General features: G+C 47.4%; 2 protein-coding genes across 2 annotated transcripts in view; one reads left to right on the top strand and one right to left on the bottom strand.

Moving 5' to 3' along the window:
- Positions 1-27,674: 27,674 nt before the first annotated feature.
- On the bottom strand, positions 27,675-52,594 carry METRNL (meteorin, glial cell differentiation regulator-like). The gene is made up of 4 exons (XM_014954146.1): positions 52,287-52,594; positions 46,225-46,613; positions 29,375-29,434; positions 27,675-28,645 (listed from the first exon to the last, which is right to left on the bottom strand). The coding sequence occupies exons 1-4, from the start codon at positions 52,397-52,399 to the stop codon at positions 28,329-28,331; spliced, it is 879 nt and encodes a 292-aa protein (XP_014809632.1). The 5' UTR covers positions 52,400-52,594; the 3' UTR covers positions 27,675-28,328.
- A 16,517-nt stretch (positions 52,595-69,111) lies between these two features.
- B3GNTL1 (UDP-GlcNAc:betaGal beta-1,3-N-acetylglucosaminyltransferase-like 1) overlaps positions 69,112-71,214 on the top strand; it is a 135,775-nt gene continuing 133,672 nt past the window's right edge. The window contains exon 1 of the mRNA XM_014952943.1: positions 69,112-69,354. Within this exon, the coding sequence (XP_014808429.1) occupies positions 69,325-69,354 (30 nt within the window). The 5' untranslated portion in view covers positions 69,112-69,324. The remainder of the gene's footprint in view (positions 69,355-71,214) is intronic.

The following is a 71,214-nucleotide window of genomic DNA, read 5'->3' as shown; positions in this document are numbered from 1 at the left end:
AGAAAAGCAACTTTGAATAAGCTTTTTATGGGCCCCATGGCTCTGCTTGACCATAATGTCAGCTTGTAATTAGCAACAGATACCACTTCTGTCACTCCCGATGTTATCATCAGCCGTCTTGCGTTTCAAAGTGAGGAGAGGCATGTAAATTATGGGCAATTTGGTCTCTGAAATGGGCTTTATGGTTTTTTTTCTGCAGGGCGACCAGGAAGCCTGGAGTTTGTAACAGAGATAGTGGCTGAGCCGGCAGAAAGAGGAGCAGGAGCAAAGCAATGTACATTACAGAGCTGCTCCAGCAGATCCCTGGAGGAAATACGTATGTGTCAGCTCCCAGGTGAAGGCAGAGCTGAGTGGTAGGTCTCATTGTATAATCTGAGAAAAGAGCAGAGCACGTTTGGAGGCAGCCACCGTCCTGCATCTGAGATGAGGAGGGCTCTGCAAGGCTTCATTCACACACCGACGTGGAGAGCTGGAAGGGGAAGAGGACAGATCGCTCCTGGGCAGCCAACACAGCGTTATTTCCTACTCAACATATTGCAAGTACTTTGGCTGACAAAGTGCTAGATGGCCCAAGAACAACTGAGACAATATATTTCCCCTTATTGACAGAAAGCGCTGCCTTCAACTAAAATGCAATTTTCAGAGCTTGTATTTCCCAAAACAGATTTGATTTTTTGTGAGAAAAACAAAACCCCCAAACTCACATCATTTCCAATTTTGACCAAAAGCAGTTTTAACTTCTGTTAAAAAAAAAAAAAAAAAAAAAAAAAGCAAAATTTTTTGCCTTTCTTTTGGACGAGATAGGGGGGGATTTCTATTTCTTGCACCAAGCCCAGCAAGTTTCCCACATCCCTTGGCACTGCTCTGCAGCTTAACAGGTCCCACTGCCAGAGCACTGAGCTGAGTATTTGATTTCATCTATTGCCGTGCGAGTTATCGAGCGTCCTGTTTCTGCCTTGCTTTGGCCTCCTGCAGAAGGAGTCACACCGGAGCTACTCTCTGTGAGGGCTCTCCAGGAAATGGGCTACAGCAGAATTTGGCCCCACGTTGACTCTGTGGTGTCAAGTTCTCCCTTTTTATTTGCCGGAGGAATTCAAGCATCACTCTACCGCTCCAATCTTTCTATCTACCACTGGCAAATAACACAGCCAAAAAGGTTATCTGCCTTCAAACAGAAATAGCTTATGTTTAGAAAAGAATTAAATTTTGTTCCCTTTAGAGTTGCAACCACATCCTCAAAGCTGTTAACCTGAAAGTGAACTTCAGATAATAAAACTCTAACCTCACCCCTTCAGAAGAGCTAGCAGTCAGCAGCTACCTTGTGTACTCTCCTGCTATCTGCCCCATCGGTTGCTTGATAGCCTGGCTTGTTTTCTTTTGCAAGGGAAGACAGCTACTAAATCTACGCTCCCCATCCTTCTCCTTAGCACTCTTGGGCTTCTCCACAGCTGCAACGCTTTTCCATCGTCCCTGCTCTCAGTTAAATAAACATTATGACACATACTGATTGCTTTAACAAACTTTACTGTTCCACGTCCTCGGCAGAGCACGGTTATCTTTTTACAGGGAACATTCCTTTCCTGTTGCTATGCCTACTTCAGCGCCATCCAGCACGATAGCCAAGACTGCTGAACTAACCCGCAATTTCCAATGACTACGGTTTGCTCATCTTGAAATAGCTCCGAAGGGGTGTGGGGCCAGACCGCCAGCAGATGTGAGCTGTCACAGCTCCTCTGCCTGCAGCCCAGCTCCCCCAGTTCATCCCAGCCAAGGACCGGGCTGTCGGAGGGTGAAAGTTGTCTTCTGAAAATGCCCTGGAGCTAAAAATGGCTGGGCAGAGGGAGGTGGGAGAAGGAGAAGGGAAAAGAGGGGTACGACTGCCAGCACGGCTGGGGGAAGGTTGGTTTTATCCCCCCCGAAAGGCTGCATTTGGAGTTCTGTAATTTGCGACTAAATTGCAGAATCCAGAAATATTTCTGGCAAATGGTATTTCACAACCATTCATCATCGTCGTGCACAATTTCCTTCACATGACAACCTATGTTTTAAAACTTGCAAAGAGAGGGGAAACTGCCATTTGTTTTGGCCAAGCCAAAATAGCCCTTGGCGCAGGGGCTGGGGGTGCCGTGGCTGCTCCTGTTGATAAGCCGGGCCGGCCACCTCCTGCCAGGCGGGCACAGGCACCTCCTGCTTCACACACCCCACATAACGGTTTCAAGAAATGAGTGTTTTGGTTTCCCCTAACCAGCTCGTTTTTCACATCTAACACAGCAGTGCCTCTCGTCCATGCAGTCGTGCCGCTCTGTTGATTACTGCAGGGAAACTTAGAGATTTTAATGACAAACTGCCCTAAAGTCGGTGTTTTCACCTTTCTTCATGTTGTTTTCACTTCCCCTTGTGCAAACATTTTCCTTTCAGTAAAGGATAGGTTGGGCTCCTCAGCTACCTCAGTTCTCAAAGGTCTGATTGCTTCTATCTAGTGGAGACCCAGATGCAATAGCTCCAAGATATATCTAGGATGTTGGACAAGAAGCCAGTGAAGCTGAAGAGGATTTCTGGCAGCAGATCAGTTGTAAAAGATAGTTCTTCCTCTAGACACCAGCCAGGGTATTTTTGGATCCGCAGGACGTGTGCGAGCGCTGCCCTCACAGCTCTCAGTTTGAGTACTGCTGCACCTTCCTGCACCACAAACCCAAACTGTTTTCTCCTTGTTCTAAGGACATTAGGCTATACACGGGATCTAATTAAGATTTCTTCTTTTTATCTTTCTGTTTAGGCTTTTTCATGACCTAGCCACAATACATCGGAGTAGCTGTGCAGTGGGGGGAAGTACAAGGGTGTGAGCAGAGGAAAGGACTTGAAAGGAAGCAGATAAATCCCAGCCCGAGTCCCTCCTATGCTGTATCCGGCAGCGAGCACATTGCCAGCCGTGTGAGGGTTGGGAGCACCCCCTTTCCTGGGCCAAGCCAACACTCACCCCTTGTTGGGGGATTCACCACCTTTTGTCCATCTCTCTCCCTCCCACCAAGCTCTGCACCCAGAGCCACGTTCATCTCCTGGGTCCAGGAGCAGCGGAAGGAGGTAACTCGGGGTGAGGATGTCCTACTGGGGATACACTGGGGGTTGAGGATGTCCTACTGGGGATACACTGGGGGTCATCCCAGGATAAACCCAGCCCCTGGGGAGGAGATTTCTGTCCATTCCCCTCCCAAATGGGGTTGTGCAGGGTGGCTCCCTGAGACCTTCCACCTCCCCTGCCCCAAGAGATACAGCAACGGCAGCTGACGTCTTTTCCGTGGCCGAACCCAGCAGCGCCAAGGGATGCTTCTGCTGGCAGCCCACCAAAGACTCATCTCCGGCCATGGTAACACAGCCAGGGCAGGACTCAAAGTCTGCACGGCTCAGGAAGGAGGGAAACCGGAGAACTGGATGGGCCCAAACCCAGACGGAGAGAGACAGCCACGCGAATGGAGGAAATGATTCAGAATCTGGAAATGTGAACAGCACGGGCCATGTGCTGGGTCTTGAATCGGCCTCTCTCGACACAGAGTGGTTGGGGTTTTTTTTGGGGGGGGGACTCAGACAGGGATTCTTGGAAGTGTGTCAGGAGCAGGCTGAGTATGTGTGCCAGATCGCGTGGAGAAAACCTCCTGGTCTGGAACGTCAGTTGGGTGTTTTCCCTTTTCCCTTTTTGCAGGTTATACAAGCTGAAGTTTAAACAGCCACATTCCTTGTAGTCATTTGCTTTTACTAAAGGAATGGAGTATATCCACATTGCCAGCAAGCCCTACACCTAGGAGATGTGCTGTGGGTTCTAATAGGATCAAACTGGCCTTCCATGAAAAAAGAGTGTCCAAACATTTTTCTGGTCCATCAGGACAACTTCTCTGTTGTAATTCCCCTGCTCATTCCCACTGAACTGCAAATGGGTGAAGGCCAATAGCACTGGAAAGGGCTCTTTCCCACCATACCCTGGTACCGTGAGCTCTGCTGTGCTCCGGAGTGGCACAGTGCAGTCACTCCAGCCACCCCACACCCTCAGGGTTCCCTCTGACAGCCAGTCCTAGGCTCCCATGCTGGGCCCCCTGCACCACCATATATTTAAGCTCACCTTAGCCTAAAAAGGCTGCACTGCTGGTCCTTCTTTCAGTTTTTCCAGCCCATTTCCTAGGCACGAGCTCAGGTTTCTGCCTCTCCGTAGAAACAGGATTGCATGATCTAATTGTCCTAGCCTTTAGGTAAAAAACAGCCTTCAAGACACCCCAGTGGCTTCCACACCAGCTTGCCTGATTTTTCAGTTTGACCGTTTGAGGCCAGCAGACCCTCCTTTTTGCTTTGTCTCCATTTTGCCTGCATTAGGCAAAATGCTATATAAGCCACCTTGGCTGGTTTTGCAAAGTGTTGCCCCAACCACTCTCACCTCCACTGCCATCTCACCTCTGCCCCACCAGCTCCTTCCAGCTTTTGTCCACCCACCATCCCTACAAGCTCCTTATTTTCCTAAAGTCACCCCTTGTCCTGCTCGTTCAGCCTGCAGGGGTGGAACAAGTTCACCTTTCCCTGCTGCCTCTGGTGTGGCCTCTGCCATTTTACATCTCAGCTGGGTAACAAGATCAAAGGCAGCAGCGAGACCCGGGTCCCCAGATGCTTGGATAATCTCAAGTGCTGCTGCAGGGATGGTGACAGTCACGGGAGACGGAGAAGATCCAGGAAGGTTGGTTTCCAGATATCATCGTGTTTAATTTCACTTCATTAAGTTGAAATGGGATTGCGTTACATCCTAGACGGTCTTTGAGAAATACATTTGTGGAGGGGGGGAGAGTCCAATGCTCAGACAGTCCTGGATGCATGGCATGGGGTGAAGCGCTCAGGACCATAAATCAGTTCCCTACAGGACAACCAGATGAGATTTCTAAATTCACCCCTTGGCTGGCTCCGAATTTGATACCCCAGAAGGGCTATATGTGTCCGGCTGGGAAATTAATCTCTTCCAGACCAGCCTCAAACCTGGTCCTGGAGGTAAACACACCTCCCTGCCCCTGTGTCCTCTGGCCACGGACTGGAAACACCCCCTAAATTAGTGGGAAGGGAGTCTGCTTTCCTGTTTGTGCAAGAACTGACTTCTCTGAAGATTTGCCAGTGGTGGGGCTGGGTTAAGAAGAATAAAATCCTGGCAAGATGAAGGGGAGCATCAGTGAAGGTCAGTGAGTACTTTGGATTAAAATTTCTCCCCAGATTTATGTGAGGTTTCCATTGTCTAGCTTTCTTGTGCTGGGTGATTTCTTGCATTCCTGTGGCACAAGAAGCCAAATTCATCCTTGCTCTACATCCATTTATTTCTCTCCTGAAATTAATTTTGCTCTTGCATTTCAAAGAGCAATGATGGCAGAACAGCTACTAAGCTCCGTGAGACACAAAGGACTCGCGCCTCCTGCAACAACACAACCATAAACACAGTTTATGCCCTCTGAGGGAGGGCTGTGGATGTTTTACCTTTGGCTTCCAGCAAGCCCAGCTTGCTTCGAGCCTGCCTCATAGTTTTTTTCTTTCCGGGGAAATGTGAAAAAAAAATAAAACAAAATGACATTTCCAAAGTTACCTGTTCCCTATCATCTTTTTAGGAAAAAATGCATCGTGAATCTTTACACACCTCCCAATACGTGCAGAGTAAGAATGGCTTGGTGAAGAAGTGGAGAAAAAAAAAATCAGCAAACTTACACCAACGTTGAGCAACAGATGAGATCCTGTCTCTGAAGAAATGACATTATGAATCTGGTGAGGAGAAGGAACAGACTGTTTGTTGGCTTTTCTATCTAGGAAGCAGCAGGCAGCCAGAAGTCTCCTGTAAATGAAAGTCCTGGAAGAGAGTAGCACGATCTGTCAAAGGGAAGAGCTGGTGCTAACCAACACCATCAACAACTGTTGACAGATGAACCTTCCATAGACCACTGGGTCTGGAGAATTTCTGAGGAGTGAACAACTTCTGTCCATTACAGAGAGTCTTGCAAAATCCCTATGAAATCCCAGCTCAGACTCAGCTATTCCAGAAACAATTGAATAACTTCAGAATAGCAAGCAAATATCTAAATAATCCTCCTTGATCCTGGGCCCAGCAAGGGGCCGGTGGGAGGATGCCGAGAATCCAGATGTTCAGAGACTAGGTAGAAAGCAAACTGTTTCAGTCCCTTCTGCAACCATTGTTCTCCTTGAATGGTTCCTTTGGCCACCCCCAACACCAGTGTCCCACCAGATCTGCTATGGCCTCAGGGCCAGGGTCACCACTCCTGTCCTTTCCCCTGCAGCAGCTGCTCTCCCGGGTCTGGGTCAGGGAGCTGAGCTGCTCTGCAGTCTTCAGATGGCTTCAGACTTTGGTGAAGAAAGTGGTTTCATTCCTGTTGAGCTGCAACAGTGGGAATGGGACTAAAGAACTCTTGCAGGCCAACACCTGGAACCACAGACCAGAGTCATATACCCTTTTGGGGTGCCAGGTATCACCCCTTCCCCAACAAATGAAGTGTATTTCTATCATTTCCTATTTCTAATAATTTCCTAGAGTTTAACGCAGAATGGGTTAGGGAAAAACGGAACAAACCAGTAGGATCAGATGTAGTGACTCTAGAAGGTGGCCATGGTGAGCAGATAGGATAGGTTGGTCATAACTTCTTCTGCTGGAGTCAAACAATGTCACATGGATATGGACCAGTCAGGGAATTTGGCTTTCCAGGGAAAGAAACTGGCCAGCAGGATGCAGTGGCAGTGCCACCTCTGTGTGGGATGTCCTTGGGCACAGTAAAAGTCCCCATGGCAGGATGAGAACGTTCAGGGAACATCCAGGTCTTACTCTGGCCCACATGCCCTTGCTCCACAGAGGCAGGTCAAAGCCCCCAGGGTTTCCACTGAGTCGAGCACCTCCATGTGCCACACGCCCCAGGGTCATGCTCCAGAGGCACAGGCTGGATCCCAACAACATCTCAGGTCACAGCAGGTGGGAAGGTGGCCAGGTCTGGCTTGGGTGCCTCAGGTGCATTGTGAGGCACAGGATCAAATAACTAATTCCTTCACCTACCTGCAAATCCATATTTTTTTTGCACTCTATCCCATAATTACTGCACCAGTATACCCAGTAGCTGCTTGTGGTGGCCACTCCATGGTAAAAGGACACATCCTGAGCAGCTGGAAGGACCATGGTGGGTTGTCATATCTGCACTCTGTTCCCCCACCTTCTTCCCCAGTCCATGGATACCCAAATGATTATTTTAATGACTTACTTTCTAAGAGGAGAGATTCATACCTCAAGTAGGAGGCACAGAGCTTGTAAGTGCCCCTACCTTTTCTAAAATGGGTATGGATTTTGCTGGGAAGCTGCCCTCCTTACGAAGCCTCAGTTTTAAAAGAGCTCTTACAAGATAGTTGTCATTGAGTTATGTGGCATTTTTATAACTATATAACTAAACAACTGCTGCTCAGAAATCAGATCAAATCCATCTACAAAATCCTGAAAAAGGCCAAATTCATTACTCTACACCATTATATCTCAGAGCTCCCACCACCTGATCCAGTAGCAGATCTGGACTCTTTTCCAGCACGTTATATTTAACTCTGGCCTCTTAGAGCCCCAGATTGCATAGCTTTGAAGCAGCAAGTTTAATATCCCTTTCAGAACGTCATTAGCATTAACCATTTTTACTGCATATTCTTGTTATTCATGTAAGCAGATCCCCCTTTGGGCCTTGCTCCAGGCAATCCCTCGAGCCTTCGCTCCAGTGAACTCGGTGCACTCCAAGCCACAGCAAAGGGCTGCTCCTAAATTTCCTGCACACGTGATGCTCACTTAACATGTCCTTCACAGTGGGGACCTCTGAACGTGTCCTCATGGTCACTGGGCACAGGTTCCTGAAGCTCCTGAGCTGGAGGAGAACGAAGCAGACACCGGTACCAGCACGCAGGAGCCGAGCATCCCCGTGATGACACACACCCAGGGCAGCCCAGCTCTGAGCGTGTAGCAGAGCAGAGCTGGGGCAGATCCCCCTGTCCTGACACGCTGCGGCTGCAGGAGAGCCCCTTCCAGCTCTGCTCCACCCAAGCGCATCACGCTGGGAGAGAGAAAACCTTCTCTGGTACTCTGTTTGTTTGTTTGAAGGCAGCCTGCCAGCCTCTTCGTATCACTTTGGAAGTGCAAAACAGCCCGATCTAGATCTCAGGTTCACACCTAGTTTTTGAACGATATTTTGGGACCGAGCCAGATCCTTAATTTGGAAGGATATTACCTGGTGGCTCTGGACTGAGGATCAGCGCTAGTACATCGTTTCCTCTCCTTAAGTTCTCCCATTTGTTTTGCATTAGAAGCAATCCTAAGACCTACACTGCTGATAGGAGAAAAGTCTTCTCCCAGGAAGAGCCTCTCACTCTGATAAGGGCATTTCTCCTCATCTGCTGTGAATGTCATTGCTGCAACGTTCCCTTTTAGTGCCCTGGGCTGTAGCTCTATGTTAGGCCAACAAAAATAATACATCCTAAAATGAAAACCTCCAGATGATCTTGGCAGAAACAGCACGTCCATCACAAATGGAAATCACATTTGATACTCCACAATGGCAGGAAACTCACCTGGTTTTATTTAGTCTCCACACAGCTATGTGCTATTGGCGCTCCTCCAGTGTATCTCTTTCGAGAGGGACTTTTATTTTTTCTTTTAAAATCTCTGTTAGTGGCTGTCCTTTCTTATCTAAAGTACCCTGTGTGTTTGATTTTCACTGAGGACCTTCGCTGAATTATTTTGTTTGCCTGCTGTAAAAAAGTATAAGGGAACTCAGCAATTTATGCATTTACAGCTCCGTTCCCACAACAAGGTGCTTAAAATAAAGAAATTGGCTCCGGGTAATTGCTTGATATGAGAAAGATTATACAGGCAATGAACATCTGTATCACAGCTACGGTTGATGGCTCTGAGTGCTGTATCATGTGCCAGGAGTTCTCTGCCAAAAAAAATACTTAAAAAAAAAAAAATTTCCAACCCAACATATGCTTATATAAGACTTATCCAGTATGCAAAGAAGCTCATGAAAAAAAAAAAAAGAAAGAAAAGGAAAAAAAACTAGAGTGTTGAAACAACACAGGAAATTATGCAACTGATACCTGAACCTGAGCATTGCAGATCCTATCCGGAAACCTCGCTATCTCACAAAGCTCTGGTAAAATAAAACAAGTTATCCTCCTTTTCGAAACTGAACTTGTTGGTACAGAGTCAGATGGAGGTTTTGCACCAACACGGCCACTGCAGGCCAGAGCAGCTCTACCATGGGCCAAGTTTCGTGCCAGCCCCAGCATCCAGGCAGGGTAAATCCCCCCTCGCCCTCCCCTCGGCTGCACCTCACGGAAACCCCCAGGGCTCAGCACATTCCCGGGGGGGCTCATGGACACCGGCTGCTCCTTTGCAAGGGGTTGAAAAGCAGCTCTAAGCATGCAAGCTGCATGAATAAAAGGGAATGGAGAAACGAGTTTGGAATAAAATCAGCCGTGAGTTTTTGCCAGAAATTTAGGCTGACCCAAAGAAAACGTGCTTCTGAGATAAGTTCAAGAACTTTTCCCACCTTATTATTTCCATGTTTGTACTTGATGTACAGAAGGGTTGCATCACTCCCCCCCTCTTCTCCAGGAGCCTCTGCTCTAGGGGTTCTGCAATTCCCACTCATGCTCTGCACGGGAGTCAACCCAGGGCTTCCAGAAATTCACTTGGGAACCTGAGGCAAAGCCACAGAGCCCATCTCCCCCATCAGTTAACAGGTGAGGGTTACGTGAGCCGCAGTTCACTTCTCAGCACATGATGGGGGAGCAGAGACGGGACTTGTCCGGGCACAGCACCGGGAGCTCAACATCACTGCTTCAGACTTGTAACGGGAGATCCCCTTCCCACCTAGCAAAAAAAAAAACAAAACAAACCTAAAAGTTCTCAGGCTCAGATGAGCTTATCTGTCCTTTTCGCTGTGCTCAAGGAAGGCTGCTGACCAGGGAAGATCTGGTTCAAAGTTTTGTTTCAGTAACGGGCTCATCCATCCCATGACCAACCACTTTTGCTAATGGCTCAAATCTGCACTGAGGATCCAGACACCAAGTGCAGCAAGAGGAAGAGAGAAGGACCAGACATATTACTCTTGCCGAGCAGTTGCCTAGCAAGGGGAAGGCCAGGCAGAGGCACGACAGGATCAGGATGGTCTTTTTGCCCTGAGCAAGACAGTCATACATGTCTCTTGAAAAAAGACAACTCCCCATGAAATGCTTTGATGGGGGAGTCCTCCAGCAGCACAGTGTGAAGAAGCTTTACGGGCTTGGCCTGGAAAGGTTTGATTTGAAACTCTGTGGAGCTGATGGGAGCTTCAACAAGCCAAAAGCTCACTGTTTTCCCTGTTTAGCCTTTAGTAAGCAGTACATTTCAGGGCCTGCATGCCTCTGCTCTCACCCTGGTTTCTCCCCCCGCCGATGCTACCCACCTAACTGTTGTTACCCTCTCCCACTGGTACAAAACCACAACCCTCTTTCCCCCTCTCGGCCTGGCTGCCTCCCCATCAGCCTTGGTGGTGAGCACTTTCACAGAGCCTGGAGGGAAACTACCCTCCTCCTGGGCTGCAGAGCCCCAGAACTGCCTAAAAAACAAATTTAACAGCTTGAAGTCAGGGAGAGAAACACATCCCCACTGCTGCCTTCCCAGGCCCAAACCCATAGCACCTCATCGACAGCCCCACTGCAGGATCTGGCCATGCCCTCTGGCCCGGTGGGACCTGAGCCCTGTGATCATGAAGGAGCCCTTTGTACCTCTGTCAGCTTGTGAAACAAAGCTCCAACAGTCCCAAACGCCTTGATGCCCGAGAAAATGAGTGAGCAGAGGGGCTGGGAGAGTTCCCGAGCACGTCTCAGTGGGCAGGAGGAGGACTATCTAATCAGATGTGGATGGAGAACAAATAAAAAACAGCTGCTTTTCACCAGCTCTTCTCCCAACTGGAAAAAAAAATGCATACACATACAAGAACAAGGGAAGAGGCACTGATGAGCTGTTATCTGAATTTATTGCCAGCATCTGACCCACAGTGGGGTCTATTTTTTTTTTTCTCCCTTTAATTTATGACCCAGTTTCTCATCATGTCATGACATCACCCAGGGAGATAGATTTCATAAACATGCACGCACATCACACTAGAAACAGGATAAAGCCCTAGGCCATCCCGGGCTCCGTGCAGCATCACCCCAGCAGCAGTCCCCAGGCACCCTCTCTTCCAAGAAATCACTTGGCGTGGCCGTGACAAAGCCACCCACCTCCCAAGTTTTACTGGGCTGAAGGCAGCTTGGAGGGGATTTTTACGCCCCACCAGCCTAAAAGCAGCCTTGCACCCTTGTGTCCTCTTGCCCCACCCTAACTGCACTTTCCCTCCAAGGGAGCCAGACAGTTCCGCACTCAGAGATGATTTATGCTGTTTTCTTTTGGCAGCAGAATATATCAAATCCTTCAGAGACTGGGTGGAACCAGAACTGCCTTCTCCATCACTCAATCCAGGCTCAGGCTGGAGAAGCCAGTGGTCAGCCTATTCGTGACCGATGTATTCCCGGTCCAGCCTCAGCCCACGACCAGCAGCTCCCTTGGGGCTGGCCCAGGAAGGAGCTCTTGGCTTTCCTACACCTAACACAGCCAAACTGATGGCAGAGCTCTTGTTCCAAAACACTCTGCTATTTGTTTGTCTGCCTGCAGCTTCCCTTGATCAGTAACTACCCATCTTCACGGTGGAAATCTCCCCTGAAAGGTCAAGGCCAGATGAGCACAGGACTTGAACTTCCCTCTGCTTTCAGAGGCAGCAATACAAGCTTGAAGAGCCCCAAATCTCAAATAGTAGGTCTGCTGGTGTTACACACTACAGATACAGTGCAAGCATGGCGTGCCCCCTCCATCACATGGAAGTGCTTAATAAAAAAAGCTAAAGAAGAGCTGACCAGACCACTGGGATTTAGACTATTTTCTGAGATATCTTCCTCGGGGCTTTCAGCTTTCACTTTATTTTCTCATGCTTAGGACAGAAGTCATCTCTTTACCAGACATTGTACGTGACCTCATCATTTAAATATACTGCCATTACAACTGGAACTTCCCCCATCTGTTAGCATTGGGTTTAAGCCCAAGGTGAACCCCCGACCTCCTGGCTCCACATCAAGATGCCTAGCAAGCCATTGCAGTTAAGGATGCTATTTAATGACCCAAATCATCCTTTCTGCAGCTCCACCACAGCCGATGAAGCTGGGTGAGAGGTTATTCTGCTTCAACGATTTTAGCGGTCTGTTGGAACCCCTTGTTTTATGTAATCCTTATATAAATAGTTGTGAGGCGGGTGGAAGGATGTCAGGATTAGTCCTGTCTTCAAGGGCCACAATGCAAAAGGTAGAAAACTCTCTGTTTATGGATCTGCACACAAGCTGCAGAATCTCCCACCCAGCCAGTGACACACAACCCACGTCCAGGCAGAGAGCAGGGATAGAAAACAAGTCAGAGAGAGAAGACTTCTAAGACTCTTCTTACCATAGACTGAGAACAAGAAGGCTCAGCCTCTTCCACCTAATCCTTTTCTGAAGTAGGATCAACTCATGCCTTCCTCCCGTCAGATCAGCATCTAACCACACAAATGACAGTATGCTGAAGATAACGTCATTCCTCACACCGACCCTTCACAGCACCCAGGCTGAAAAACCCAGGTAGAGATCAGGTTAGCATCAGGAGACCAGGGAACCAGCTGATTTGTCTATGCAGATACCCAACATCGCTTGAATTGGTCCACATTTCCCTCAGCACAGACTTTTCTGAGCAGAGCTTGTCCTCAGACTGGACACCAGCAGGGCCAGTTGACCCCATAGGGCTGATCAGGAATACAAGTCTCAACATCTAGTTGCTTCACCCTTTTCTCTGCACCCAACCTAAAATCCACCTACCCAACTGCTTGGCTCCAGACTAACGTTCTTAGAAACCCCCGGGCCCTCCACAACAGATTTAGCCCAGGAGCTCTGGGATAATGTCCCGGTGGAAAGGGAGCAGCCTCCTCCAGCCTGTTTGCTGGTTAGGATAATTCTTCCTTTGACTGATGATCAAGAAGCTATTATGTACTGAGAGGGGAGCGATTTGTCTGTAGCGCTCGTGGCATTGCTTCAGTGCTTGGCAATTCTGTCTTGTTATCACTGGTGGAGAATTTTACAGGCCACTGACAGACCTTCAAACGCAGCCATCGCTGTGTGGAAAATCCAATTTGCTTTGGAAGTCTCCTGACACAAGGCCTTGTCTTCATGGTTCCTCAGCAAACCATTTTCAGCCCATGCACCGGTTCATGACCCTGTGATTTAACGGACATCATTAAATTTTAGCAGAAGAATCCATCACTTTGAAGGAACCCCTAACAAGTGTGTGACCTAAAAGTGAGACCTAATACACTGGCATCTCCTCACAAAGGGCTCCTTTTCTCTTAACATTTGGCTTATCTCCATGCCACTCCCAGGTCAAGTTCAGTAGTAAGCCCTCGTAGTCAATGCACCATTGAGCCACTCCAGGAAAAGCGAATAGCATCAATGTGAGAAATGTAAATGTGCGTTTCTTTGCAGCATCCCCTGCTGCCAAACAGATAACAAGTTTATGTAGGCACAGAAAAAAATTCCTATTTGAATAATTATTGTTTGCTTATAAATTAACCCACAGAACTGTGCCACATGCCGTAAAACAATTTTACATTACATGGGCTTAAACGGTAGGACTGGTATAATAAACTCTATGTTGAGTCACCAAATTCCTCACATTCTTTGACTTCCCATTCTGTCTCAAATGTCAGATATCTCACTGGGGTAACACAAGCGGTAGCGAGGGCCGGGGGTTTGCGTGGGTTTTAATTGTAAAAGCAACATTCTCACAGAGAAAGACAAGGTTCACAACCCTGCTCCACAGTTTGGGCAGACCGGGGGAACTTCAAAGGCTTCTTCTCTCGCCACTGGGTCTTTTGGGGTTTAAGACCCCTCAGGTCTGGCTGGTGGTCTTGAAGCTGCACAGCACCCATAACCCTGGGTCACCAAGACTCTGCAGGCTACTGACTTTTCATGAAAAATATGTAGGAGAGCGGGGCTGAGCGTGGCAGCCAGCGTGGGAAGGCTCCTTGGATTTGGGCTGCAAACCACCAAATCCTTGCAATGGCCTGATGGCTGCTCTCCATTCCCAGTCCACAGCAAAGGCAGAGCGAGTCTATCACTTGGAGATTGTTCAGGGACACCTAGGCTTTATTTATAACTTCAGTATTTAAAGATTTTAAGATCTTGGGGATTCTCCTCCTCTGTATTCTGGTACAGTGGGATCCAGACCTGTGCTTGGTTACGTAGAGAATATTTATGCTTTGTAGCTTCCTTTTGGTTGCTCCTCTGTCTTCAGCTGAGCACCAGTGAAGGCTATGTACCTTCTCCAAGCAGCCAAGAAAAACCTGTAGGCAATTTTGACATAATCTTTCTCCTAAAAATGCAAGTGATGTTTAAACCTTAAGCATGGATGTTCTTAAGCATGGCTGCTCAGTGGAGGCAGTCTGCAGAAGCTCAGGAAAAGCCTGGCAGCCCAGAAATATCCCATGATATTCCAAGATGTGTGTGTTCACCTGGATTAAGGGAGAAATTGCCCAGAGCCAACACAAAGAGCTGGATTTCCCTTCCCTCATTCTGGAGCACAGGTTTTGCCTGTATCTAACATGCTGATCCAGGGGTAAAGCAGAGCTCAAGGCCATGGCAGATGTGCAGATTTGGGGCTTGCAAGACAAGCAAAAGCAGAGGCAGCCCTGGACCAGTGGCCACAGCCCTGCTCTGTCCAGCTCAGGCTCTGGAGGAAGCTGGGCAGCCTGCGGGAGGATGGCGTGCACCTGCGAACCTTTTCATCTCCACGACATGGCCCTGTGCCTGGAGTTTTCCAATGCTGACAGCAGGAGTTTGGGGGTGAAAAGCGAGCTGGGTGGTTACAACCAGATCTATTTCATTCCTGCCGGGGCCTCTCTGGCATGAGCCCACTGGAGTCGTCCAAGTGGCCGGTGCTTCAGCCCACCTGGCAGGAGCTGGGCTGAGGAGGGAAGGGACCTGGCACCCTGCAGCCACTGAAAATGCAAAAACATGTTGTGAGGGTTTGGCCATCAAGATTCATTCTTTCTTTGCCTCCCAAGCAGGGAGGGAAAGGAGGGTTGTGCTTCCCGGAGCTGCTCCAGAGGACCCCAGCTGAGGTCCACCCCCCATGCCCCAATGGCAGGAGCATCCAGAGCCCTGCAAGCCCTGTACCCAACACCGATTTAAACGAGCCAAGAAAAACCACAAATGAAGCACATGGATTTAGCATCTAAGGTCTCTTCTCAACTATGACCAACAGAAAACATCTGTAGGGGGAAAGGAACTGCTCATTTACTATCCAAAATGTCAGTGAAACCCAAGAGAAAAGGAACCAAATACAGCAATTACCCAGGCCTCCTATAGCCCCCTGCAATAATCAAATATAACTAATTTTCACTGACTCCTTTTTGTGCTGACTCCAGGCACGGAACAGAAAGATCACAAAGGAAAACCACCCCCAACCTCCCAGTCTTTTTTCCCCCCCCTGCTTTAAAATTGGGAGCTGAGGCTAACTAACCCCTCAGAGAAAAACATGCAGCCAGAAGGGCGGGAGCTTTAAAAACATAATCCTTTCAGGCAAATACAAAATACTTGTCTTTCAGCTGGAGAATGAATCAGAGATGATTCCCAGCAATCCCTGATTTAATAACGGCGAGAGCTGGGTGCAGTAGATGCAGCTCTCCCCCCTCCCTCTACCTGCTGAATCCATCGCCAGTTTTTGAGGTTGATCTGGGGTTGGTTGGGGTAGTGTTAACTCAAACCTAAACAGCCTGCTCCCATCATTGACACAGAGCCACAGGGTCAACTGGAAACCAGAGAAAATCTGTTTAGTCATTTCTGGAGGCAAAGCAAACCGTGATGATATCACTTACTCGCGCAGACGCTCAGTCGGCCGTTCGCTGCCAAAGCACCTGGTGCTGCTGCCTCAATAAAGCAATCAGAGACGCTTTGGTGAGCAGTAGGGAGCCCCTTACACTTTATTAACCAAAGCCATGAGTTTCTTTTTAGAAAACCCAACAAAACTGATGCACAGGGCTGTGGCTGCAAGCAGGACCACATGAGGCTGGGCTCAGCCCCAATGCAGTGGAGCTCAGCCCTCTTTCCTCCCCATGGGATGTTTTGGGGAGCTGCTCGCGCCCATCCCAAGCAGAACCCCCCACAACCTGTATCAGGGGCTTTGATGGAAGAATATCCTCATCCTCCAGCCACATTTTGTCAAGGCCAGTGAGCTCCTCTGGCTCCCAGGCGGGTGCTGGGCTATCCGCCCCCGCACCAGGCAGCCTGCCGGAGCCACAACCACGCTGCAGCGGCAAAATCTGGGCACAGAGGGAGGACACGGCCCCCGGGAGCTCCCGTGGAGCCTTGGATGGCCGCCAGCAGAGCAAGGAGGTCAGGAAACCTCACACCATGAAAAGGCTGCATTCCACTGCCTCCCAGGGACCACTGCCCCTTGATGGAGAAGCATCCCAAAGCCAAGGTCCCAAGGAGACTTTGGCTTTCCAGCAAAAGAGCTTGTCTACCCCATCACAGACAAAGACAGGGGTCTTGGGGAAAGTGTGGAACAGCATTGTGGGGACAAGGGGGACATGGCTGCAGCCAGCACTTGGCTGCCTGAGACATCCATCCCCCAAAAACAGCGTGATGCTCCGCTCTGCAAACCAGACAGGGGTCTTGGGGAAAGTGTGGAACAGTATTGTGGGGACAAGGGTGACATGGCTGCAGCTAGCACTTGGCTGCCTGAGACATCCCCCAGAAACAGTGTGATGCTTTGCTCTGCAAACTAAAGAGCTCACAGCTTTTGCAACTTCTGAGCAGTGAGGGAAAGGCTACCAGCACCGAGTTGCCTTCTTGCCCTACCTGCCTCCCCCCCAGGGGGTTTTCTCACTGAAGAGGCAGCAAATAAAACCACCTAAAGCAAAGCCATCCTCTACTTAAGCCAAGGGACAGGAGCCAAATGCCAACGGCACCAGCAAGCACAGGGTGCAACACACCATGGCCACCAGCTCTTGTGCTCCAACTGCACCTGCAGGTGTAGGACCCTGGAACAGCACACACAGAGCCAGCAGCACCGCTCTCCACTGCTTTTGCACTAAATAAACAGGATAAATAGAGGGGAAGGGAGGCTCAGAGAGAGGAAACAACTTGTTCCCGAGTCACCGACAGCTAGAAACAGATCGCAGGTCTCCTCCTCCAGACCTGCTCTGCTGCTCGGCCTGGGAATGTTATTCTGTGGCTGGATCACCTTCTCCCAGCCTCTCCCCCCAGCACTGCTTCACTCCCCTCCTCCTCCCCAGCACCGAAGTATTTAAGCAGCAAGCCCAGGGTTGGTGGTCCTGTAAGAAATGCAAGCAGGGAGGCAACCCCTCTCCTGGGACCAGAGTAGGTGGCCTTTTTTAAGTTCATGAGGAATTCAAGGTGGGGGGGGGAATAAAAAGAAGTAGAAAAAAAAATATCCATGTCCAAAGCTCTCTTTTTTTTTTTCCACCAACTGCAATTGTTTCTGTTTCCTAATAAATCATGTAGGCCAGGGACGACCAATCTGCACAGCATTATTATTGTCTCAATACATTTGTTGAAAGAAAAATAACACTGTGGCTTTGCTGGAGCAGACAGGATCTGCTTTTCCAAAAGGTTTGTTGATATTAGCCCACAATCTTGTCGGGCTCCATGTATACTCTGGACTCAAAGAGCTTTGCTGCATTCCCATCTCTAAGATACGGAGAGTCACCAAACCCAAATATTACTCTGAGCAGCTGAGACCTCAAAAGGTCTTTCTTTATTTTCCTCCACACTCTGTTTCCCATTAACTCTTCAGCAGCATTTGTATGCGTTAAACTTGGAGTCCAGAGGCTGAACTCAGCTCCAGGCTTGAACTATCTCACATCCATCTAAACAGCAGCAACAGTTTGCAACGCACGTGATTGACTCCCAGACGTTTTCCACAGGACACCAGCAGGGCAAGACTCTCCTGCTCAAGGGCCAACTGGGGTCAGCCCAGGCTCCGTTTTGGGGAGAAACACCAGACTTTGGTATGTGCTGGCCAACATATTGTCAAGTTCCTGCCACCATAGTCTCCCAGACAGTCATTATCAGCCTTCCCCAGCCCAGGGAGCACCATGGAGCTGTGGGATCTGCTCCCCGTAGCTACCAGCAGCACCAGCACCACAAGGACAATATGGACAGGACATATGCTTAAAGCCCCAGGGTTTAAGCAGACCCACATCACATGTCAGACAAGAGCAGAGGCCAGCAGCACCCCTATGCTGGTCCTTGGTGTCCCCAAGAGAAGCAGCTGGTTGGACTGGGTGCAGAGAGCAACACTTTCAGGTCAATGGTGTGCCCATGCTCCATTTGTGTCATTGCTTACCTCTGAAAAAAAGCATAGATTTTTCTGACTTTTTTCTTTCCATAGCACACAGAAACCAGAAGAATTCTCCAGAAGGGTCTAACCAGGGCATTTCAAGGGCAGCTGCAGGTCACACAGGGAGAAGGATGTACTCACCCGGTCATGAAAAGTGTCCACAGTGCAAAGGCTCTGGGATTTCACAACACAGACCCTCTGGGCTGACCTCCTGGTGCTCTTGAATTGGGTTACCTGACCCACAGGGGTCCCATAAGCAAAAGTGAAGCACTGGAATTGTGTTCAGCCCCAAGCCCGGAACATCTACCAAGAACAACCAAGTTGTCTTGCAAATCTGGGCAAACAAAGTAAAGGGAGTCCCAGAAGGCTTTGGGTAAGGACCTGTGGGGAGCCCAGATGGGGCATATCAGCTCGGGTATTCACACAGACAGCAGAATAATCCCAGTCTGCAGATGGGAAGAAGAGCAACACCAAGGCACTGGAGCCAACACCAGGGAGTGCTGCCCTGGTCCGAGGTCTGACCTGAGCGAGGGCTGCTGGTGCCCATCAGCTCTGCAAACTACAGCATTCACTGACCATCTCTGTGGCCAGTAAACGATGCCACAGCAGATAAAATTTGTCCCCTGATAGTTCCAAATGTCACATATTCTGATACTTATGGCTTTGAGGGAAATGCTAGTTTAATTTTGGATGCTAAGCTAAGGCTACACTGGTTTGGGGAGTTCAACAACAAACGTAGAGGGGGTTTTCCACCCAGCTTCACTTCTGCTGCCTCTGAAGCAGTTCCCCAAAACCAGGCTGCTTGCACAGGACTTGCTTAACATCATCACCCATTCCCTGCTCGCAGAGGGCTCTGTGTCACGAATGGGGAAGCAAAGGGCATGTGGTATCACAAGGGAGATAGGCAGCGAGCCAAAGAAACCCTGCGAAGGTGGGCAGACATGGCTGGCCTGAACCATCCCTTCTGAAGGTCTTCAGAAACAGTGGGGGGAAAAAAACCAACAAGTTAAATAAAGGCCAAGGTTCAGTTTCAGATCTAGCTACTTCTAAAGGTCTCTCAAGCACAATTAATACCCATATGAGATCCTTTCACCTCCAGGAGCCACTCCTGCAGTGTGTACACCCATGGCTTAAGGAGGCATTTGCATCCATGAGCCATCAGAAGGCACTTGGTCTCCTCTCGGTGCAGAGGGGCAACTGAGCTGGACAGCCTGGCCAGGGACACATCCCCACTGACCGTGGCACTCAGTCAGAAATCATCAGTGCTTGAGCCAGACTGATCAGCCCAGGTCTCCCTTGTCCAAATTCCACCACTCGCACCCAGCTCCCCAGTATCCACCAGCATCCAGGGTTGGGGTGTCCCTGTCCCTCCCCCAAGCTGACAGAAATCCAGCACTGTGTTACCAGCAACAAGCAGCCACAGATTAAAACATCCCCTGGAGGAGTGAAGAAAACTGTTTCAGGGTAGCAGCGTTTGGGGTGGGTTTTTAAAGTCTTTTTTTTTCTGCCCTGGGAAAGACACAAAATCTTTTTGCATTTGGGGCACAGTAATGGGCAAATAGGATTTCTGTGGAATAAGCAGACTAGGAACCCCCCGAGGAGGAGTGGTAACACTGTGCAGTCAGAAGGAAAGAGCCGGAGGGCAAGGCAAGCTTGGCTGAGCTGCCCTGGCCATCCTTACACAGGGCAATGAGTCTGGTGCCAACGAGCTGCAGTAGCGATGTAACCATCTCATGTCCATGCTTAAAGCTGTCCCTGAGATGTGTCTGTGCTGAATTTCATCCTCCCGTCAGCCGAGGATGCGCAGACGAGCAGTGTTACCGGCACACTGTCCTTCCATCCGACGGACGGCTCCTGTGCCAAGCGCTGACACCTCTCCAACAAACTCCGCGATCTGGAGCATAATGAAAGATGTGTTTGTTTGCGTCTCATTTGAGTCCTCGTTTGTCCTCTCTAAAAACCACAGTGTAATTCAGCTCCAGGGCAGGCTCTGGCATGGCGACAGCACAAGAGCAGCGTGGGGGGTGCCCAAGACCCCCCCACCCCACCACTCCCTTTAAAAAAACACAACTCCAGGATGAGGCAACTGAACTGATTTTTTTTATTATTATTTTTTTTTTCCTCCTCAGGCAAATAAAGCCTCTGCACAAACCAGTCTGACTCCAACTGGATTTGGCACTTCCCAAAGGGACTGGAGAAACCGGTTGGTGATGGGGCAACCCCTCCACAACCACCACAGCCCTGGATGGGCACCTGCCCCAGCTCCCTGCACTGGCAGAGGTGACAGTGGCACCTGTGCTGCCTTATCCACCCCTTCCCCAGCACTCTCTCTCCTTTTAATAAGAATTTCAGCAGACTTCCATGCAGGGCAATAACACCCTCACAGCTGCCTGTGGTGCCAGGGCTCTCCTTCAAGCTTGGCCCAAAGCCCTCCTCCCTCATTTCGAGTGGGATAAACAGGCTTATCACAGGAGTGGGCAGGATCAAGCAGGATTGGGCCTCACAGCTATGTGCTCCCACTCAGAGAAGAGCCCATGAGGCTGATGGAGGCATGAGGAAGGACCCATCAGCCTTTTGGGACAACCTGAGATTGGTAGCAAAGCTGCTGGGGTCAGCATCCCTTTGACTGGAGGGGAGTTCCCACATCATCCCAGACTCCAGGCTAAGAAATTGCCTTCTTCCCAAAGCGGGTCTGTCTGGGAGCCAAGCGAGAGACAGCAGCACCAAGGGGGATCTCCATTTCCACACCCCAAACTTATTAACACCACAGGGCAGGAGAACCAGCTCTGTGCTCCCTGACAAGCACAGCACACGCTGCTGCCCGTAAGCATCACTCTGCTGCGGGTCCCAGAGGTACAACCTGCTGCAACAGAGCCTCACCCAGCACCCCACGCACTGCTGTTACTGGGACATCCCTCCAGTGGATTACACACAGAAGTAAATCCTCATTACATGCACAAGGTGTTCCACACTTCTCAGCTCAGGACTTAAAACTCCATGGCCACTGGCTGCTGCAGAGAGCAGAGCTAAAGGCACCCCAGGTGCTCCAAGCCTACCAGGAGACAAGACCTCCATGGTGTTCTTTTAATCCAGAAGCTCACCCCCACCTCACCCAGCCTCCTCCATAGTAGTTTTGCTCTGACATAGGCATGAGTAATACCATGAAAAAACACTCCAGAGAGCCTCTGCCAGCCAGAAGAAGAGCTTCTGTGCCCTGATTCACCCCCACAGTGTGGGGGGACACAACAGCAAAAGCAGCATCACTGCCACACGTATCTCCCAGTAATTAGTCCAGGCTGGACTCACATGCTCCCCAGCAAGAGTGCACAATGTCCACCCAGAAGCAGCCTTGAAGCTTTTACTGAACTTCTTGGCTGTTACCCCATAACATCCAAGACAGGACTCTCCCAAAACCAACCAACCACTCACTCCTGCTGCAGCACTGTGGCCTCTGAGCCCCAGGAGATGCCCCCAGCTTCCAGAGAAGCCAGTAAAAGGCAAGGCTGCTGAGTCTGCACCCAGCCCTGGGGAGAAAGCCCTGAGTCAGCTCTGCTGTGAGCACAAGCTGACACTCCTTTCTCCCTCTCCACACTCCTGGCAGCCTCATCCCTGCCCTGGCAGCCTGCACACAGAGAGCACAGGGGTGAGGCTTCACAGGCTGGAGACCTCAAGCCCAGGAGCAGCCCATCACCATCCCCAGCTCAAGGATCAGTTAACTCCATGCAAGGACCAAGGGGTCACAGCCACAAACCTTCTGGAAAAGCTCCCTGCAGCACACACCCACACCAGCACAGAGCAAGGCTGAGAAGGAGAGCTGGGAACTGGGTTATATAGTGTCCATGTCCTCCAGCAGCCTCAGCTCAATGCGTTTCAGCTGGGGAGAGGAGGCAAATGCCATGAGGAGGTCCCAGCTGACCCAGCCCTCTGCATCCCCCACCCCCCAACTCTGCAGCAGTCACTAGTGGTGCTCCCATTGCTGTCCTTCATGGCCACGGACAAGCAGACTCAACCATCCTAGGGACTGCTTGTCTGTCCCCCCCAAACCTCTCCCGTGAGCTGGGCCCCTTAGGGGCTCTGCGAGCCCCCATGCATGCAAAGGCTGCTTGCCACAGCTTCCTCCACATTATTACATTTGGATTATTCTATTATATTTGGAAGTTCTGCAACTCCTCCCCTGCCAGGAACAGGGAGAGGAATAACATATGAGACACATTTCTTTAAACTAGGTGAGATGACCATTGAAAATATCCCTTTCTTTTGTCTTCCCCTTGCCCCACTGCTCTTAGATTTTGCTGGGCATCTCCATGGACGCTGCTACCCCAGAGGGCCAAAAGGAGTGTCTTCCCTTAGAAAGTATGACCATGTGCTTTTAGTATGACCACATACTGGTACCAGTGCATCCTACTGGCTGGTGTGCTCCCAGCCCACCATGGGCATCCCTGTCACCCACGCTCGGCTCCTGCACACAGCTCAGGAGAACTGCTGGGATGGGACACAAGGGAGAAGCTGGATGTAGCTCTGTTCATTATTTTCTGCCCAGCCTTGGCCAGTGATTTCCAAATGCTGCTCGGGGCAAAATCAAGGCATTGTGGTGACGCTGAGTTAGGTGGATGTGACATCCCAAAATGAACTTCACAGGGCTGTTTTGTTCTCACTCACTGTTGGTAAGGGAGGAAGGAAGGGGGAGGAAGAGGAGGAGGAGGAGGAGAGTGCTCACAGTTACTCATAGGGTCTGTCCCTCAGTGACTCTCAGTGAAGCTTTGAGGTGAAGGAGAAAGGATTGCCTGGAGAAGGTGCCGCCTTTGCTCTAGCGCTCAGACTGTCACACCTCATTCCTGCCCACCCGCAGCTGGCCAGAATAAGGCATCACAAAAAGGAGGATCAAAGTCAGCCAAAGAAGGAGAGGGTTGGCCCCCGCAGCAGAACTGCGGCAGGGGAATCGCTTCTGTCAAGCTGGAAAGGAGACACTTGATTTCTCCCTCCTCGTGCCAGCAGCTCCACTCCAGGCCTGAATCTTGCTGCTGTTAAGACATTTCTGCACATTGTTTTGGCTCTGTATTGCTACTAACCCCTCTCAGAGACTTGCACGTGTCTCCCTCTTGATATTTTTCTGTTTTATTTGACAACCAATGTGGTTTTCAATGGGCTATCTCCTGGAACAGCTGGTCCCAGTACTGCTAACCTTACTTACCATTCAACCAGCACCTCTGACAAGCATCACTAAGAGACTTTTCCAGTTCCAGAAATACGTACCAGCTAATTAAATTCATGATGAGCGCAAGGAGAGCTCCTATCTCCCTTGGAGGTGTTGCACCACATCAGCTGGTCAGGCCCGGAGCTCATACAAGTCCCGTCACACTTCAAAGGCGAGGTAACGCGCGGGGAACGCCTGCTGCATTGCACCACGGCACGTCCCTGGTGCACAGCCTCCTCCCCAGCCCTGAACACCCCTGGCCGCTCAGAGGAGCTTGATGCAAGAGCCACATCACCTCTCCTGCCTCCTGCCAGGGTGACTCACTTCAGATCACATCTTTCCCCCCTCTCATTTCAAGCAGCACAGGACCCAGCAGGTCTCTCTCTGTACTGATGGCGACGCTGGTGCTGGTGTTCAAGGTTCTTGGCTACTGTTTTGCTTGACTATGGCCACAGTGTCCTTCCCCACAGGCCATATGTGTCCTTAGAGTAGGGACAAGCTGTTGCTCAGAGGACCAGACCACAATGTAGATAAATCAGGGCAGTTCCCTCCCAGCAGAGGACAGGCTGAGCTGGGCAGACGATAAGGTTCTTCTCCCTTATCAGGAGAAGGGAACAGCAGTGGGATGATGCTAAAGCAACATCAGAATGTTGCTAAAGCAGCAGGGAAGCTGGGATCACCAGCAGGAGAGGGACAGCAGAGCTGGGAGAAAGTGCAGCAACAGAAAAGAGCTTGATGAAGAGCTGCCTACAAACATCTCCAATCTTACTGTCCCATTGGCCTGAGGGTGGGATGGGACATCACCCGGTGGGGTGGGCTGTGGGGCACACATCTCCCTGCAGGGTGGCCATGGCTCATACGCAAGAGGCAAAGCCTATCAGCATAGCTTGGAGAAAAATGGGCAGTTCTTCCTCAACAGGAAGCAAACAGGTGTTTTTAATCCAGATCTTCTGGTCTGGCTGTAGGCAAACCAAGCAGGACGATCTCACTCCCCTCCACGCAGGGTGCTGAGGTTCGTGGTGGTGGGAGAAGTAATGATCCTGTCTCTCCACAGGATGAAAGAGGGCAAACTTTCCCCCAGGCAGGCAGCATCTGATAGACCTCAAACAGACCCGTGGAGACACCCACACAAGTTTCTCAACCGACCTATTTGTCACCGCAGTGAGCTCTGCACAGTGCTAAACTAGGAGGTGACTGTTCACCAGTGGGGTCATTACTGATGCTTTATGGAAAAATCAGAGAAGTAGAGGGTTACCATGGAAAGTGTTTTCACTAACAACCCAGACCACATGCTTGCCAGAGTTCAGATGCAAAAACACAGCAGAGGCCTTGTGCCTATTTTTGGGTAGTGTTGCCCAACTGAAGGGAGCTCTAACGAAGGCAATTGAACTTCATTAGTTCTGCTTTCTTAGGAACAGATAAGTCAGTCTGTTGCTTTCAAGAGGAATTCAATTATGTTAATTAGGTATCAAGAGGAAGCCCTTCATCTTCAGATAGCTGCAAGAAATGCAATGCTTTGCAAGCACCTGCTCCACCCCTGTCCTGGGTCACCTTCAGCCAAGATTTTTCATTAGATGGCAACAAGCATGTCCCCACATAATGCTGCATCAATATGTCATTTGCTTCTCATTATAGAGTGGAGTCAGCACCTAGGAGCAAAGACAGTAATTTTTTAATCCATCCTTTCCATCCCCAAGACTGCTGCCAGATAGGTCAGCCTCTAATCATGTGTCAAAGGCTTCAGGGTGAATGTTTGGGAGCTGGATTTTAGGGCAGTAGGTGGAATCCCTCCATTAACCTCCCACTGTACAAAGTGCACACACACACCTAGCTGTTGAGAGACGTGGCACTGGGCCCCACGGCCAGGAGTGAGTCCTGCAATTACCGATGACTTGCTGGGGATGATGCTCATCAGCCACCCTGCAGTGCCACGGAGAGCAAGGCTCAAGACAGGGACAAGGGCCCAGGGAGGGGGTAAGAAAATGTTGCAGAGCAAGATCTTAATGCCACTTTGATTAAAGAACTGGGTTCTGAGCAGAGCTATTGCTCATCCAGCCACTCCCTCCCTCAGCTCTGTAATTGTAGGTGTGCAAGAGCCATCAGCGTGATGGACACGTAGCAGCTCCAGAGCACTCCAGGGCTGCATCTCAGCAGCTTGCTGCGGAGCTGAGGCAGAGCGAAAACCAGCAGGACGATATTTCCCCTCCTGCCAAGGATTTCCAGGGAGCTCACAGGACACAGGCAGCTTCTCGGATTCAGCAGGGAGCAGGGCCAACACCAGTGCAGGTGGGGGAAGGCACAGCCCTGCTCCTCCTTGAGAAGGCAAACAAGGCTCTGGAGTAAAGGCAGGCACCAGTTCAGCCCTTGGCTCCAAGCATGGTTCAAAGGGTATTTAGGGGGGGGAAGTAAAAGTCTACAAACAACCTAAACTGCCATAAAAATCAAACTGCAGCCAAAGCTGGAGCTGCAAGGCCAAAGCCTCTCTGACTGTTTGTATTTTGCTAGCACTGTCCTCGCAAATACTGGCTGAACACTTAATTCAGCCTCTTCCCCTCGCTCCCGCAGCCTCACATAGGAAGAGGAGAGTGGGCAGGTTAGAGACAATTCCAGGAACATGTTGTTCTCCCCTCCTCATCCTGCCAGCAGCCACTCTGCACTGGAAAAAGCTCATGAAACACAAGGAAAGAGAGGTTAGGTACAGGGCTTCTGAAACGCCCCCTTAGATGTATGTGGGAGTTATCTCAGTCTTAAATCACAGAATAATTTTTAAAATCTGACAAAAGGCAGGGCTGAGCTCCGTGGAAGTGGAAGCAATGCCGCAGGAGAGGGGTTGGAAAAAAAAGTGAACCATTTCTCCCCACCACTGGTCCTGACCCATTTCTCTTGAAGCAGGACGGGGAGAACCTTGAACCATACAGAATGCTGGGTTTGGTGCTTTCCTTACAGGAGGCTGGAAGGCAGCTGGGGTGAAAGCAGCAGATCGATGGGTGATAAATAGGGTTTAGATGTCTTTGCATATGTAGTCACAGTCTCCTGGAGCTTCTCAGGATCATCTTAGCACAGACAAAAGAACTTCTCTTCCCCACTGGGCCCACAGTATATATCTTGCTGAGAGAAGTCTACAGAAATAGCTTCAGAGGGATTTTGGTCCCACCTCCGGCCAATATTTTGGTACAACCCTGTTTTTTTACACCCTGATGTCTCATGGGACATCTCTGTCCCATCCATCTTAGAATTTCCTGCATCCACCCAAGAAGACCATCCTCTGAGTTGCTCCAGATACTCTCCTTGAGCACCAGAAACAACTACATGAAGGAGATATGAGGGAGGAGGCAAATAGAGTCACTAAGTGGAAACTTTTTATTTAAAGAACCTGGTGGCCTAAAATAAAAGTTGGGGCAACAGAAAGCTCTGAAGAATGAACAAGGGCAAGAGGTTGAAAATCCCTGTGAAGGTACAGGTACCGTTAAATTAATGCGTTGCAGGTCATGGGGAACAAAGGGACTGAACAAGAGGGGAGAGTTCCTGTGCCTCCCACGGAACACTGTCTGCACAAGTGGCCCACCCTTCTTAAAGCCCTGATTTTTCACAAGGTGGCCTGGTCCTGGCCCCTGGGACTCGCAGGCGGGCACGAACATCTGCCTCGCGCCGACCTACCAGCCAGCACAATGAAAAGCTTCAAGCTAAACACGAAGGGGCAGCCTGCTCTTTGGAGCTGTTCCCAAAATAACCCCATAGGCATCAGAGAGAAGAACACTTAAAGCCTTGCCTGGACACGTGTCTAAAAGTCTCCAAAAATAGCTCACGCTTCCCCTTTGAAAAACACTGCGGTTCCCAATGCCTCACAGGAACTCTGTTTCTGCTCAGAGAAGCCACAAAATAAGTGAGCAGCCCAGAATTGATCTATGAGCACATCTGGACTCGCCGAGACCAGCCTTACGGAGAAGAAAAAAAAAATAAAGATTTTAAACAGTATGTGTCAAATCCAGGGACCTTTATTTCTCTGGAATGGAAAGAATTTGCCAGCCTGGACAAAAAATTGCAGGCGGCGATTTTACATTCTTTCAAATAAAAAAAAAAAAAAAGAACACACACACAAGAGTTTGGCTCCATAAATTTCTGTCATAAGAAACAACTTTGAATTGTACACCAAGCTTTTTACAAAGCATCAATGTTAAGATGGTTTACTGTGCTCTATCACATTCTCGGCCATTTATACAGAATACGCCATACCAAATGCTACATCAGCTTAAGACATTTTTAAAAATTAGTATTAAAAAGATACAAAGGCATGTTGGCTTTCATTTGGGTTTTTTTTATTAAGACATGGGAGTTTTTCTCTCTTTGTTTTCCTAAGGAAGTCACTAAAAAAATATAATAACTTAATTCGTAAGGACAAGATTGGTTAAAAATCCAGCCTTGCTTGCTTGGCAGCCTTCTGAGCTCGTACCTCTGTTGCTTCCATTAGTCTCACAGCACGGCCGGCCGCAGACGTGTCCTGCGGGGTCTCAGCCTGCTCTCCACATCTCTCCATGCTCTCAGTTACCGTTTTTGTTCAGAGTTTTCACGGCAGCCAGGAAATATTCCTGGCCAAACGCTAAAAGAGATCTTCAGCCAAACAGGGGGGTTTCAATCGGGGCCGATTTCGCATGGGTTTAGCCCTTTGTCTTTCGCCTCTTTGTACATCCTTTGGAAGTCTTTAAAACGAGGGGCACAGCCTAACCTGGCCTCCCCAAAGTGCATGCGTCCCGTGAAAAGGAAGTCTCCGTCTCCTGGTTTCACCCCACACTCCAGCAGGGTCTTTATTTGTCCTCGCCAGTTCCCATTCTCCCCCGTGAGCTGAAAGACCTTGCTCTTCTGCCTGTACAGTTTGTTGACACCGACGTGAATTACGGATTCTTGCTCTTCTGCCTCGTTCGTTACATCTTGAATGGAGCCTCTGATCACTGGAACACAAAGAGGACATCAGGAAGAGTCACCCAAAATCCCTCTGGAAGAACCAGGTCCGAAACCTCAGCCCCACCCAACCAAGCTGTTCAAGGGGAGCTGATTTCACGACAGCAGCCCCAGTTTTGGACCTTTGCTATTTTTAGTTAAGTTTGTGTCAGTAACCTCCAGCATATATTTGTATTTGTTACAGTTTATATTTGTAGCCTGTCCAGAAAAGGGTACGCGCATATTAATTTAAACACAAAAATAATTACATCAAAAAAATAGCTTCCATAACGATAAAGAGTTCTAACAAGAAGACACATGCTTAATGCTCCCTGACAACGTACTTTCTGTTCTTCAGCCATTACAGGTACCAGCTAATATTAATTCCCCCTTTAAAAGGGGAAGCAGAGAGAATTATTGAAAGTTTTGGTCTTTTGTCAGCAGTCCATTTTAGGGCAGCAAGCAAAGGCCTCTCCTAGATGCAGCCAAGTCTTTGAACTTCTACTTCCATTGTGGCTGCCAGGTCATTCTCTGTCCACCCTGGGGAAGTGCCAGCTGGCACGTGGTTTTGAGGTCCTTCACACCATGTCCTCCTCCCTCTCCTACACACACAGCCCCTTCAGACCGCGTTTACGGCTGGTGGAAGTTGCCAAGGGTAAGTAGGTGCCCATCAGCGTTTATGGATGTCACATTCAACTGAGCCACCCGGGGAAGAAGGGAGGGGGGAAGCAACAACTCACCAAAATCACTAGTGCAGACAGCCAAGAGGACTTCTGTGTCACTGCATGGTCGGCAGGGAGCTGGGGATAAAGGCTCAGAGTTAGCAAAGCACTAGGCGACAGTAAATAAATAAACCAGTATTTAAATTAACCAAAAACAGGACACACACACGACACGGGGAGAAGTGGTCCAAAGAGCTGCCAGGCATCAATAACGCTACAGCTAACCCTAGTCTCCATGAGATTTTTCTATTAAAGTAGGAATATGGACCTCTTTAACGCTCCTGCTGGGATATATTATCCAGCAAACACCCTACAATCTCGCTGTCCTCATCCAAAATATGTTTTGATACTGGGTGCGTTTGCAGCCTGCTCTGCTGTAAATTCAAAGCTCTCGGAAAGGCTTTGAAGATCATGTGCCTTTTAAACTCTGATGGCAAAGCTTCTTTCTTACAATTTCTATCGAGTGCTGTTGGGCTATTTCACAAGCCATTTCATCTGCCACCACATCAAAGATCCAGGAGGTTACAGAGTGGGGGAGGCAAAGAGGGGAGGCAAAAAACCCCAGCGCATGTGTTTGAGGGCGTCGAGGCAAAGCGGAAACTCGAGCCGGTATCTGTTAGAGCTCAAACAGCACAAAGACCATTTCCTGTACTGCTGGAAACATTTGGATATCAGCGCTAATCTAATCAATGCAAGAATGTGGCTCCTCTTTGTACTCAGCCAGCAATTTCGGAGGAGAAGGTACTGTAGTTGCAGTACAGATGTTTCTATAATACCCTGTTGAGTTCAGGAATTTGCTTACTCTCGGGGTCTGCCCTGCCCGGGCGACGCTAATTAAGTCTGTCCACTGGTGGCCCGAGGATCAGAGCCCACGTCTTTCACGGGGTGTCACCGTGGGGTGGCACTTACACATCACTCAGAGAAATTAAAGCCCCTCGAGCGTGCTCTGCCCGGATTAGCAGATGCAAAACCTACAGCAAAGCGGGGCTGGAGACGAGGCGAAGCCTTGGAGCTACCGCTCATTTCATCACACAGTCCACCATCGAACCCCAAGCTGAAGCTCCCCCACTTCGCCCCACCACTCTGCCCCCAAATTTTAGGGTTTTTTTTTTGAACCTCAGCATCTGAAAACACTTAAGTTACCAGAATCCCAAATAGTCACACCCTTCCTCTCACCCCCACGCGCTTCCCGGAGAAGTTTATCCGTTGCACTAAGAAGGAGATTGAAACTAGTCTAAACAACGTGTAGCTGGTCCCTCTGATGCTCAGCTATTGACCTCCCTCTGCCAGATGGCACAAGCCACCCTTTTACGTAAGACACGGCAAATCTCTTATTTTTTCCAAGGTCCCAGAAAGGCAGTGATCCAGAAAGAAGGATTATTGAACCAAATCCACCAGATTTGCTCCAGTCAGATGATTAATACGCAGTGTAACACGCTGTTTAATAGGATTAAAGAGAATGTAAATTGCACATTTCTGGGCAGGGGTATTTGAAGGAATAATTCAAGAAGGTTAAAAAGCCCCAAAAGAAGAGACAAGGAATTGGCAAAATAGGTTTGTTAAAGCATCTGGGTCAATGGGGCATTTCTATTTAGTCGAGCCTGGATGACCCCAGGACCTTCAGAAACAAGTCAGCCTTTACCACCCTCTTTCCTCCCACATACCATTTCAGCTCTCTTTTTTTGGAAAAGTTTGGACGCTGTTCAGTATCAGATAGACCCTCGACATAATTGGAGTACTATAATAAATTCAGTCTAAAGATATTTTACTTTTTAAACTCAAGAGATTTTGATTAGTGGTTAGACCAAACATCCAAGTTTGATCTGAGAGAGAAAATTATATTAGTCACATAACATTCTACTCTGGAGTTGTTTCATTCAAGGCACCTACCAAACTCGTCCAGGACGAACATCCCTTTTCCCCAGCCTCCCTCTGCCCAAACCAGGACCTGAGTGAGGTCAACCAAATGGAAAGAATCTGCAAACCAGCACAAATCCTACAGCATTTTCACATGGACAGAAGCTCTAAAACAAAGCACAACTGGTGGACATCCTCAGAATCCACAGCGGGGTTTTGGACACTGGATTTCAGATATTTTGTTCTGCGAAGATCTAATAATAAAAGGCATCTCAGCCTTTTTAAGTCTGAGTGAAAACAGTCTTGGTTTAGACCAGACATCTCTGTAGTTCGTCCAACCCCATCAGAAAATTGAAAAAACCAAAATGACTAAGCCATTTTTATTCTCAGAAGGAGTGCAACACAAGCAACAGCATTAAAGATGAAAACCAAAATACTTTAAAAGTGGTTCCTTCCATTTAAATAGACTGACACTGTAATAAATCAAATGAACAAATCTCCACGTATACACAGAACCAAATCGTTTTAATTGTGGACTCAAGGCAAAATCCGGCATCCTTTTTAAATGCAAAAGGAAATTAAAAGTGCTCAGCATTGCTCACACTAGATCATTACTTAAAACCTACTTCAGATCCACGCTGACTCACAGCAGTTTGGTGGCATGCAAGCTTATTTAACAACCATTTACCACCACCCATCACTGCAACACCAGGCATATGAAGAACAGAAATCCTCTTCTGTGGAACAACTCCCACATCTGCATTCACAGAGTATCAAATATATCTCGCAAGTGGCAAAAACAAGGTATGCAAGCACAGATGGAAAGCGAGTCGTGAAGGATTACTGCCGAGGTAAATGGACCATTAAAAAGCAAATAACATTCACGGGCTACAACCAAAGCTTCGTTCCTACAGAGTCTCATAAAAGAAACAAAATCCTTAGGAGGAGGCAATGCCTACGCTTTCTTTTGAATCACAGCCATTAAGGAATCTGTGTGTTTATGCCACAAGTTAGTGATTTTAGCTGCAGCTCAGCGCTCATTCACTCTGGAATTGGGCAGCAGGTGTTCTCCTCCAACAGTAGGTCCAAACGACACACACACCTCAGGCTAAAATGGGAAGCATCCTTATAACTAAAAAGAGAAAACAACAGAAAAAAAAGCACTTCACTCATGCACAGCGGGTGAAGATGTTCATTTTCTGGGGAAATGGGCCCGGTTACTAAACAAGACGGCTGTGTTTGGTGGCTGCCTGACTCCCTGGGGATGTCTCGAGGGCTGCCCAGGTTCTCGCCTCCAAAAGCAAGTCTATGAACTTGCAACAACAACAATATCGACGTCAGCTGCTCTAATTCCTTTAAACTCGATAAGCCAAAGAGCCTTAATTCATACAGCAGCAGGGGAAGGGTGAAAAAAAAAAAAGAGAGAAAAGCAACGTTTTATTGAAGCCCTCTAAAGCCCAGATGCCTATAACTCAACTCCACCGCCGGTGGCATAAAGCCTGCATTGTGCACGTCGGCTGCCGACTCTCCTGGGAATGCCTTTGATGGATTTTGACAGTATCCTGACCTGAAGTAACCTGAGGCAGCCCTCTCCCTGCATCCCCCCGGTCCAGTGCCTCCAAAGGCCTCTCTATTCACCTCCCCGCAGAGGGAGATGTAATTACATCATTCCTCACAAGCCAGCAGTCATGTCCCAGCTGCTTTGAGCGATTTGCCCTCTGAACCTGATGTTACCGAGGAGAACGTGGTGATACTAACAATAGACTGCACTTGTTGGCCAACAGCTTTGTCCAACACGTTGCTGGTCCTCTCCGCGGGGAGGCAGAAACGCTCAGGAAGAGAGAGGGACGTGCCCTGAGGAGATGCCATGAGCATCCAGAAGGTCCCCAGCTCAGCCAGCCCCAGGGAGGTGAGTTGTCCAGAAAGAGTGTCCTCCAACATTGGGGATGGATCTACGTGGACCTTTAGTGCTGCAATTTAGGATGAGTCTCCTCTGCCTCGAGAGCTGTGGGTAGGTGTTGCTGTCCTCTCTCTGCACACACACACAACCTCACTCCTTCCTCCTTTGGTTTGCGACATTGACACGCAACCCTCCGAAAACAGGAGATGGGGGTTACTTGAAGGGCCATGGTCGCGGTTTAGGATGACAGCTCCCTGCAGGACGTGTTTGAAGTGAGACATACTGGCTCTGCCTGCAAGCGTCACAGAAACCACATGAATGGGCCTCATCTTCTTTTGAAACATTTGAGTTTCAACAGCCACCCATGGGTCCCGACTGACCCTACCTTACCCCAAAACCAGCGTAGGCTCCTCTGTCTGCCCTGAGTTCTCTCAACACGCTCCACAGCCTCACGGCTATCAAGAAGATCAGAAGAACCAGGCTGCAGGTCTCTACACACTCTCCCAAAGCTCCACTTACTGCGCCCAAAAGATCTTCTCCACCCACCCTACGTCTCTGCTGAACACAGACATCACTGCTCCGGCAGCACGCACAGGAAGAGAGACACCCTTTAAGCAGAAGTGAAAATGTTTAACACAAAGTGATTGCAGAAAACCGCTTTACCGAGGAATACCCTTTGGTTTTATTAAGCAGCTCGTACACACGTGCGGTGTGGTAGAGGTGAGGATGGTGCGGGAGGGAAACATCGAGCTGGTTTATCTGGGTTTCCAGTCTCCGTGACATGCATCACCCACACATCAGCATTTCTGAATAACCCTTTGAAGAGCAATCAGACCTTTTAAGTACCACAAGCTGCTGAGGAGGCCCAGGCAGGGTTGGAGCATTATTTTCTCTTCGTTCTAGGCTTAAATCTTTTGATAAAAACAAGTAGTCTTTTCTCTGGCACTCTGAGCAGAAGACATTCTGAAATGGGTCTTGTTGCAGACCAGGCTGATTGAAGCTGAGCCAGCCCATACTGCAGCACCCCAAGGTGTACCAGTGTGGGGCCAGAGCAGACCCATCTCCCGGATGAAAGGTCTCAGCCTGACATCAGCATTAGTTCATATGGAAAAAACAAAAAACAACACAACAAAAAAACCCCAAAAAAACAACCACCCACACCCTTAAAATTCTTGCTGGCAGCTCTGCAATTGTACCCATACTGGAAAGGGCATCATAGGATGAGTCTCCTTCCTGGAAACATGAAGTACAGACTTCTGAGAGCAGATTATAAAAATAGAGATGTGGTTTCTCCAATGATGGTGCATTTCTAAGTCATTTTTCTGAGTCCTAAGCAGAAATGACTATGTTTCAACTGATTACTGGATCAGTGATTTAGCTGGGAGACAAAACTGTTTAAGGGCAAACATTATATATGCAAGAAAAAGCAAATACATCTTGCCCTGATCCTGCTTTAACTAATTAAAAAGTAGAATAAATCCTTGTAATTATCTCTTCCTAAGTTTGCCTAGGCTTCCTCTCTGGAGAGGCAACACTTCTGCCATGAAACAAAGCCCTCGCAGCTCATATCGTAAACAAAAGGACTGCTACTTTGCAGTGGAGGTAGACAAGAATTTGACAAGTCTACCAGGCTTGGACTAGTCATCTCCTCTCTAGATATACCTTCAACTTTCCTCACACCCTCAGAAAGCTCTTCCTGAGCAAGAACTTTCCTCACACCCTCAGAAAGCTCTTCCGAGCAAGCTAAAATCATAGAATTATAGAATGGTTAGGGTTGGAAGGGACCTCAAAGCTCATCAAGTTCCAACCCCCCTGCCATGGGCAGGGACACCTCCCACTAGAGCAGGTTGCTCCAAGCCCCATCCAGTCTGGCCTTGAACCCCTCCAGGGATGGGGCAGCCACAACTTCCCTGGGCAACCTGTTCCAGTGTCTCACCACCCTCAGAGTAAAAAATTTCTTCCTGAGATCTAATCTGAATCTTTTTTCTTCCAATTTAAAACCGTTTCCCCTCGTCCTATCATTTCCCCTCCTGACAAAGAGTCCCTCCCCAGCTCTTCTATAGGCCCCCTTCAGGTATTGAAAGGCCGCTATAAGGTCTTTCAATATCTGAAATATTCATTCAAAAATGACATTTATTCAAAAAATAACATTCAACCTCAAAACACTCAGAACCCCCGCACCGCAACACCGTCTGAACTCCATCACCGCATCTGCACGCCAGAGCATCTCAAATTTAAAACGAACAAGCGAGCTGGGAGCTGGGGCCAGCAGAGCCACGTCCAGCACACCTGCACTCCACGCCGTACCTGCGCCAGGCGGGGAGGGAAAACGCCGCCAGATGACACGGAGCATCTCCACAGCTGGGCTGGACGTTACTGACACCCCGTCACAACACACAGAGGAGCTCTCTCATCACTCTTTTGTTTTACAAGGTTTTCCTGTCTTTGGATGGGATAGGATTACAGGGCTTTCTGCAAGCACTGCACTTTTTTTCCAGCAGTGTCGGTAGGAAAAAGCCAAGTCAGGGAGCAAACACCGGAGTTGGACTCGCGCTACTCCCAAGCCCCTCGGCTCAACAAGCCTCGCACAGGGGAGCCAAAGAGAATGTGCTTCTTCAAGGAATATCAGGTTAATGCTATGAATAACTCAGAGAGTTTAGTGGTCTTCTGAGGGCAGAAGAGTTCAGCCCCATATTTTCTAGAAAGTTAACCTGAGCCCCTGTGCTGAGCAGAAAAGGCAGCTCTGAATAAGGATCACGAGCAAAGATACAAAACTCAAAGTCTCCCTTCTTCTGTGGCCAAAACACAGCCAAGATCTGGTACAGGACAAGATGGTGATTCAGCAGCTGGACCAACACCGTGATGCTGCAATGGCCATCCTCCCCAACTTCTTTACATGAAGCAGGGATATTGGTGGTTTTATCTCTTCAGAAAAGAAAGTATCAGCTCCAGCTCCTTGCCTCAGCTTGTTTCCAACACTCAGTTCAACTTGCACATATGTACAAGTTTCCAGAAGTAGCTCGGAAAATATAGACACGGGCCAAGAACAATTTAAACCTGCAAATAAGCTTAATGAAATGCAGACTTTCATATGCTGTGGCATGGATTGTGCCAAGAGAATTGAGTTAATACCACTTCCTTCCTGCAAAGAAAGAATAAAAAAAGCATATTGTAAACCTCACCATTAGAGATGTGATGACCTTTGTGTTCTGAGAAATGTTAAGACAAGAGACCATAAACCAGAGATTTATCTTTTCACAGAAATGTCTTCCAAGAAGGTATTTAAGTCCTTAAGTACCAAAGAAGACTATTTATGTAAACAGTGTGAGGAAGAGTTTTGGTACTAGGCAAGCTCCATTTGCAACAGCTTTCAAAATGCAACTTGGCTCAGCAGCCACAGAGCACGTAAGGGTCCTCTGGGATTGCAGAGTCAATGCCTTTTCGCTGTTCCAAGATGCAGCACCCATCCTAACAAATGAGCTGAAAGGTCACCTAGAAACACAAACAGCCATTTGTTTAAAAAAATAAAAAAAAAAGAAGGGGGGGAAACGCAGAGCAGTTTTTATCCAAGCAGCATTAGACACTGTTAAACTCTACCTCCAGGTCCATGCATGAATTCATCAACCCAGGAGAAATTATAAGAAGCGTCATATCTTCGAGACACTTCTTTCCATCCCATCTCCCCTGGGCTGCCTATTGCTCCATCAGGGAAAAATAATGCCTGTCCCAAACACTGTCTCCCTCCCTTCCCCACCTCCCCTCCTGCCCCACGAGGCTCAGGCTCCATCGCTCCCCGACCCTCTCCAGCCTCTCCATCCCAGCCCTGGGCTTTGGGTCCCCAGGCTGCCCTGGCTGGGGTGGGCAGGGACGTAACAGTAACGGGGTCAGTGCCAGCTCCCAGCCCAGCTCCTACACTTCCCCGTTGCATCACCAGCACTATAAAAATCCTTGGTTACAGACAAGCCTGCAATGTGTCGTGTCCAAAAAGCCCTACTCAGCAGACCAGCTTTTCAGTTAAATTCCTTCTGTCTGAATCGTGGCGGAAAAGAGAGAGCCCAGCAAGCAAGAAGTGTTCCCGCAACCGTACTGGTCCCCATTTCTGTGCAAGCAGCTTTTGTCATCATCTGCCATTGCTTTGCTTTCTCTTTCCCCCTTCCTAATGGCAATTAAAGAGAAAAGCAGACAGCAAGGTAGCTTACTGGGAATGTCTCCTGCTGTATGTGCCCAAGACACCAATATAAAGGGCATAAAAGATGTATCTATTTGTTTATCTCATAGAAAATACCTCTTTCCTTCCTCAAACCTACCTCTGCTGCCCAAGGGGGAGCAGGAATGGGAAGCCCTGGGCAGGCACAAGGATGGATGAGTTGCTGGAAGGCAGAGGTGCCTCCAGACAGTCCAGGGGCTCTTCTGGACTCCTCTGACCGTGCAGCTGGGGCAGGACCTCTCTCCCGGCTGCCCCACAAGAGCCTTCCAGCACAGGCAGCTGTAGCATCACGCCTCCGTGCTGCCCATCCACCACCAGCAGCACAGGACCACGGCAAATATTTCTACTGACTCAAAACCCACAGAGATTGAGTGCTTGACTCATCCTCTCTAAAATTCACTCCAAAAAAAATTCTTTTTTCTTCTACAGAAGATGTCATTCCCAAGCCTTGTAAAAGCACACACTGCCCAGATCTGGGAAAACACAGTTATAAAGGAAGTTTTCTCTTGTTTAGTTCTGTCTCTGATAGTGAACAAAACACTCAGCTGAGATGTCATGCGTCACAGGAGGAGGAAAATGAAGAAGTAAGGTGGTTTTACCCCCATGCCCTGGGGAAGCTTTGTGGCCAGGCACACGGCTCTGGGGTTGGACCTTCCCTCTGCCCTGGCCAGGGCTTGGGGAGAGGCTGGAGCCAGCACCCAGTGCCAGGCTGGGTACCTGCCAGGGACACAAAGCCTTCCCTCCCTCCCTCCCCACCACCCTCCCCTTCGGTCCGGTCCATTAATGCCTCCTACGGAGCAGGGGAATAGAATTAAGTAACAAGTGGCTGGTTAAAGTTAAACCCTGAGAGTGGAGTAATGACAGATCAAAGATTAAGTGAGTTTAAAAAAAAAAAAAAGGAAAATAAAAGACTAAGAAAAAAAAAAAAAGTAGCATATGTGCACTCACATCCACACAGGTCCTTCTTCTTCCTGTTTCTAGAAATCAAATTCTTTCTGGTGTGTGGGAGAGCTTTGAAGGAACAACGCCAGTTTTTATTTTAAAACCACATTTATTTGATCAGCCTGTTCTTGAGGGAGACTGTGGAAGGGCTGCATCTCATGCAGTGAGATGTTCAGTGTTATAACACTGTTCAGTTAACCCCCAACAGTTACCTACAGTCTTCCATTTGTAACAGGTAAAGCCTTAAGATATATACAGCTTCCAAACCCCAAACAGGAGTCCAAGGGGTGCAGAGACAGCCGAGGGGGGAACGATACAACCCATACCAAAAAAACCCTTCCACAAACGTGATTCAGCAGCAGAAGTTAATGCTGGGTCAAAGCTGTGTGTCATACGGCAGCAGCTTTTTTGACCCAGTATTAAACCTCCCAAGGTCAGATTCAGCAAATCACAGCTTTGGGCCCCAGGTAGCTTCGGAGCACCCGCGCAATATTACAGTGTATATTTTCTGGCTTCTACATCAAATGAAGGCGAAAAAGGTTTTCTGTCCTGCAAATCAAAGCCCTAACTAACACAGGAAAAATTTGTCCCATGTTTCAGTGAGTTTCTTATTCCTGGGGGAAGGTGGGGGGAGTGGGCAGAGGAATGCGGTTCCCCCACCCCCCCCATCTCTTCTTTAACTACAGCCTCAGGAATTAGCAAACTAAACAGTTCTGCAGAGCAAGCACCGAGCGTTATTAAAGACTGCCAAGCAACTCCCTTGGATTGCAAAGCTGTTTGTGGGACTGTCTTCCCCAGTCCATAAAGGTCAGAGCAAAGCAGAGCCCCAGCTGCCCGGACAATACACCTGACTGCTTATTGGTTTTGACTGCCCACTGAGTTGAGAAATAAAGCTAACGGCATTCGTGGCCAGTCTAGCAAAAATAAGCTATTTTCTTGCCCCCCCCTCTCCCCTGCAGCTGTGTATTTATCACCGTAGCTCCATTGTCACCTCCTCTGCCCATTGCAAAACCAACTACTGTCCTGGCAACGTCAAAGGGCAAGCAGGGCCAGAGGAGACTGCTGTCAAACTCATTTTCTTGGGGGAAGGAGAGATTAAATTAGGGCATCCCTCCAATTTTGCTTTTTTTTTTAGGTGAACACTTCTCAGTTTAAAATTTTTCACCTTACTGAGGCTCAGATGCCAAAAATGTCACCCTTGCTCAGTTTAAGAACATATAAGAGCATGTACGTTCCCCGAGCATCAGAACTGCACTTTGAAATCATTTCACACAGGAAAAAACACAAAAATTTTACCCTCAAACTCTTCCTCCCAGTCAATCATTCGCTGCAAATCTGACCACTTTAGGCACATGAATAATTAGAGCAGGTTTCGAGCTCCTCAAAATTAATCCCACTCCAGGTTCCGTTATGCAGCAGCCAGCCTGATGGATTTAGGTGTTGATCCATGACACCCAGCGCAGTGATGTGCCCTCAAAAACTACCTTAAAATGTGCTTTTTCAAATACACATAGGGTTAGAGGATGCTGTTTACTCTTTTGTAAAAAGTTGTAGTTTTGTATCATCATTTACTGTGGGAAAAGACATGAAAGTTGCTACAGAAAACCTTCCTGCAAGGAGGGTTAGCACACAAAAAACTATTCAGAAAATAACATGCACTAAAGCAGGAGTGTCAAAACACTTCATTACAAGGCCAATAATTGAATATTTTGAACTGCATGTAAGGATGCTTCCTGGCGTTTTTCTCTTTAAACTTGCTGCTGAGCTTTTAGAGAGGGAAAAAGCCTATAAAGCAGCAGCAAACCTTTAGTGCAGCAGAGAGACAACCTTATGTGCCACCAGGACCCCGTGAACTCAGCCTCACAGAACAGATCCCTGGGCTTTGCTCTGCTGCTTATTATGAATTTCACCAGCAAATCCCCACTGGGAGAAGTAGGACATCAATTCTGTTCTTCTGCGCAAATCAAACCAGACCACACTCAGATTGGCTTTTTTCCCCCTAACACAGCTTAACCCCAAGAGGTATGAGTTTATCCTGTGCAGAAACCAGGGGGGAGGAAGACAAAGCAAGCCATTTGTCTCACCTCATGGTGGGTATTGGAATAGAGACTCCTGCCAGCCCTGCAGCACACCCTGCCACAGAGCGTGGTGCCAACACCTTGGATGGTCCCACTGACTCAAGCAGAACCTGTGCTAAGCATAAAGGTCACGGGGACTTTCAATTTAAGTGTTCCAAGTGCCTCTTTCCATCACCTCTTCTGCAAACCCTGGTGATGAGCACAGCGGGGACTGACAGCGATTTCCACACTGCAAGAACCTTGGCAGAGAGTGGGCACACCACCCTGAGCTTCCTGCTCACCAGCTCTGGGACAAAAACCGTGAATGTTTCCACTCCAACAAGAAGTGAAAAATACACCGGCACATCTGCTGCTTCAGTCTACAAAGAATGATAGAATGGTTCATGTTGGAAGGTCCCTTAAAGATCATTGAGTTCCAACTCCCCTGCCATGGGCAATGACACCTCCCACCAGAGCTGGTTGCACAAAGCCCCGTCCAACCTGGCCTTAGCAGCTCATTCAGCCTCCAAGAAAGAACCAAAAAAATGGGTTATTGGGGAGCAACCAGAGGAAAGCACGAGATCAGGAGCCCACGAGCTGCGATGGCGACCATGCTCTGGGTGAATACCTGCTGAGATATGGCAGATTGGTGCCCCACCTCTGCCAAACCCAAACTGCAATAAAGATCTAAAGTTAAGAAGGGTGCTTCAAAAAGCCATTTGTTAGTAGAAACACTGGCATAGCCCAAATTCTTATGAGCTTTCTTAATTTCCAATCTGTTTTCTCAGGCCAGTGAATTTACAGCATACAGGAAATAGCTGAATACTGTTCCTAATTAGTTAACTGGATTTATCCAGTTTTGCCTTGTTTTTCAGATACCCACTTGAGCACTGCACCTCCTATCTATTAATATTCTCAGCCAGGTACCCAGCATTAATAAAGAAAATGTATAAAACAGTTAATAGAACCTGCACTAAGTTGGTAGATGCCATCAAGATAAAGGGGCATTTTTGTTAAAGTTTGACTTCTTTACTACACAAAAGCGGGTGGGTAATGAAAGGGCTTTCAATTTACCTCCTGAGCTCTAACAACCAAATTACGGGCATCTCCATGAGTGTGCAATGGGAAAAGCAAACTACACACCTTACATAAAGCTGGAGCCAGAGCTTGGATATGACACTCTTGAAATAGATTTTAGGTAACAAAATAAACGTTTTTTTGGTGGGAGAGAAGGGAGAGCATTGACCTCCCTCTCAAAAACGTTAGGGCAACCTACAGAGTTGTTTCAGACTAGTTGAGCAGAAGCTGAAGAACTTAAAAAGCCAATGACTCTCAAGGGACCTCCAGACTTTTCGTAGGAATTTAATCCAAGCAGCTTGCTGTGCTGCAAGGCAGACCTAGACCAGGCACACGCCACCACAGCTGAGAAGCTCATATGGGTCATCACCTTCAGAAAACTTCTAGGAACTATACGGCCAAACAACACTTTTGCCAAAACTTCCATCTACTTGCCAGTATAGGCAGCACAGCAGAGACCCAGAGCATTTACTTCCAGCACAAGCAGAAAAGATTAGAATCAACAGAACTCAACAACTTAAACAAGTTCTGCTGCTTCTCAAATGGCCTTGGGCCAAAATGTCACTGTGCCTCAGTTCTTCAGTTGGGCAAACACCAAGGCTGCAGAGCCCTAGTGAGCTGAAGTTAATGGACCATCGGTGTGGATGGGAATCCTTACAGGGCTGCAATCCAAAACTTCATCTGAAATCAAAAGCTCTTTCAGTCACCCATCACTTCAGGCATCAAGAGGAAAATGCACCCATCCAGATGTCTGAATTGCCAAGGTGACCCTTCTTGGGGACTACTCATAGAAAATAGTGACAAGTGCTGTAGCACACGCTTGCCTTCGCTCCTCTTCCCAGCTTAAGAAACTACAAACCCCCAGAAATGTGCTTTTTTTGCTGGCTACTATCACAGTAAAAACCATCCCACACCAACTTCCAGCAATCTGAATTAAAACCTATCAGTACACTACAAATACTTCCCACAGTCAGGGAAGCCATAAAAGAGTGCAATAAGGCAGACTCAGAGCCAAGAAAAGGGTTAAACACCCAAAATCTGGAAAATTTTAAGGCTGCACTGTCTCATTCAACCTCCCCAAGAAAAGGGAAAGGCCAATTCAGAACCTGTGTACGTTTTCTGCTGAATTATTTGCTAGACTCTGATTAAGTGGGAAAGAATGACTGTAAACTAATAAAACTTGAGGTTTTCTAATTAAACCACAGGCACCCTGCCAAGCATTGCTGATTTGTTGATGCACCCTGCAATGTCAGGATTCTGAGGACACAACAGGTCATTAAAGTCTTAAACAGATGACTTATACTCTTTAATCAGAGCTGGGATGCCAGGTTAGGAAGAGAGAGTAAACTCAAGGGCAGAGTCCAATAATTATCACCAGGAAACAAACACACCGTTTAGCGAAGTGGGGAGAAGTTGTTGGCAAGTAGTTATTGCACAAGGAAAGGGCTGGATTTCTGAGCCCCACACCTGGGTCTTTTATGATTGTCATCTCCTCCACGCCACAGTTCCAAGAAAATAATGCAGGTCCTTCGCCCTCAGACGCAGCGTTAATTAAGCAAGGTCAGGAAGCACTCGAGCCTCCTCTGCCCAGCTCTGCCAGCACATCCCAGCCCCCATCTGCATCTCGAGCAGCATCTCGCCTCTCTGTCACCTCTTCACACCTACTGCCAGCTCAGCCCAGCTCCGTCAAACTGCAACTCCAGAGATGCTCACTTGGTTTTTTCCAGCAACGGCCGAAACAAGGACAGAAACGTCCTCGGAGAGAACTGCAGAACCTTAAATCCAGTTTTCAGCGCCTTTATGGTCAGCACGTGCCTCTGGCTGGAGCCTCCTCCTCTCCGATGAAGAAGTCGCCAGTGATTTCAGTCAACTGACTGGAAACTCCTCCAAACGAACTGCTCAGTAAAGTGTGTTTCTTCGGAGGTTTCACAGAAAAACTAGAAACAGCTCCAGAAGAAAGAAGGTCCACAAACTGCAAAGAGCCCCAGATAGATTGCTCTATAGAAGCCTCACAAGGCAGCTATTTGGCAGTTTCCCCAGACATATAGATATTTATAGGAGAATAAAAGTGCTCATCTGACTGAGCAGTGGAAAGAGTCATGTATGGCATTTTCATCGTGTTTTCACCCCCCGCCACCCCTCCGCAGAGTCTGGGGATCCAAAAAAAGGCAAGAGAAATAATTTAAAATACAATAGAGATCCCTAGTTTGCCCGGAAGGCTCTGCTGATGAACTATTAAAAAGCTTCTTCTGTCCAAACAAGACACTTGGAGCGTGAAGCTGATAGCCCACCACATTGTTTTATAGGAGAGCACTGAAATTCAACCAGTGTCTGTTACAGCTGAGAATACAGCAGTCACAGAAAAAGTGATTTAATATGCCTATCAAAGAAGAAGGCTGTAATTGGATTCAGTCCTCAGCTTGACTTCTGAAAGTCTCCGAAGAAAACTCCCATCAGCTTTAAAAATCTCCAAGATTTTATGTGGAATGAAGAGCACCTCATTCTAAAAACACAGCAGTTTGTGCTGGCTTGCGATGCTAAGTATGCCAGCAGTCAGTCCCCTTTTAGCAAAGCTTGGCATAAATCCATGTATAGGTATAAACCTATAAGAAAAAGCAATTTCACCTTTTTTCGGAAAAAACAAAGACCAAAACAAACACATAGAACTTTTCTTGGCGCATAAATCCATGTATAGGTATAAACCTATACAAAAAGCAATTTCACCTTTTTTCGAAAAAAAAAAACCAAAAACAAACAAAAAAAAAACCAAAACAAACACTTAGAACTTTTCTTGGTAAGTTTAAGTGAGTTATTGCTAGCCTGCATAAGTCTCCATCCTCACAGCCCGTCAAAGAAAGAAGCACTGAATCTGGGAACATTCTCCAAATAACTGATTAAACAATGTATTTAATGTCTTCTGCAATGGAATTTCACTACATAGCTAACATTCAGCACAGCACATTCATCCCTGCAGAAATGATCTTACTGGGAAAACAGCTCTACTTCATCTGCAGCACTTGTACAACGCAGAAGCAAGCATAGCTAACATTCAGCACAGCACATTCATCCCTGCAGAAATGATCTTACTGGGAAAACAGCTCTACTTCATCTGCAGCACTTGTACAACGCAGAAGCAAGAGAAGTCTGCTTAAAATGCAGAACACTGGGTATTAAGCTTCAACTCGTACACATGGGGAGAGTCAGGAAGGCAACTTCAATATTTGAATATTTGTGTTTATAGTTTTTTTTGTTTTAATGGCAAACACGCCATCTATCAGTTATTGGGGTTACTGCATTAGCCCTCAGCCAGCTCCTCTCTCGCCAGAACTGCTCATTCCAGCCCAACTGAGACCTGCACAAAACACAAATGCCACATCTGAACTGGCGTGCCAACACCTAAAGGCTAGCAGGGCACCGAGTATGCACAAATACACAGACATGTGAATCCAGAGCCCTGTCGTGGAAGGGAGCCAGGGGAGGGGAGAGGATGGGACTCCAGTTCTGCAACCACTTATCCCAAAGCGGGACGAGGGATGCAACGCCTGGGAGATACAGCTGCAGTTTAATTAGCCACACCACTGCTTATCAAGTAGCATCTCAGGCAAAGCATGTGGCATCACTACCACAGAATCTAGAGATCCTACATGCGGAGTCTTAGGCTCGTCTTTACTGGGGACTTCACCCAAGTCATCTCAAGTGTGCTGTGAGGACTCCTCTCCCCTGCTGCGGGGCTGCCTTCACTCCTGACCATTTCAAAAGAGAAATCTGGTCTCTCTGCTCAAAATACCTAAACCTTGAGACCTCCCTACTCGTTTGGGACAAACTACCCCATATCTGCTATTCCTCAGGCTATTGTGGAAAGCTCCCCTCCCGGGTTTTGGGGATAAAAGCTAGAGGCAATCCTGAATGCATGAGATGCATGAACCAGATACCGCCTATCTAAAGAGACCTTCCCCTTCCCCCTGTCACCCTCCATGAATACTAGTTTTTCTTCTTCTCAAACTGTCTAATTGATTAGCATAATTAGGTTACACCTAGAACTATTCTTCCCAAATGGTATTTAGCTTGCTACTTAGTATCAGACTTTACAGGCTTGTGAGATCCTTCAGAAAGTTTGTCCACTCCCCCTTCCTACAAGCTTTTCCTTGGCGTAAAATTCCTCCCTACGAAACTTGCTTTTCATAATGGTTGAGAGAGAAGACAACGCCAGCACTGCAAAAGTATTGTCATGGTTTTGAAGAGCGCTGCCATGGCACAGTAATGCTCAAGAGAGTGTAGTAGGCAGAGCTGAGGAAGGAACACACCATTTTCCTTGAGTTAAAAAAAAAAAACCAAACAAAAAATTAGGCCAGCAAGTAGCAGTAGGTTCAGAGAAAAAAAAAAAAAAAAAAAAAAAGGAAAAGGAGTTCCTCCTTGTTTAAATGTTTATTATTCAAAACATGCAGCGGGGTCTTAAAAACTGAGTTAAAAAGTATTTAGAGAACTGTTACAGCAAGGCTTGGAAGCCCAGTTCACGCTGGAGTTCACTGCAGGGTAAAGCCAGCTCCTGTGATTCACCCCACGCCTGCAAGGGGAGAAGTGTTCACAGTGTAGTCCTTGACAAATTATTCAGAATTCAGCTTATGTTACCAGCTTCCAAAAAACAACAACAACAACAACAAAGAAAGAAATTTAAAAAAAATCAATTCTTCTGCAATAGCCTGTTTATAAAACATGTCCTTAAAAGCACATGAAATTCAGACCCAACCACTTTCCCACTCACTCACGCTGCCATCTGTTATGCATCCAATACAGTACGTGAAAATATGACCAATATCCCAGAACTCACCAGAAACTGTGTGCAAATCAGATGCAATCCCCTTGTTCATCAGTTCGTACTGGAAGCCCGTAATCTTCCTGCTAATGTCCTGCTGAGGAGTGGCCTCAATGAACAGCCCCCCCTGCTCATAGCCAAAGCAATAGACTTTACTGGGGCTGCGATCTCCATCTCGGACCAAGAGTTTCAGTTCTCCAGTTTTTTCCAAATAAATATTTGCTCCTGCAGAGTCCTTGAAGGGCTTTATGCAAACAGTCAAATGTTTGTAAGAGGCAGGTGAAATATTGGGTCGCAGGTTGACTATGAGTGCTCCCGTGGGATACATCCACTCTATTGACCCTTCGGAACAGCGGAGGTAGACCTGTTCAACATCCTTCTTGTGAGACTCGTGAGTTAAGCCACTGAGGGAAGAAAGAAAGAGAAAGTTAGAGAAATGACAGAGCTAGTAACGTGACTGTCATAACCTCAAACCTTCAAAGACCCACATCAACAAATGCAGGAAATCTATGAGTATTGAGTATTAGTCCATCCAGCTCAGCAGCAGTCAGAAGTGCTTGCCTCTTGCAAGACTGAAACCTTAATATTAAAGGACAGTTTTAAATCATTTCCCAAAAGAAAAAGTCAAACCACTAGTAATTGACTTCAAAATTAAATAGGATATAAGCACATGATCAAAAGCAATTAAATTACTACAGCCTCAGTTACTGCCCATCAGCTGAGCTGTGGCAAATGACTTGGCGCATACTAAGTAGGACACGTACGCTTGAACTCCCTTCCTGGTGGCTTAAACCAGCACGTTCTCCAGCCTCGCAGATCGGACTCCACCTTTTGCCGAGTACTTTGTTCCCCTTCCAAGTCTATATTCCCAATGGATCTGAAACTGGGAGGGATGCCAAGCTCACCCTGTGAACTGGAGCAAAGGGATGCTCTGGGTGCCACCGATACCCTCTGCCCCAGCTGGGCAGCCCCATTCTCCAAACTGGGAGGCAAGGACAGAAGACACTACACTCCCCACTCAGAGCTGGGGACCCATTAAACTATGCTGCCTACTTTGGTACGTGTACCATGTTCCCCCACTTCTCCCCAGTATGAGGTTTAAGCCCAGCTTAGCCCAGCTCCGACGGGCTTTGAGCAGACCCACAGCTATGGGTGTTCAGCCAAAAAGAGAACACATGGCCAGCTACTATTGCTGGGGTACACGGCCACCATCAGTCCTGTGTTCTTCTCCAGCACCACAGCAAAAAATGAACACCCCAACACCCATTTTGAGGGCTGGTGACCACAGCAATGGGACAGGAGAGCAACACGGGGATCCCAGGGCCAACTGCCCGTGAGAGGAGAGCACACTGCCATGGTTAAGCAGGATGACTAGTAGATCCTCATGACTTACTTGCCCACAGCCTAAACTAAGGACAGCTCTAAACAACCCTTGCTGCCTGTCACTGGTGCTGGACCAACCCCAACAGGTTCCTTACCCAGAGTGACTCAAAGCACTAATAAGACATTGGATGCTGTAGGCATCCCAGTTAAAGGAAAAAGTTGTGGGAAGCCTGGTTTATTGGTTACAGTATGGGGGTTATTAGGCAAAAATCCTTTGGTCCCGGTCCCTGTCCTGTCACAAACCTATTATACCAGTATGAGCAAATCACTTCACCACCAAGCTTGTTTCTCCTCCTACGCCTTGCGTACCCAGTTCCCAAACATAAGCATTTTTTATTCTGTGCCTGTGGAGCACCACCCAAAACGAGACCCTTCAACTCAGCTCACACTCTGCAGTGCTTTAGGAAACCTTCACAACATTCCCACTTGCAGGCAGATGAAACAAGACAGGGAAAAGAAAAAAATTAAAAAGGATTAAGTGGCTCGTCTGAGGTTACACAGGAAATCTGTGGTAAAGAACATATTTTAGTACAGTGCAAGTAATGACATCAAACTCTGGTTTCTCAACAGAAACCTCCAAATACACAGCTCCCCACCCCAAAGATATATTCAGGTGCTGAACAGGGTTTAAATTCAAGTCAGCATTTAGAAAGTAACAAGAAGCCATGTGTAAAAGAAAGGATAAAAAAAAAAAAAAAAACCATATGGTTTGCATTTACTGTTGATGTGACTCATTATTGTGAGTGTCAGTGTGACCCATTTGATAGAGGTTACATGAGGAAGCTTAGAAAAAAAAGTCACATTTAATAACAATAGTGCCTGCAAACATGTGCTTTTGAATAATCTTGAAAGCCACATCAAGAACACAGATGAGGAGAAAAGAGGGACAAGTTTTTGACCTTTAGTCTCTTGCCCTCAAATTCAGTAGTACTTAACACATGCAGGAAACTTAACTTTCAATGGGATATTTCAAGTTGACTGTAAATCCACATCTGGTCCACAAAATCACTTTTCACCGCAGCATGCGCACGATGCCACTCAACAGAAAACAGAGAAGTCTGTTTATGTGCAAGGAGTGAATAAGTAAAATTAAGGAGTGCAAAGCTTACCCCTCAGCAAAGGGGCAAAAAAACTACCCTCACACATTACTTGTTCCTACTCAGGATAAGCTGCAAAGGTTTTGTAGGACTTAGATCCTGGCAAATTCCACCCTGCAGCCCGGGTGCTTAAACAGAAGGAAGGTACCAGCGGCAAAACTCTGAACTCACGCAGTGAAACTGCTGTTGCAAGTGATCCCAGTAACACTGAGGCAGTGAATTTCTGCCAGAGAAAAAAAGCCTTAGCACTCGTTTTGTTCAAACGTTCATGCTGTTCAAACAAAAACCAGGGTGGATTCTGAAATTATCTTCTGAAAGCCAATTATATCCCACAGGCAAGAGTGATGCCATTAGACAGATACATCAAGCACAAGTACCTGTACGCACTAAGCCTTATAATAAAGGATGACTCAAAAGTTAAGCAGATTTCAAAATACCTGCTCCCATTACTTAACAGCAACCACCATCACCCAGTAAAACCTGTCGCTTTGCTTTCTGTCAAAATGACATGTCCCTACACTGCGAGATGGTTTAATGTCCTGTTTAGGTCTCACTAGCCAGTCATCAGACACACCATAGCCACAAAATAATGGAGGTCCGGGAGCCTTTTTTTTTCCCCCAAGCTCATTTGAGTTTTGTTTTTGTTTTTTTAAGTATATGGTAAGGAGATAGGGCAATTGTTTCATGGTTACAGTGATGGATGAGCCACCCATCCTCCCTTTCAGAGGTGTGCTGTTTATTGGGGCTTACTTCTACTGCAAGTACTACTTCCTCATACCAATCCATGAGGACAGCCTGAATCACTGCATTTGTCTCCTCGATCTTCTCCCTTTCTGTTTGCAGCCACCCTCCCTCTGTCTGCCCTGGAAGATCAGTTATGGTGGCGGGGGCAGTAAGATGTTGTGCTGCAACATGCAACAGGTGTTAGGAAAAGAAAAAGGGAGCTATCTACTTTAGCTATTTGCTTAATTTATTCTATTACAGATCCTCTGAAGAGCCCTAGAAGCACCTATGTCCTCCCAGCACCCCTCAGCCAACGCAGGGAACTGTCCCTCCTAATTTGGCTACCTAATTAAGGGTGACAAGCTAGAGAGCACTGAGACTTCCCCAGAGCATCCGCCGGTGCAGAGGGCAAGACTGACGGACATGAAGCAGCCACATCAGAGCTCAATTCTTCCTCCTACAGTCAAAAACACCAGACTAGCATATTCTTAGCATGTCACTGAAGCACTTTTGCCCAAAGCATCGAGAGGTCATTGCAGCACAAGAACCTCAAGTTGCAGCAAGAGTAATAGCCAGACACACACCAGAGTGAAGTTTCTGCTTTCTTCTGGACAAAGCTTTCCTGGAAATTCTCTGCAAAGGTATTTATTAAGATGCTGCTATGGCTTAAATTGCAGGTGTCAAGCTGCGCATTGCATCACATTTCCCTGGAAGCATGAGGGGGGAATTCCTATAGGAATCCTAGTGAAGCTCTTCATGCTACTCAGGGAAATAAGCTGGGCACTTCTCCACAAGCTAATGGGGGGAAAAAAAAAATCATATCCAGAATATTCTGCTTTCAATATAAACATGTATAAAAGGTAAGAAAGCACCTTCAGACTTACTACCCTAGCCTCTGAAATCTTATAAAAGGTAAGAAAGCACCTTCAGACTTATTGCAGGAGATCCCTAGCCTCTGAAATCTAGCCTGCACAAGACAACCTAGAACTCCTCCATGGGAAGAAAGATTACCGTTTGGTATTCCAAGTTCACAGGTTTTTCAAAGGTAAGGTAAAAAACATCACATGACTTCAAAATGTTATATTCCACATAAAAAGTCCTTTCTGACCCATAGAGCTATTAGTATCCACATTGAAATATTTAATTAGATGGTATTTACTGGTTCAGCAAATTACCTTTCTTTCCTCCTTAACTGCTCATTTTTTAGGACAAGGCAGATGATATTTACCAGCCTTAGGACTGCCAGCATTTCTGATGGCACCTGTTTGCTACCAGTAAGGCCAAAGCCCACCTGGTTTATTTATCCCCTCCCAAGACTCCTGTCTATCTGGACTCCGGGACTCTGTCAGGCAAGTGAAACCACCCAAACTGCACGGTGCGTGCAAGAAGGCAGCTCTTCCTTCCCCAGGCCTCCAACAGCATCATCACAAAGCTGTCACCACTTTGGCTCACAGGAGCAACAACAGGCGAGTGAGTCCAGGCTTGCGTCACCAGTTCACCCCAAAGTTACTGACAGGAAATGGTATTTCACTTCCCCCGCCAAAGGATCACCCCCTTAGTTGATTCAAGGTATTGCTTATTCCAGCCCTGCCCAGGAGACATGGGGGCTCACTGCTTGCTCTAAGAAAACAGGACAAAAACAGGATCCAAGCAGGACAAGACTGCAGGGGTTTGTTACGCTGTGGTACCCTGTGGTGAGGTCCAGGTAAGTAGATGCAGGTGGTAGGATAGGATGCTTAGGGATGAAAGCAGGTTCTGCTTGGAGGGGAGGTTTGTAAAGCAAAATTATACAATTAGTAGTTTGCCACAGAACTAAAAGGTTTGGACCCTATCAAACACAATCTCCTTCAAGTGGATTCACTGGGATTAACTACGCATCAATTGTCAAGAGTCAAAAAGAGTTCAGAAAAACAGTAAATACCAAGTATCTGCACGTTTCAGACAGTAACAGATAAGAAATTATTATGCTGAAAGTCAATCCAGCTGTTTCCCTGCTTTGAGCTTTCCCTACTCCAAAATACCCTGCTGACACAAGCTGGCCAAAGTTTTCTTTTAAAGAAAGGCAGATCTGAGCAGAATCTTAGAGCCGAAGCGTTTTCACTCTCCAAGTACAGAAAGCCTGACCCAGCAGAGTGGCTTTTTCAGAGCTATGAACAGCGGAGGAGGTCACCGACCCAACCACACACGTTAAACTTATTACAGGCAATTAAAGGAAAGATAATTTGGGAGATAAACACTTGAGAGCTTTCACAACCAGCGCAATTTAGAAGCGATGAGGAGCGAAGCCGCGGGACCAGCCCCCGCTCCCGGGACTCAGCGTCACCGCCGGCTCCGCGGGACGAGGTGCGGGACAAGGTCCCGGGGGCTGCGGCGGGACGGGGACGGCGGGGGAGAGCCGGGTAGGGTACGGGAGGGTAGGGTACGGTGCCCAGCCCCGGGCAGGGCCTCCCCAGCTCTCCGCAGGTGCACCGCATCCCGGCGCCGGTTGATAGAGACCCGGAGCCGCCGGGTTCCCCGGGCGCCGCCGCCTCCGCGGAGAAGATGGTCGCGGGGAGAAACTTCTCCGCGGCGGACATGGCACCGCCCTCCTCCTCCTCCCCAGCCCCCCGAGCCGGGCAGAGGGGAGCCCAGCCCGCCCCGGCCCCCTCCATCCCTGCCCCGCGTCTCTCCGCGGCCAGCCCGGCCCCCGGCGGGGGGGATGGAGGCAGAGCCCCGGCTCTCTCCGCCTTGGGCCGACCCCCCCCTTTCCCCGAGCCCCGGCCGGGCATCGCAGCGGGAGAGCTCTCCCTTTTGTTTTCGGCACCAACTTCTTCCCCCGACGGGGCGGCCCTCCCCTCCCCATTCCCCCCGCAGCCCGGCGGGGTCTCTCCTCACCTCCCCTTCCAGTTGCACAGGTCGCTGGAGTACTGAGCCGCGGCTCCGCCGCCCAGCAGCAGCCGCAGCCCCAGGAGCAGCGGCAGGAGCCCGGCGGCCGGGGGGCTCCGCATGGTATCACCCCCCCCCGCCGCCCGCCCCGCAGCTTTCCCTTCCTTCTTTCCTTCCCTTCCCCGCGGTGCGGGACGCGGTGCGGAGCGATGGGCGCAGCGCCCGGGGAGCTCGCCTACATGGTGGGGGGAGCAGCGGAGCGGTTACCCCATGCCCGGCTCCGCTCCGGCTCTGCCTCTGAAGTTTGCGGCGGCTCGGTGCGGGCTCCCAGCTGAGGGGCGGGGAGCGGCCCTGCCTCCCCGGGCCGCCCGCCGAGACACGGCTCCTCCTCCTCCTCCTCCTCCTTCTTCTTCTCTCCCTCCCTCCCTCCTCCGGCACTTGCTGCGCCAGCAAAACGCGGCGCCGGATCGGGGACCGCGGGGGTGGCCACCGCTGGACCCCTTGCAGGTGGCCCGGCCATCGGTGGGACCCCTCCTCCAACCCCGCCTCGGATGTTCTTTCCCCCCTCGCCTTCTTCCCCGTTTGGCCCCAAAAGTCTCCGGGTACGTGAGGAGGGCAGTGATTGTCCCCCCTGTACCCGGCACTGGTGAGGTCGCATCTCCAGGGCTGTGTCCAGTTCTGGGCCCCTCGCTGCAAGGAAGACATCATTGTCCCCCCTGTACCCGGCACTGGTGAGGCCATGTCTCCAGGGCTGTGTCCAGCTCTGGGCCCCTCGCTGCAAGAAAGACATCGAGAAGTGATTGTCCCCCCTGTACCCGGCACTGGTGAGGTCGCATGGCTGAGGGAGCTGGGGGTGTTCAGGCTGGAGAAAAGGAGGCTGAGGGGAGACCTTATTGCTCTCTCCAACTCCCTGAAAGGAGGGTGTAGCCGGGGGGGGTCGGTCTCTTCTCCCAAGGAACAGGTGATAGGACAAGAGGAAATGGCTTTAAGTTGCACCCAGGGAGGTTTAAGGATGGACAATAGGAAAAATTTCTTCCCCAAAAGGGTTGTCAAGCATTGGAAGAGGCTGCCCAGGGCAGTGGTGGCATCACCATCCCTGGAGGTATTTAAAAGACCCATGCGGGTTAGTGGTGACTTTGGCAGTGCTAGGTTGATGGTTGGACTCAATGATTTTAAAGATCCCTTCCAACCTGAACAATGCTATGATTCTGCATGGGGGGGGCACCCACAGGTGCCAGCAGTGACCCACTGCCCGTCCCCAGGCACGGTGGGGTGCCGGTGGTGCACCTCCCTGCAGCAGGTTGCTCTGCCCACACCAGCATCATCTCCTCATCTCCAGCTGGACACGGTTCCTGAATGGATGGAGGCTGATAATTTTGCTGGAACCTCCTGTGTCGCCGCTTACCAGGAAGCACTTGGGACTCAATCTTATTTGTAAAACTCTCCAACGCTTAATGACCACTCTGGATAACTCCTCATCTTGTTTAATGTCCCTGTTTATCCCATAGTTGACTTTGGATACTTAACCCTTGGTGGCAGAGAGCCTTTGGTGAGAAACTAGAGGCAAAGAAATTCCTTCTGGGATGGGAGGGAACTGCAGGGGGTGAATCCTCCCGAAACCCAAACTACCCAGGCCTAAAACCCCCGAGATGTGGGGAGGGGGGAGGAGAGGATCCTGCTGCACACAGACTGCGCTCTGATACACGATATCAATCTCAACCCCCTTGTTGCTTCTTTGAAAGAAATACGTGGCTCCTGGTGTATCTGCAGATAGGAGAGGGGTTAAAATATTTCCAGATCACCGGGTTTCTTAGTCTCCTGTTGTTCTTTCAAGTGTCTGTCAGGCAGCTTTGTTAAGGGCACTGCAGAGATTTTTCTAGGTGAGAGTTCATGGATGAGTATTAGACATTTCCACCCTGTTCACAGTTTGGTGTCTTACCCTCGTTAGTACTTTTTAAAACACCTTGCAAAGTGCCTCGGTGCTGTCTGGGAGGACCCGATGGCTAAACCAGGACATTCCAGTTTGGAGTGCTTCCTGCCTGCTTCTGCACCCGGGATTAAATCCTTTGCAGTGTATCCCCTTCCATTTGTGGGTTTAGCTTTTCATGTCGTTTTTGTTTGGTAAATTACAGGTACTGTTCTGTTGATTATGAAGTATTAGCATAATTACAGTAATTATGTCAAATGATGCAATGCATGTAAACATGTAATTAGCATGCGGGGACAACACAGAGCAAAGTGATGACAACATGCAATAATGCAAAATGCCTTATTCTCCTGGTCATGTGCAGTGACACGGGCTTTAGAGCTCAGCGCCTTGATTATTTCTTTAGAAGGAGGTTTTGTTAGAATGTTTTGCTTCCTCCCCTCATCGTGGAAAGAAAAGCACCCAGAGAAAACACCGTATTGCTTTATCCCTCGGTGTGTTTGTATGTGCAACCCTCTGCACGCCCCCCAACCTACTGTATCTGATTTCCTTCGCAATATTCTAACTCTCTGCATTTGATAAAACAAACAAGTGCCCAGGCAGCTGCTCACGTTACACTTTGGAACTTTTGAAACTGCCTGAAAACTGGGAACTTTTAAGATACGGAACAGCGTGTGCTATTTCACAGTGGCTACTACCTCTGGCTTTCACTCTCCCCCTTTTAACTCAGAAAAGGCAGAGCATTTCATTCTGTGGACCCAGAAAAAATAATGGCAACGTGGGGGCTTTGAAAACCCCCCCTGCCCTCCCCGCCTTCGCGATGCTGATACAGTTCTTCATCCGACCCAAGTCTTACAAATGAGCAAAGCCCGGGGTGGTGGGGGCAAAGCCAAGGATGGAGGGGGCAAAACCAAGGATGGTGGGTGCAGAGCCAGCGTTTCTGGCTGCGGAGCCAGGGTTTGTGGGTGCAGAGCCATGGCCAGGTTAAACCTCCCCCAGTTCAGAAGTGAGGGGCAGAAGGAGATAGGGAACCTCTGCGGGGAAGGGGGCTGTTGGGTTTGCTCATTTGCATCTCAATCCCCACAATGCTCTTCCGGCTACTCACAGCTATTCCATAGTAGTGCTCTTGGCTGAGATCTGGGAAAACGCTCAAAGGGTGAGGCAGCTTTTGGATGCACTGAGCTGTTTTCTGTTTGAGCTGTGAAAAGCAAACATCTTTTCAAGAGAGAACATTCTGAACGGTAATTTTTTTTGCATTTACCATTCAGAAAGAGCAAAACTTCACTGAAATCTCAGAGGAAAATATTGTATAGTGTCGAAAGGAAACATAAATCCTCGGCAGCAAAGGGTTCACACTCCTCTGAAAACAGAAGCCACGAAGCTACTACACTGGCCTAATGTGGCAGGACTGGAGATACAGGTTCTGGAAACAGCTTCATACACTCAAACACTTGAGCCCCAATAAAGCTCCTTCATCTTCCTCAAGGAGCAACTCAAAGATGAGGATCTACTGAGTCACTTCAGACACTTGATTCTAAATTCACTTCAAATACCTGCTTGTGACGGCTACAAACCCAGGCACAAACAGCGGTGATTTTAAAAGACTCGGGGAACAGGCAGCTGCAAGAGGAGAACCTGTTGAAGGAGAGATGACTAATTCGCTTCCGTACTCAAATGTGCAGATTTGGAGAAAACAAAAATCAAGCAGTGATTAGAGACGGGCTTAAGCTCAGGTCTGGATTTACATTTTCTTCAAAGCATGGCTGTGTTTAGATCCCAGGTATTAGGGACAAAACCCTCCTGCCAGGTTGAGACCCAGCCGGAAGGCATCGTAAGGGCACTTTCAGATGCAGGATTTTGGGTTAAACACATCTCAGCTGAACGTGCAAAGCTGGTTTAAACAGTGTGGCAGGGCGAATCTGTTGAAAGGTCTCACTCAGCATTGCCATCCCAAAGGGAACGTCTATGGAAGAAGCGCAGGCTCCCGGAGAAGCCTGGCTGGTCACTACCCTGCCCCATGTGTTGGTTTCGCCATGGGTCCCCGTGTTTTGCAACTCCCAAGCAGCTCCCTCTCAGCTGATTTATTTTCACGCTGCTCAGCGTGCAGGAGGTGAATCAGGTCCTGTGGTTAGAGAGCAGACCCAACCGCCAGCGCCTGGTGTGCAGCCCCTCACCGCCTGCCAGGAAGGGAAATCTGAAACTTTAAAGGAGGAGGGGGAAGGAGGAGAAGGGAGGGTATTTTCTGGAAAGGCAAAGCCAGAGCTAAACAGCACGGCCTGGCAGAGCAGGAGGGAGAAGAGAGTGGTGTAAGAATTCGAACAAGCCACAGAGAGCACGGCAGAAAATTAGTAGAGGAGCAATAGGAAATAAATAGGGTTTGTAAGGTACATCCAGCAGACGGACGGGAGGAAGCAGAATAACAAAACAGGGAGAGGTTCAGTGGCTGAATGGACAGTGGGAAATCTTGGTGTGTGGTGAGGGGGGACTGTGTTACTTGCTCTCATGAAATTAAAATTAATAATGAAAATACACTCATCCATAATTGCACCCTTCTGCTTATTCCTGCTTACTTCTGTTAGTACTAATATCTGAGCATAGTTCCTATTACTCCCAAATTGCTATTCCTCCTTCTATAACAAAACAGGGAGAGGTTCAGTGGCTGAATGGACAGTGGGGAATCTTGGTGTGTGGTGAGGGGGGACTTGCTCTCATGAAATTAAAATTAGTAATGAAAATACACTCATCCATAATTGCACCCTTCTGCTTATTCCTGCTTACTTCTGTTAGTGCTAATATCTGAGCATAGTTCCTATTACTCCTAAATTGCTACTCCTCATGGCTTGCTCTTCATGTTTTAAAAGTTTTGGCCTGTGGAATGTCACAGAAGATGACATACATTTAAAGAAAAATAAGTAAATAAGTAAATCTTTCCTAGCAGAAGCCAGCGTTAACTGTATGCCTGAAATCAAGTCGTAGGAGAACAGGATTTCTGGTGGACCAGTGTCAATTTAGAGATATTGCATTTTTAAAGAGCAAGGCAGCTTGACAGAAGTGTTGAAAGGGGGGGCGGGGAGGGGTGCTGGGAGCAGAGCTGCCCCCTCCCCTTGGACACATGGGCAGCTCCCAAACAAACAGCTCCCCACTGCTCTGGGACGTTTGCCTTGGGACCCCCACCAGCACCCACCCCAGTCAGGGGGTTGTGCTGGAGGCACAGAAGAGAGACTTGGGCATTTTCAGAGTCTCAATTGTCTGATAAAACAGAAAAATGCTGGGGAAAAAAAAATATAATTTGAAAAAGTTAATTAGAAGACATTACACCAAAATAAATAAATAAATAAATAGGGTGGAGGTGCCCAGACTTGTGATGTGGCCACACCAGTAGCTGTACCTAAAGCTACACCTACCGGCTCTCAGTGCACGGGGCAATGTGGAAGGGAGATGCTACCTCTGAAGGCAAGGAAGTTCATTTAGCGTGAATACTTTGACATTTAAGGCAAATCAGCAGTTTGGCCAATGCCTATGTTTTCTTTTTTAAATTCCTACACTTCCAGGTACTGGCAAATAAATGTCCCTTTCTCCTCATGGTCTCTACTTCCACCTCACCAATATGGAGCAGGGTGAGATGCAGGACTTTCAGCAGGGAGGTCAGACGTGCTCTTCTTCCCCGTGTTCCCTGGAGGCAATGGGGCACGAAGGCCCTCTGCCAGCCCAGATAACTCAGCCCAGGTAAGACCTGAATCACCTTCTGCAGTGCCTGCCTCTCCAGGCTGACTGCAGAGGGAGACTACACTCCTGGCTATGCTACTCCTAATTTAAGCACCTCAACCAGCTGTAACACATGGAGATTAGGGAGGCTGAGCGAGGTGTAATCTTGGCCAAGGTGGAGTAAAGATTAAATCTATGCTCCATGATAGTGCTCAAACCATAGCTTTAGGATACCAAGGACCATTTTCCCAAACCACACAGCTTGGTTTTCATCAAGCCAAGGGCCACAGCATCACAGTAGCAATGCTTCCTGTGCTTTTCTCTCCTTTCCCTCCCCATTTCCCCCCCCCCGCCTCCAAACACCTTAAACTGTTAAGCAACCCAGCCCGTGCAGACAGGAATTTGCATTTTACTCTTTGCACATCAAACTGAAAAGCCATGGAGGGAATGATGTCTGGACCCAAGCAGCCTATTGAGAGGATCAAAAAGGTAACACAAAGCACAAAAGATGGCTAAGAAACACAGATCATTTGCCATCCCACACAGCAAAGCTGTCTCAGGACCTGGGGACCCAGGCAGAGGATTTAGTGCCTAAGCCCAGAGACTCCTCTGGGTTGCAGGCATTAACTCATGCTCGCATGCCTGAGACCGGATAAAGCTGAAGTCAAAAACAAAAACCTCTAAAGAGGCCTCAGCATATTGTTGTTTTGGGGATAGTCCGGTGCATTTCATCCACAAGAATTAGTGTTTTCTTTTCATTTCACAATAACCTAGGTATTTAAGATGTCTGCCAAAAAGTACTCAGAAACCCAGCATCTAATCTGAGGACTTTTCAAGAGGACCAGTTGTTTATTTCTACCATCTAATGAACATTAATTTCCTGTTTTAGAAAACGTAATTTATGCCACTGGTGAAGCTGATATTTATCTTGATGCATATCCTCTTAGCTGGCTTAGTTTTTCATTTTCTCCAATTCCTCCAGCCTGCGTGCACTCTGCAACCTGTAGACTCAGTAGTTCTCCAAACGTATTCAGAAGTTTCCAGTACATGGTGGGAGGGTCTGATAGCAGAGGACACAGGGCCCGAATCCATTAGTAGTCACTTCTCATAATGAAAACAAAGCTAAAGAGAATATTTGTAACCCTGATCTGAAAACAAGAATATATTTTCCCTTCTGCTTCAGAACTTAGACAAAACTAATGCAAGTTACACTAAACAAATCCAGCCCTTGCCAGGATAAACAAACATTTGCAGTGTTGTTTGCTACATGCCTGTCATGAAATAAAGACACCGACATGCATTTTAATGCAACTCTCCTACAAATTGTGGAAAAAATAACTGTGCGCTGTGTATTCGTTGCTAGGTTACTAGGAGGGAAGAGAATATTTTTGCAGACATGATGAACTAACAAGGTAAATAATTCAACTTAATCATTTGCAAATTTCACACTTAATTTTCAACAGCAGGTCTTTTCAGAGCCCGGATCAACCTCAGAGCTGATGACAGTGAGTTTTTAGAGCAAGGCTGACAAGCTTCTGTGAGCCAGATTTGGCCCATGGGGTAGTTTTTATATGGCAAACTTCAACCTCCACCACCCCCCCCCCCCAAATAAAATGACAGTTTTACTAGAAAAAGGGCAGCGAGGTTTGCCCGGTTGTCACTGACAGCACGTGAATTTTTATTTCTTCTTAAACTCAATCACTCACTAAATGAGTGATGCCTTAGCAAACAGCATTAACAGAGAAAAAAATAGGAGAGCTCTGTGTACACACCCCGTCTCTCTGCACAGTACTCCATCAGCGAAATTCTGGGAGGAATAGCACCACTTCTGATTAAAGCGGATCAGGGATTGTCTAACTAATCCATAAATTCCGACATTATTACATATTTGCGTAAGAAAAAACAATGGATCAGATCACGAAATCAGATCTGTGCTGCTCCACAGAGTGAGGTCCTTTGTGCTGCTTTGTGGCAGCACTTGCCGGGCAGATGTATCTGAGGGAAGGGGTAAAGTGTCCTGCGTCCCTCTGTCCCTTGGTAGCACCCAGCTCAGCAACAAGAAAAAGCCTCCAGAGAGACCTGAAGCTGAGAATCTTTCTATTTTGCAAAGTTTCCAGATGACAAACAATACATCTGCTGAAAGAGGTTCTGAGGGGTTGTTTTTTTTTTTGTTCAAAACATGTTTTGGCTATTGTGGCTTTATTAGGTCAGATTACACTCTCGTTTAGGTGCCAACAAACCTGACCACAGAAATGCTCCACTGATTAAGTACTGGACTAAGGAAGAAGTAAGTCAGGTTCTGTGTCAAGAGTCTCCACTCAGTTCCTTGTATGATTTCTGAAAATTTCTCTGTGTTATGGTGCTGAATTCAGTTGATGAGGAACTCTGAACATCAGCTGACACAAATTCATGGTGCTCTGCCAAGGGCTTGTTGTGAGAGCAGTGGCAAAGACAAAACACCATGAAAGCTCAAAGGTATAACAACAGGACTTGTTGAGGCTAAAAGATCTTAATCTGAAATGTCCCAAGGACAGTGCCAAGCCATGACATCTAACGAAAACTGACAAGTAATGACCAGCAAATTAGAAAGTATTTTTACTCAGAAACACCATGAAGCTAGAAGAAATTTTAATATTTTTAGAAGATGCTGTGGTAACCCAAAACTTTTTTTTAATGCTTTTGAGAGAAGTCCTTGAAGAAATAATTAAGTTATCAAACCTGAACTTTGCTATCTTGGAAATATATATTTTTGTGTATTTTCTGCTTTCTCAGACAGGATTCTGTCTGAAAATCCAATCAAATCCATTGAAGGGTAAAAAGCCTCATGTAAGACTTTGAAGGAAAGGGAATGCTCCGTACTGTTGATTTCACTGAACACTCATGCTCCCATGAAGAACGGGAGGAGGTCTCTTGTTACGTATCAAACTTTCTCATTCTTTTCTTCCTGAATCTCATGCCGACAAGATGGAGTTGGGCCTTACGTGGACCCAAATGCTTCAACAGAAACCAAGATCTGTCAGTCTGTACTTCTTTCCCCTACCAGTGACCTATTTCATGCTAGCAAGTCTTTCAAGCAGAATTCTAGAGATCTCATTCATTATGTAGATCAGATGATGTTTTTACATTACCCTTCTTTTAGACTGCAAGAATGAGATTACTTTCTTCCATACTGGAAGATTTATCTCTTACCATTTCACGTTCATCTTTTTTCTGTTTTATCCAGAAAGGATGGACCAATTCAAAGAAAGAAAGAAAATAAGTAGACCTAACGCAAACGGTTGATTATCTTTGTATCTCTAGTTCTATTTCATTTCACGCCTCCCTCACTTCACAGCACTATAACCTTTTTGAATTGCCCTCTATGATATCCACTCCTTCACTGTTGACCATTGCTCACTTATTCATTGCTTGTTGGATCAGCTGGGCACTTGCACAATCAAGTCTTTGTTGTGCTTTCAGACAGGCTGCAAGTCACAATATTGAAGCAGCACAAGGACTGTTTCCTCTGCTGGTATTCTTCTTCCCTGGCATTTAGGAAGACAGCATCCCAAACACATGAAAATGCATATAAAGTAATTACCACAATGACTCATACAACAGTTCTCATTTAACTGGCTACACAAAGTCTTTTCCCCTTTAATTGTCATCAGAGAGTGGAATACCCAAAAGTCTGAAGAGTTTTTGCAAGTTGGTCAACTGAGAAACAAGGATTTACTTCGTTGAAAAATGCAGCAGAGCTCAGGTTTATTTAGTGAATCAGTAGAGGATGGCTGGTGATACAGTTAGAGAGGATCCTGGAAGAGCTGCTCTCTCCAACCAGTTAATTGGCCCAAATAAAATGGAATGTAGTTTTCTAACTAATAAGCACTGACAATAATGAAGAGCAACTGCAGGGATGGTGGGAAGATAGAGGAATGCACATACCAAGGTTCTGCAACAGTATGAAATGTCAAAGTTCAAGTTTACATGCATAAAAACCCCAACTGGCACATGGGTTGTTGGGTGCATAAATAATCTGAGAACCCAAGATGAGAACAACTAACAAATTGCAACTTTATACATATGGAGGTTTTAAAACAAAAGGAAACTTCCCATATGCATATACAGATACCCCAGCATTTAAATCCCTGCAGGATCTGCTTCTAGGCCAATGCTATCATTGGAGCTGGACACCTATATATCCTTGAACTACGTCTCAATGGGCAGAATATTGGACATAGGACAAGAAGCAATGTTAGCAAAATGCTATTTTTAGTTGATTTCACTTGAAGTCAAAATGAGGATCTTGGCTTTCCAGATGGTGAAATTAAATCTCCTTCTCTCTCTCAGCAGAAAAAAAAAAGAAGTACCGTATTTGGGAAGGGAAAGTTTAGATAGAAGTTAAGTAGCTGGGTTGATTATGGAAAGAATAAGAGTATTCAGCGGGAGTAGATGAGTAAGGATTTTGTCACAGGGAGGGAGAAGCAGAGTCTTTTGTGTATGGTGGTTTATTGCAGGCTGTAATGGCATGGGGATGATGTTACCAGGGAGCCTCTACACAATGAAATAATTTACTGTCATCTCTTATATCCTGCTAGCAGAACAATGTAGTCTCCCCATAGACCTACTCCTAAAACAGTTTTGATAGCCAAATTCTATCTGTAGTGCTATGTCACAGATGTCATAACCTTACCTAAAAAAAACAACAACAAAAAACAACAACAACAACAAAAAAAACCCCTCAACATAATTGTCAGTTTATGCACACAAAATTATTGTGAATTGATAATGACCTTTGAGAGGAATATTACACAGCCAGATTTAATGAGGTCTAAGGACCTTCCTTTCCCTCTCACACACCCCAGTACTGGCAGCCCCCACAGTCCCTAATGCTGCCTGGGGCCATGGCTTCTCCTCAGCTCCCCTGAAGCCAGGGAGAAGCAGTGGTGCTGTGCAGTCCCGAGAGTCTGGGGGTGTCATCACCTCCTGCTCCCCACAGCAACCCACACATCCTCCAGTTGGGCTCAGCAGCCCAACATGAGGATGTCCCTATCGTGAGTCTGGGCTTGATGGATGATCTCATGCTGGGGCTGAGCCTCCAGCCCTCCCACGGCCCAGGAGCCACAGGCCCCGTGGGATAAGATAGTAACAAGCCATCACAGATAGCATTTGCACAGCTTGTTGGCTTCTTTCCTCATAGAGCTGGAGGTCCCCAGGTTAGCAGCATATTTGTCAGGCTGTTCAAAGGCCTTCCTGGCCTTGAGAAGAGTTACATTCAGAAAAGAAAGTACATAAAAATAGAGTAAAGGCTTTTCACTGAAAAAGAGCAGTTTCCTGTCTCTGTTCTACTCACATCTGGTCAATTTTCTGACAAGAATTACATCTTTACTGCTCTTTTACAACACACAGCCAATACAGCTGTAAGGGAGTGAGCCGCTTGCTACACTAGCCTTTGTATTATCAGCAGTATTATTAACTTTAATGAAGCTGTAAAATCTGTTTTACTGAAGATGCACAAACCTGAAAGAACTCTGAATCTCATAACCCAGGGTGAGTTTGAAGAATTGGCATTTACAGGAAAATGGAAAAACAGTCTTTGCTTGAAAATTAAACAAAACTGAAATGGAATTAATCACAAGAAACTGTACTTGAAGACCCACTTTTCAGACCGGATTAGTATTTTAAGAATGATATAAAAAGATGCAATAAGATATGATCTAATAAGATGTTTTATGGGGTAGTATGAAGATTTAAAGAACCCATTGAATTCTATTTCCAATGAAGATGTATGAAGTAAATGTTGCTGTATTCTCTAGAGCTATACAATTCTTGTAATCTTTTCTTCAGAGGCCCTTGGCTAATTCATAATTCAAAATGTTGCTCGTTTCCCTTCCTGCCCGTATGTCATATAAAGATGTGCATCCAATACATTGTCTTGTGGGTCTCTGTATATTATACACATCCCAGTTCCTGTTATGTATACATTCCTTTGTAGGGATATGATTTATTTCTTTATGCACTTTCCCATCTTAAAATGTCAGATGCTTCCTGTACTTATATACAAAGAAGTTTAAGCTCCCAAAGGTACTGAAGTTCAACAAAATTCTAACTGTGGACAGTATGAATTTACCAGTGAATCTTTGGGAAATATACAATTCCACCTACGTTCCTCAGCTGTCTAGCATAACTTTATTTCCTAAGTGCTTAACGCTTCAGTCATCAAGAAGATCAAACAGGGGTATGGTTTTGAAAAACAAAGAACTTAAACTGAACTTTCTAAAGGTTTATCCTTCTTCAAGCAGAAGCTTTGATTCTCAAGGGTTATCACTCGTGGCACACAGGAACTTGTCAAGATTAGGAAAACGGGATGTCAAGGCTAACTTTTATCTTTTCCATTACCTGAATCTTGCTATCTTTTGTAAATAAGACTTTCCCCCCCAAAAAATAACTTACTTATAAAGCTTTTTGGGTAAGTAAGGAAACTATTATTATGACTTTACTGGGTTTCAGATTGGTTACTTAATAACAAAACCAAACTGTATTAACCGAGGTGGTTAGACCGTAACAGTTGCCCGTCACTGGATTCCTCAGCAGATTTCACCAGCTAAAAAGTAAAGATGTCTCTTTTATTGTATTTTTAAAATACAGCATTATATAGAAACATTCCTTTCAGAAAAGATTGCCAAATAAAAGTCTAACTTTGCATAACATTGCTCAATTATTGAAGCTCTAGGCAAAGAAAAACCCGCACGGATCTTGTTCAGTTCTGTGGAAGAACTGTGCCTCTCCCTTGCCACTGCCTTATCTTCTGCAGTTTTAGTCCATAAAAACACACTAAAAATAAAGGGGCACTCAACAGTCTGAACTACAGGAGTTAAGAGAATGGCTCAAGCAGAGGAGGGAACCTGCACAGAATTGTCGTGTGGCCCAGCAGACTGATGGGAGGACGTGAAATGAAAGTGCACAGGGAGCAGGGTGACGGGTGGTGGTCAAGAAGAGTATGTGTTTGGAGGTGTGGACTGGTACTGAAATGAGTTCTAGTTCTCCCACAAAGGTACCTAAGTCCAGTACTCCTGTTAACAGAGTATTTGTGACATTTGCCAACTCATAAAAACAACCATGGGCTTCTTCAGATTGACTCATTTACAAAAAAGAAACAAGCAACAGCAACATCCTTTATAACGACAGCTTGTTTTTCAAAGAGAGAAACGTATCGCACAACAGATCTTCTCTGAAGAACAACAGCATTTTCCAGGGAGGTTATTCAAACTCAATAAGTCTAAATTATAAGATGTTGTCTTCAGAGCAATTAGCCCTGCAATTTCAGCCGAGCATTTGAAGTCTTGAGTACACAGAGAACTTGGCCCAAATAACTCCTAGGTGCTAGTCCTCGCTAGTAATAAAGGCTCTGAAGGGCAAAGGAAGGCATTAGCAACACTCGTGCAACTCCCTTAACAGGGTGTACGCATGTAACTAATTGGAAATCAGTAAACAATTCTGGTATTGAAGCACAAAGCAGATAATCTCACTCACACTACTTCAGTCATTTTCTTCTCATGTGGCTGGCTGGAATAAAACTGCTAAAATACTGTTTCCCTCATGCAGAAAAAGATCTAGGGGATATAATAGATCACAAGCTGATTAGGAGTCAACAGTGTCAAGCCATTGTGAAAAAGGCAAACACTGCACTAAGCTGTGCAAACAGGAGTATGGCTGGCAAGACACGGGGAGTAATCCTGCTCTGCCCAGCGCCGGTACGGCCCCAGTGGGGGCACCGGGTCTGGAGCGGGGGTCTCGTCCTCCAGCCGAGATGCAAGTCCCCGAGGGAGGGATGAGAATGAACAGAGGCCTAAAGCACGACCAGCGAGGAAGAAGAATGAATCAGACCTGCATAAGCTAAACAAGAGAGTGGGATGGAGGGGAAACGTAACAACAACCTGCCAAACACACAAATCACGGCTGCGGAGAGGAACGGCTCGCTGTCTGTGTGCGGGGTGGATAAGGAGTAACGGGTTTGGGATGGAGTTTGCAAGCCCTCTCAGGCAAAGCAAGGGTTAACATAGGCATTAGCAAGAAAGCAGCTGAGAAGGCACACAGCTGCAGGGGATAAAAACACTGGGAGAGGGCTATCAGAGGACCCCTGAAGGAGGGGGCCAAGGGAGCCTCTCAGGGCAGAGAGGCTTAAGGGATGTTGGGCTGGCTCCTTTAGAAGAGATTCTACCCTTATCTTTGGCAGGTTACCGGCCTCCTCGTTTGTATTGACTCAGTGTGTTTGATTATGAAGTGGGTATCTTTTTTTTTAGGCCTGCAAAAGAGCAGGATGGGGTGCTACGGTTTCATTTTTTTTTAAAAAAAAAAGCCCAACAGAACTTTTCCCATCTGGCCTAAAATGCGGCTGAAGTGCTGAATCAACAAAGGTAAGAAGCATAGTTTTTGCCTAAAGGAAAATATTTAAGCTCCTGCTGCTAACAGAGGATTTAAACTGAGGAACTGTACCTCAGGAGCTGAAGACATGAGTCTGTGGAGGAAGAGAGACAGCAAGGAGGCTCTCTGTCAGAGGGAACAGTCAGGCAATAGGCTCAATCAGCCCTAAAACTGGGGAGATGGCAGGCGTCAGGATCTCTTTGCTAGAGGGGAACGACCTTTGCCTGCCAAATTTGAGGTCTTTGGCTTCACTGCAGGGCCTAGGTTAGATACGAAGAATTTCTTTCTAAGGGCAAAGAAAGGGAGGTTCGCAATAAATCATGAGGATGTTATGAGGCCCCCATTGCAGAGGAAGGCCTTTGAGAACAGGCTTGTAGGGATTTGTTGGGAATGACAAAATTGATCCCGTCTCAGGACGGCAGAACTCCTCAAGGAGCTTCTGAAGTCCCATTCTGCCCTAAAGTACTACGAAGAGAAATATTGCATCCCTCTTTCCTTGCCAGTCAGCTGTGACATTTTATGAAAATAATGGCATTTTTGGAACCTCAAAGCATTCTTCGAATAGAAGTGGTTTCAAAACCAGCTCTAAGCTGAGTATTTACCTACTCTGTTGAATGATCCTTTCAACGTGGTGTGTTCTGGAAATACTTCAGTGCTGAAGCTTGTGGATTCAGTGACAAATGTGTTAGAAGAAAACGCTATACTCACTCCTGTCTTTCCAAGAAAGATACAACTAAATGAAGTTGCCCACGTGCTCCACAACATCAACGAACAGATTTGTTTGTAAGGATACTCTTTTACCCCCTCAGTTACAGTGTCATCTCTTCAACAAGAAACTAAACCTGAGACAACTTGGCCTAAATAACCCTAGTGATAACTTCCACAGGCAGTCCTTTTTTATCTTTTTTTTAAACTCCAAGTGAGATTTGTCTTCACTTGTCAATCAGTCTAAGTTGTCCATACTGTATTTTAGTCTGTGCAATTTTTGAAATGGCAGAGTTAAATGTAAAGAAAGCAAAACAACTTTCTAGATACAACGTCTTTCCATCAAGGTGAAGAGAAAATCTATTTGATAGCTAAACCCTCCAGAATTTTCAAGTTTTCAGCTCACAGTAATGTTCCTCAAGAGATTGTTTTATCAAAAATAAAGGCTAAAAACTAGTTTGATGAGAAATGTCTTTGGTTCTGTAATGCTTTTAGCTGTAGGAACCACTTTGCGTGCTGTTCCCCACCAGCCTGGAAATTCTTTAAAGTAGAGCAACTGGAAGTACCACTAGGACCAAACCATTTTTGCTTGCTTATAAATGAGTTTTTCCTGCCAGCGCAAGGAGATCTCTTTCCATTCTGACCCACATGAAAGAGGAATGGGCACTGAAACAATGGGCTATATTTTGAAAACTATTTAGTTGCCCGAGAACACAGAAATGCCTGCTAGATTTTTCAAAAGCCAGTAGGTAATGACTCCCACAGTGGAAGTGAGATCCCACCGAACAGCCTTTGCGTGCTTGTGGGCCTTTAAAAGTCTATCCAAAATCCCCCCCAAAATGAAAATCACATTTTAAGTAGATGCTTGTATTTAATTACCCTCTGTGGCCAGCTCCAGAATATAACTTTGAAAACATTTCTGGTGGTTTTGATTGGTTCTCTGTTTTCCTCGGGGAAGGAAGCAGGGTTTTTGCTCTGCGTTTTGTGGACTCTCTTCGCATAATGAGGCACCGGTCCCTGACTGGGACTTTTGTTTGGTGCAGCCGAGTAAAGCAATACTCTGCTACACTTTCTTAGATAAAGCCAGGCATGCGGGCAACATAAAAGTGCGAGCAGCCTTCCTCGCCAGGAAAAAAAAAAAAAAAAAGGCAAAAAAAAAAAAGCGATGATCATATTTAGCAGTGCTGTTCACAGCGAGATTAAACTCAGGCTGGATGGAGAGAAGCTGTGTAGATAATTTGAAATAGATTCCGGGGGTGAATTACTGCTTGGCTGTCTTCCTCACCTCCTCGGTTCTCAGATTTGTGTGCCAACAAACATTTTAAGATAACTCTGCTCTGTTTGCTCCTTGAATTGTCTAGCTGTTTAACAGGCTCTTCAGATAAACAAGGGATAATCTCAGGATTTTGCTCGACAAAGATTGCTTTGTGCAAATTTTAAAAATTCTGAATAGGTTGTTGTACAGGGCCCGGTCTTGCGATCCCTTCTAGTTGTGAATACTTTCACGGGAATAAGTGGTTGCACAATCATAGTTTCAGTAAGTAAATGATCAATGATGATACTATCGCCACCACCAATTATTTTTCCATTTTAAAAAGTTATTAAAAAAGGCACTGGTAGCACTGAACAGACCAGTCTCGACCAAGAAAAGCGCTGACTGAAGAGATACAAGCAAAAGATGTAATTAGAGAACAGGGGGGAAACTACAGGCACCATTTATTTAAGAAATTAGCGTCTCCACAGCCAGACCTCCAGCCCTGCCCGGGCCTGGCCAGCGCACCCCGAGCCGGGGCGGGGCAGCTCCGGAGGCGACACCGCACAGGCCGCGACCAGTAACGCTTTAAAACTTTAAAAAGCCACAGGGCAGCCTCCTGGAGCCACCCGCAGCCCTGCGGCTCGACCCGGGGCTCCCGCCGGCCCGACCGTGGGCGAAGCCGCCCTGCCCGCCCTCCGCTCGCCTCAGCGCCTCGCTGCTCGCCGCGCGCCCAGACTGTCGCGCGAGGCAGCGCCGCCGCTTCCGGCCCTTCCGGCCGCCTTCTCTATCGTCGTTACTCCCGCCGGGGTCTCCCTGAGGGGACGAGGCGGGAGCAGGCCCGGGCGCGGGGGGAGGCGGGCGGCCGCCGGGCCCCGCGGAGGGAGCGGGGCAGTTCCTGAAGAGATAAACCGGGGCGGGAAAGGGGAGCAACCCCCGCGGCCGTGGGTGTGAAGCAGCCGCTCGCCCGCCCGCCCTTTCCCCGGCCGGGAGCCCCGGCTCCTCCAAGGTGTTTTTGGGGGTGAGCGGGTCTCCCTCCTCAGCGAGGGGCGGCCATGGCGGAGGCAGGGAGGGCCGTCCAGGTGGTACGTGTGGGGCGGGAGTGCGGGCCGGGGCTCGGTAGGGAGTGGGGCGGGCGGCTCGGGGAGAGGAGGAGGAGGAAGAGGCGGCCCCGGGCGGTGAAGGCAGCCCAGCGAGCCCCCGCCTCTCAGCGAGCCTCCGGGGGGGGGCTCGGCCCAGGGAAGCAGCGGGGCTTTTCATGAGGGACTTTCGGCCTTGTCTTTGGGCTGAAAGCCCGGGCATGTTTGGCTCCGTGGAGTTTCAAGAGATAGTTTGACCATTTTCCTACACTACTTCGTTGTTTTGTTAGTCCCGGTGTATTTTTTAATGGTTTTTTCATTATTATTTTTTTCATTCACAAATTTGCACACGTACAACTGATGCGGCTTGGCAATGGTGTAGCTTTAGTGAGGCAAACATCTGAAAAAAGCACAAACATAGGGATCAGTGGGCAAGTAAAAATGATGAACAACTTCAACAGAGTCTCTGCTCGTAAAGGCAGGTCAAAGTTTGCGGCCTGAAAATCTCTCTGGGTTTATTTAAAGTGTCCCATATGCGAAATTTGACGAAACTAGTATGTTTCTGCCAACAGCCATGAGTTTCTCAATGGTTTGGAATAGTGACTCACATGAAAACATCATTTAAAAATAATGGTTTCTGACTTATATAAAATCTTCAGCAGTGTTAAAATTATGTCTAAATTTTTTTTTCCACCTTCAGCTATGGAGGCAGGTGGGAGAAATTCATGGAAACTGAAAATGTTTTCAGTTTGTAGTTGTTTATTGTATACTTAGTGAAGGATGATGGTGGTAATGCCAGAAACGAGGCTTCTTGGATGCAAACCTTCAGTTGCACAGTTTCTGACACTTTTCTTTTGTTGTTGTTGTTAAAAAGCCCCTCACATGTCTCTGGTTTTCAGTCTTGTGATTGATGTATTGTTTTTCAGCAGTTTAGGTGAGGGAGGAAGGGAGTTTTTTGGTTGAATAATACATTTGTAGAAGAAAGGGGGTTGAACTACCTGTTAACCATTTTGCATTCTGACACTTTTGCCACACATCAAAACTCTCTTTGCAGCAAAGCCAAGAATCATTATCTTCAGCTTAGTGATGGCAAAACTATGTTACTAAAAATACCTAAAATCACTCCAGGTCTTACTCTAGAATGTGTGAAGTTCAGGGAAAACCAGGTAGTACCACAATGGTCAAATCCAAATCTGATTCATTGTTCTGTGTTTTAACTGTTGTACTTGCCTCATAGGCCATGAAAACGCTCCTCTGTTGGATTCTGCTATAGATCAGCCTCAGCTAATGAAATTATGATTCTGACTCAGTTGTCACTCAGTTGATCTTGTAATGACAAAAATACATTAGTTGTTTGCATTTATATCCCTGTGTTCTCTCAAAATTACTTTGCAAGGGCTTTATGCATATTTCTGTAGTTCACTTTTATGGTAACAGTCTTCAACTATGTAAAAGGCTGCTGCAAAGAGAACTAGACTAATAATCTGTAATGGGATCAGGAAGTAGTAGCTGGCATAAACTGCAGCAAAAGGACTTCAGACATTGGGAAAACTATTCCAGGTGCCCCTTATGCCTGCTTTTAGAGATTGCCTTAGCAAGGCTGGTGTTTCTGTCCCTGGAGATTATGGTTTGTCAGCAGTGATTTAGCTGTAGTTGATTTTGTTTTGGGACAGAAGAAATAGACACAGTCTCATGAGGTTACTACCAGCTGTTTTTTTGACAATGAATCTGCACCTGTAAGTGAAATAGTGCTCAGGTTCATGTTTTTCCGTCTTTAAATGAATCAAGGAGATGGAAGTTTTTTGTAGTAGTGTCACACAATGACAATAGCCAGTTTATGAATGCCTGGTTCAGGGCAAGTACCAA

This window comes from Calidris pugnax, unplaced genomic scaffold (assembly GCF_001431845.1).
Source record: "Calidris pugnax isolate Ruff unplaced genomic scaffold, ASM143184v1 scaffold9, whole genome shotgun sequence".
Lineage (NCBI taxonomy): Eukaryota > Metazoa > Chordata > Aves > Charadriiformes > Scolopacidae > Calidris > Calidris pugnax.
The sequence above is the reverse complement of the archived record's forward strand: the minus strand, read 5'-3'. Positions and strand labels throughout refer to the sequence as shown.

Bases quoted from the DNA above. Each gene is read 5' to 3' on its own strand.
- METRNL (XM_014954146.1), bottom strand. From the start codon at position 52,399: ATGCGGAGCCCCCCGGCCGCCGGGCTCCTGCCGCTGCTCCTGGGGCTG. The intron at 29,435-46,224 runs GTGAGTTCTGGG...CTTTATCCCCAG, and splicing joins TGATTTGCACACAGTTTCTG to CTCCCTGCCGACCATGCAGT. The intron at 28,646-29,374 runs GTGAGTTGTTGC...TTTGTGTTCCAG, and splicing joins TGTCTGCACTAGTGATTTTG to TGATCAGAGGCTCCATTCAA.